A 72,089-nucleotide genomic window follows, 5' to 3' on the forward strand; every position below is an offset into this window, starting at 1 on the left:
ACAGCGATCAGTGCTATAAATAGCCATTGATTACTGTATAAATGTCACTGGCAGGGAGGGAGTTAACACTAGGGGGCGATCAAGGGGTTAAATGTGTTACCTAGAAAGTGATTCTAACTGTGGGGGGATGGAACTGACTGGGGGAAGAGACCGATCGGTGTTCCTATATACTAGGAACACACAATCTGTCTCCTCTCCCCTAACAGTACGTGGATCTGTGTGTATACACACACAGGTCCACGCTTCTGCTCTGTCACGAGCGATCGTGGGTACCTGGCGGACATCGCGGCCGCCAGGCACGCACATCGGCTCCTCAGTGACGCGGCAGGCGCGAATGTGCCCCCATGCCATCACGAAGCTGAGGATGTCATATGACGGCCGCCCAGGATGGGAGATCCCATCTGCAGATGTCATATTACTATGGGCGGGTATTGAAGTGGTTAATGGTTAATTTTATCTACAGAAAACCCAATAAAGGGGCTGTGGCCTAAATGTTTCCCACAATCTGTTGTCACATGTTTTCTTTATTGGAAAGAATAACAAAAAAGGTGCACCGTTGTTTTAAAAATCAATATGACTTTATTCTAAGAGGTCAGCTACCAGATTTTATTCATAACGAGATGTACCGTAATGTACTGAATTGTAATATTTATTTTCTGAAAATAAAATACTTTGAAAAAAAAAATCAATATGACAACACCAAAGCAGCCATATGAAAAGCAATAAAGCGCTGATGCAAATGGTGTACTGTTCCTTTAAATCCAATGAATGTGCTATACAACCTTAGGTTGATCTGACAATACACAATTCCATATAAGAAACAGTAAAGTGCAAGTGCTGATAATAGGTGCACATTGCAAACATATAACAAAATTCTAAAATAACATTCAATTTAGGCTAGGGTTGTCCCGTTACCACTTTTTTGAGCCCGAGTACAAGTACCGATACTTTTTTTCAAGTACTCGCCGATACCGAATACCGATACTTGTTTTTAATGTCATGTGACAGTGGCAGTGATTTTTATTTTTTTTGGGGGGGGGGGGAGTGAATTGTCAATGTGTTTTTTTTATTTTTTATTTACATTTTATTTATTTTTTTAAATATTTATTGCAATTTTATTTTATTTTTATCAGCCCTGTTGGGGGTCTTTGGTGATATATCAGGGGTCTTAAAAGACCTCTGAAATCTCCCCTTTAAGACAGAGAAAGGGAATAGGGACACAGATTCCCCAGTGCCTTTCTCTGCAGCCTCAGCTGAAATGAATGGAGGGAAGCTCCTCTCCATTCATAAACTGAAGCATCGTAAACACAGGTTACGATGCTCAGTTATGTGAATGGACAGAGTTAGTGATCGCTGACTCTGTCCATTCGGAAAAGGAAGGAGCCGGGTTTAGCGGCTGCTACCTCCGCTCTCCATCCTCACAAATTGAGGGGGGAGAGCGGCACGGATGGGGCGGGAGAATAGCGACACGGACGGGGTGGGGGAGAGAAGAGCAACACGGACGGGGTGGGGGAGAGAAGAGCGGCACGGACGGGGGGAGAGAAGAGCGACACGGACGGGGGGGAGAAGAGTGACACGGACGGGGGGGAGAAGAGTGACACGGATGGGGGGAGAGAAGAGCGACACAGACGGGGGGAGAAGAGCGACACGGACGGGGGGGGAGAAGAGTGACACAGATGGGGGGGGAGAAGAGCGACACGGATGGGGAGGGAGAATAGCGGAACGGACGGGGGGAGAGAAGAGCGACACGGACGGACGGGGGGGGAGAAGAGCGGCACGGACGGGGGGGGGGAGAGAAGAGCGGCATGGACGGGGGGGGGGGGAAGAGCGGCATTGACAGGGGGAGAGAAGAGCGGCACAGAGCACGGGGGGGAGGAAAGACTGCACAGAGCACGGGGGAGGAAAGACTGCACGGAGCAGAAGACTTGCAACTCCCCTAACTGCCCAGGTATTGGCTGAGGCATCGGAGCATTTCCCCCGAGTACGAGTACTCGGGGAAATGCTCGGTATCGGGACATCCCTAATTTAGGCCCATGAGATGTTTCCAAAGGGAAATCATGTCTAAGTTCCGGTTCACACCAATGCGATGTGGGATTTGTAGCAATTCCTATGCATTTCCTGCACCACATCACAATCGCACTCCGTTCATGTGAACCGCTGCAGGCGTCAATGTTAGACACCCCGAAAATGATTCGTAAAATGCAGTTCGATTGGCTGAATTGGTTCGCATGGGTGTGGAAAAAGAAGATGCTTGCACCTTTCGTGTGGGTGCGGTTCGATTTAAACCATACAAAATAAATGGTTCGAATTGCACAGCAAAAAATTAAAGAATTGCATGTGACTTGAAAAGAAATGTAGTGTGATTCCTGTCCGAATCACATGCCCTTTCTCGCACTGCAGTAGTGCGAACGGGGACTAAAGAGATGCAGACTCCTTATTAGAACCCTGCAGGTGCAGCAGCTGACTGATAATTATAAAACCAATACCATTCAGATCCAATCTGCACATAGACACAGAAAAACAACTATTTCTTCTGAATAACAAAAGGTAGGAATCTGCAACACAGTTTGTTATAATCCTTGTAATGTACATAGATCACCCAGAGGGGATCCCTTTAACATTTCAGACTGGGTGACACTGGGCATAATTCAACCCAGAAGACAAAGGTACTGCAGGGAACAGCTCCAGACTAAAGGTAAGTATTGCAGCCAGAGCTGCTTTCGTTGGGGTGGAGGTGCGAAAAAACAAACAAAAAACAATTAGCCACAAATTCGGCTTTACATAATACCTACAGGTCTTGTCCTGCCCCCTGTGAGTGGACAGTGAAAGGAGATGCAGCACATTGTTGAGCTCACTGTGTTCTTTCCTACTACAGTGGAACCTTGGATTACAGACCAGGAGAATGCTCGTAATCCAAAGCACTCGCATATCAAAGCGAGTTTCCCCATAGAAGTCAATGGAAATGAAAATAATTAGTTCCGCACTGACTTCTATGGCATGCAATACTGAATGTGCCCAGAGGTGGGGGGGGGGCCAGAGAGCCTCGGAATAGTCAGAAAGGCTTGGGGACAACTCAGCTGAACTCGGAAAACCTCGAAAAGGCTCGGGAACTGATAGGTAGATTCAGTAAGAGTTAGGCCGACTTATCAGTAGATAAGCCGACTTAACTCAGAATCTACGCCGACTTATGTTTAAGCGTATGCTCAAACAGAGATACGCTTAAACATATCTAAGATACGACGGCTTGCGCCGTCCTATCTTAGTTTGCAATATTTTGGATGGCCGCTAGGTGGCGCTTCCATTGTGGTCGGCGTAGAATATGTAAATGAGGAGATATGCTGATTCACGAACGTACGCCCGGCCGACGCAGTACTTTTACGCCATTTACGTAAGAGATAGGCCGCGTAAAGTTAGAGCTAGGCCCTATTGGAATAGTAATGTCAAGTATGGCCGCCGTTCCCGCGTCGAAATTCGAATTTTTTACGTTGTTTGCGTAAGTCGTCTGTGAATCGGGATTTACGTCGTTTACGTCCACGTCAAAATCAATAGGCCCGTGCGGCGTATTTAGCCGCAATGCACACTGGGAAATGTAGGCGCCCAGCACATGCGCAGTAAAAAAAACGTAAAAAACGTGAGGTCAAGCGCCATTACCATAAAACACGCCCCCCTCAAACACATTTGAATTAGGCGCCCTTACGCCCGCGGATGTAGGCTACGCCGACGTAACTTAGCAGGCAAGTACATTGTGAATCATGTACTTGCCTCGCTAACTTACGGCGGCGTAGCTTAAATTCCTTAAGCTACGCCGCCGCAAAGTTACGCCAACGTACCTGAATCTACCTATGAGTATTTCCAAGTTTTTCCTAGCAAACTGCTCATTAACCGCGTTACTCGCAATCCGAGGTTTCACTGTATTAACATACTCCTTACCACATGAGAACTACAGCTGAGCTGGCTGATTGGTTCCTTGTTCTGCTCCACCCTCTCCCAGTCTGAGATCTGCTGTACAGTGTATTCCAGGAGGTTGATGCCAATTCAGATGTAGGTGCTTGCCCTGACTGCATACAAAAACATACATTAAATTAATGATTACAGAGCTGCATTATTTGTATCATTATGTCAACCTTTGAACAGTCTTAACCAGTCACCATCATCGGGTTACCTCTGTTCCAGATGCCTTTTACCAGATGGCTTTTACTTTTCACAGATTGCAAAACATTTGCCTAGATCCAAGAAAGATTATAGAAGGATGTTTTAATCTCGTGATTGCACCAGTCCATGCTTGGCTTCTTCCCTAGTGCTGACAGTTAGCATTTCCAAAGTCAATAAGGATTCTGTTGGCAGCTATAGATTAACTGTTACACTGAAGAATCCTCAAAGTAGTGAACTGCTATAGGATTAATCAATGAAAGTCGTGCACATCCAGGATAGAAAAGGAATTGATCGCAGCACAATGTTGATACACAAAGGTGTATTCACACACAAGAGGCATTGACCGACTTGGGGAGCCATTCATCTGAGTGCGGGGACTGTAATCAGGGTATCTTCCATGAGAGAAGAGAGTTGCCATTGCAGGCCTTTTTCTGCAAATTCTGGATACCTAGCCTTGTTTGGCTTCAAAGTCCTGTACATAGCATGCTGTAAAGCAATGTCTGAAAACTGTCAGGATCTTAGGCAGGATTGAAGCCAAAGCATCAAAAAGAGAGCCAGGGAACTGGCATTCCCAAAGGAGCATTTAGTAATGTCAGCATCCTTTAACCACTCGCCTACCGCAGGTGTTCTGCGACAGGTCGGCTCTATTGGGCAAAACCATGTACCTGTATGTCATTTCGCGCAATAGCCACTGGGGGCACGCAAGCGGCACCAAAGGCGAGATTGGGCGCTGTTTGGACAAAGGGGATGCCAATCAGCGGGTCCAGCGGCCACCCGCAATTGTTCCCCAGAGAGGCGATCTGCCTATGTAAACAAGGCAGATCGCCATTCTGACAAGGAAGAAGATAGAGATCTTGTGTTCCTGATACCCAGATCTCTGTCTTTCCACAGTCAGAGTAATCCCCACCAGGGGCAGCCCGTCCATTGAGGGCACACAGGCACCGCCCCCCCCCAGTCCATCGCGCCTCCCCTATCCATACATCCGGCCCCTTTCTGCACACCAGCGCATTAATTCCAATGTGGAGGGGGTGTTTTTGTGAAGCACCGATAAGAGCCAGAGGCTCTAATAGGCTTCAATATAGGGTGGACTCAGGTCACAGAAAGTGCGCTCTGAGCCCACCCAGGTGTGTTACAAAAGCGAATCAATATTCACTGTTCTAACACTGATCCTCCTGGCCAATCAGGAAGCGGGTTTCAACACCGGTCACCCGATTTCCTGAAAAGACAGGTGATCCTATTGGACACCTAGGAGGAGGAGGGGAGGAGCTTGAAGCCGACATGGAGGAGAGGACTCTACCTGCCACCCGCCATGATGGGGTAAGTGCCGGACCGACCAGCAAGCAGCAAGGGGTGGGTGCCGCTCGGGGAGATGGGTGGTTGTTTGCCCCCCACCAAAAAAAACAACCGCCACTGATCCCCACACAGTTAGAAAGCACCCCCTAGGGACACACTTAACCCTTCCCTGCCAGTGTCATTAGTACAGTAACAGTGCATCTTTTTAGCACTGATCGCTGTAATAATGTCATTGGTTTCCAAAAAAGTGTCAAAAAGCTAGGAGTCCGATTTGTCTGCCGCAATGTTGGAGTCCTGCTAAAAATCGCTGGTCGCCGCCATTACTAGTATAAAAAAATAAAAATGCCATAAAAATATCCCATAGTTTGTAGACGCTATAGGATTTGCGCAAACCAATCAATATACGCTTATTGGGATTTTTTACCAAAAAAGATTGTAGCAGAATACATGTTGGCCTAAATTGATGAAGAAATTTGATTTTTTACATTTTGTTATTGGATATGTTTTTTAGCAGAAAGTAAAAAATATTGTTTTATTTTCAAAATTGTTGCTCTTTTTTTGTTTATTTGCGGGGAAAAAAGGGCATCAATTTAAATTTGATAGAGCGTCGCACGACCGCACAATTGTCAGTTAACCACTTCTATACCAGGCACTTACACACCTTCCTGCCAAGCCAATTTTCAGCTTTCAGTGCTGTTGCAATTTGAATGACAATTGCGGGGTCATGCTACACTGTACCCAAATGAAATTTTTATCATTTTGTTCCCACAAATAGAGCTTTCTTTTGGTGGTATTTGATCACCTCTGCAATTTTTATTTTTTGCGCAACAACAAAAAAAGACCGAAATTTTTGAAAAAAATTTAGTTTTTATTTTTTTCTGTTAATTTTTTTTGTAAATAAGTAAGTTTTCCTCTTCAATTAGGGGCACTGATATGGCGGCACTGATGGGTACCGATGAGGTGGCACTGATGGGCACCGATAGGCGGCACTGATATGCTGCACTAATGGGCACTCATAGGCGGCGCTGATGGGCACTCATACGCGGCACTGATGGGCACTCATAGGTTGCACTGATGGGCACTCATAGGCGGCACTGGGCACTCTTTGGCAGCACTGATAGGCACTTATGGGTGGCACTTATGGGTGGCACTGATGGGTACTTATGGGTAGCACAGATGGGCACTGGGCATAGATGGGCACTAAGAGGTGGCACTGATGGACACTAGGTGGCACTGATGGACACTGAGGGGTGGCACTGATGGCATTGCTGGGCATAATTTCAGTCAGTGCCCATTTGTGGGCACTGATTGGCATTGATTGTGTTAAAAAAAAAATGTTTTTTTTTTTTGTGCCTATTTTTGCTCTATTGAGCACCGGGGGGCACTCCCTGGTGGTCCAGTGCTAACATCCGAGGGGGAACTGCGCTGATAAACAATCAGCGCGAACCCCCCCTGTCAGGAGAGCCGGCGATCGGCTCTCCTCTACTCGCGTCTGTCAGACGCGAGTGAGGAAGAGCCGATCAACGGCTCTTCCTGTTTACATCATGATCAGCCGTGGTTGGATCTTTACCGAGATCGGAGATGCAGGGTGTCAGACTGACACCCCGCATCACCAATCGCCACACTGCACGCCCCCACGGGCGCGCGCCGGCATGTAATCCTGCAGGACGTCAATAGACGTCCAGTCAGGATTTCAGAACCACTTTCCGGACGTCAATTGACTATTGACCGGGCGTGAAGTGGTGAAAGTAACACAGCGCCGTATCACAAAAAATGGCCTGTTCATGAAGGGGGTAAAACCTTCCGGGGCTGAAGTGGTTAACTATGAATCTACTACAGAGCACTTGTGTGTAATAAACTATTCAGGCTAATACAGCTTGTTCACCCTTGATATCAGAAAGCTCTCCTAATGCCTATTGAGTGCCGTGATTAATCCCTACATGTATAGAGCCATAAAAAACAAAAAACATAGGATCACCTGTCGCTTTGGCCAATCGGTAAACAGGCCTCACTGACCTGCAATCTTGATTGGTGGGGAGGCACTGTAGTGTGAAAATAGCAAAAATGTATTTGCTATGGTCACCAAATTGGGTGAGATCGGAGCTCGTTCTCTGCGCTCCGAGCCCACCCTTTTTTGAAGCCTATTAGAGCCTCTGGCACCCAGAAAGGGGCCGGGCGCATAGATAGGGAGGCGGCGGCGGGCATGGGGGGGTGGCACCCGTGCGCCCACAATGCACGGGCCGCCACTGTAATGGACTGTTCAGAAGCTAATAATAAGAAGATTTAAAAGTGGGTAGTACCGACCATACCATTCGAATACTGTCTAAGTGATGCGCAATCTCACATTTCCCATCTCTCCATACCCCATCCCTCCACCTCCCCCCTTTCTTTTCTTCCTTCACCCTTCTGTTATGCCTAGCCCTGCTCTCGCATTTTGTTCTCCTTCTTTCTACTGTACTCTTTCAATATATTCTCCTCCATCCTTTGTTCCGTTTCTCCAAGGCTCAAGGGTACCTTTCTGGTTATAAAAGGTTGAAAATAATTTTACCGAACAGTTTACTCCCTGATTAGACCAGCCCTGGCCCGGTTCAGTTTTTTAAGGGTTTTCCCTCTCTGTACTGTGCCAGGAGCACCTAAGTCATCTTGGACATCTGACAGGCACAGTGTCTGCTTTTTTACTGAATGTTCGAATTTCTGTAATGACACTGTGCTGTACCGTAAAATATAACGTTATGTTTATGCAATGTAATGTGTCCTTCGATCATGCCCTTTGACTAAATAAAAGATTTAAAAAAAAAAAAGTGTGTGGAACTCCGCTTTAAGGCAGTGCTGGAAAATAATGTTGGCCACACAAAATATTGACACTTTCGGCCCAATTTGGACATTTTCACGTAGGGGTGTACTCACTTTTGTTGCCAGCAGTTTAGATATTAATGGTTGTGTGTTGAGTAATTTTGAGGGGACAGCAAATTTACACTTTTATATAAGTTGTACTCTCACTACTTTACAATGTAGCAAAGTGTAATTTCTTCAGTGTTGTCACATGAAAAGATTTCATAAAATATTTACAAAAATGTGAGAAGTGTACTCACTTTTCTGAGATACTGTAGTTCAGTCCCAGCATTGACTTTCAATCATATGGACATCTTATAATTGTATTAATATTTTATTTTATTTATTATTAATATATATTTTTTTTTTAATGCAAAAATTTCTGCGCAAATACCGCGCGAGAAACAAAAAATCAACGAGCACCATTTTATTTTCTAGGGTCTCTGCAAAAAATATATAGGGCCAAATTCATATAGATTTACGACGGGCGTATCAGTAGATGCCCCGTCGTAAGTCCAAATCCGCGCCGTCGCAACTTTAAGCGTATGCTCAAACTGAGATACGCTTAAATGTTGCTAAGATACGGCCCGCGTAAGTCTCCTACGCCGTCGTTTCTTAACTGCCTATTTACGCTGGCCGCTAGGGGGCTTGTACGCTGATTTACACCTAGAATATGTAAATCAGCAAGATACGCCTATTCACGAACGTACGCTTGCCCGTCGCAGTAAAGATACGCCGTTTACGTAAGGCGTTTTCAGGCGTAAAGATAAACCATCAAAAACATGGCACAGCCAATGTTAAGTATGGACGTCGGAACAGCGTAAAATTTTTCACGTTTTACGTCGTTTGCGTAAGTCGTCCGTGAATGGGGCTGGGCGTAGGTTACGTTCACGTCGAAAGCATTGACTATTTGCAACGTGATTTGGAGCATACGCACTGGGATACGTTCACGGACGGCGCATGCGCCGTTCGTTAGAAACGTCATTTACGTGGGGTCACACTTAATTTACATAAAACACGCCCACAGCTTCAACATTTGAATTAGGCGGGCTTACGCCGGCCCTAATACGCTACGCCGCCGTAACTTCGGCCGCAAAATCTTTCTGAATACCATACTCGCCTCTCAAAGTTACGGCGGCGTAGTGTATAGGAGATACGCTACGCCCGCATAAAGGTATCTGAATCTAGCCCATAATGTTTGGGGGTTCTGAGTAATTTTCTAGCAAAGAAATATGATTTTTACATGTAGGAGAAAAGTGTCAGAATTGGCTTGGGAGGCAAGTGGTTAATAACAGGCAAAGGCGTGCGCACATGGTGTGTCAGGTGTTCCCAGGCACACCCTAATCCCCCTGTGCAGCACAGATTCCCCCTACTGCCCTTTTCCCAACACAGCGCATCCAACTCCTCTCCTCTCCTGCCGGCTGTTGCTGCAGAGATTTTTTAAGGTGGGGTGGGGGAAGGGGCCAGTAAATCTGTCATTTACCGGCCCCTTCCCTTTCTGAATGAACATTGTGAGTGTGTGTTTGAGCTTTGGGGTGCACACCCTAATGCAATAGACTGCGCTCACCCATGATAACAGGTGTTCTTCAAGCAGGACACAAAGTAAGCAGCACTAAGCTCTCCAAAACACAAAAATGCCAAGAGGGTGAATACTTTTGCAAGGCATAGTGGCTAATCTACAAATATATTTTGTCCTACAATGACAGAAATATAGACACAAGGGCACTTTCACACTGAGGCGGTGGGTGTGATAGTGGTAAAGTATCGCTATTTTTTTTTATTATTATGGATTCATTTTATATTGACATTTATCATTACAAAAACAAACAAAAAGGGTTCCTGGAAGAAATTCATTCATAAAATACAAAGCTTCCTGTGAATGGCTGAACAGTTGTCCCCGGGAGCGAGATGGGAAGTCTCTATCCCACTGATGGAACACAGCACTGTATACTGTATATGGCTGATGCTACATACAGTTCATACAGCACTGACAGTTGCTGCATGTGTTAGAGCCCATTCACATCTAGGCGGACAAAATCGCGGCGTTTTGTCCCGCGAATTGCGGCGACAAATAGCGGCGTTTTGTACCGTGATTTGCGGCGACAAAACGGCGCGATTGTACGCCTAGATGTGCCCCTAGATGTGCCCCCCTATAGAGATGGTTCCCATCTCCTATGCCGAACGCCGAAAGCCGCCTGAAAAAAAGGTTCGGGACCTTTTTTCAGGCAGCAGGCGGCAGGCGGCAGGCGTGGAGATGTTTTCATCCCTCTGGCGGCAGCGGCGTCACACTACAGGCGACAAAACACCTAGGTGTGAATGGGGGCTTAATAAAGAAGAAAGAGCATCTGTTATGCACACTCCCGACCTCAGTGCCACCCCCTCACCGTGCCTCCATGTGTGCGAATTGACCTCGTTGGTGGCACGACCTGTGTGTTTAACTTCCACTGACATGCAGTCAGGGCCGGCACAAGGGGTGGGCAGGAGGGACAGCTGCCCTGGGCACTGTGGTATCATGTGAGGTTGGGGGGAGGGGATTTGTGTTGAAAGGGGGAATTTGGGGGACGGCAGGGGATATGAATTTTTCTAGGAGGAAAAATTTGGCGAGGTGTGCTAGAAGTGGTGAATTGAGGGAATTTGTGTTGGAAGGGGGGACTGTTGGGAGGGGGGGGGGGGGTTGTCCTAGAAAAGGAAATAAAGGAGATTTGGTAGGGTTGATTTGTGCTGGGGGGAGGGTGGGATAGGGGAAGAAGATTTGTGCTAGGAGGGGTAATGTTGGGGGGTTTGTGCTAGAAAAGGTAAAATGGTATGGGGGATATGTGCTAGAAGGGGATTTTTTTTGGGGGGGGGGGGGTGATTTGTGCTAGCAGGGATAATTTGGGATATTTTTGCGAAAGGAAACATTTGGAGGGGATTTGTGCTAGGATGGGGGATTGGGGAGAATTTGTGCTGAGAGGGCGAACATGGAGTGGAGGGGGGGGATTTGTGCTCAGAGGGGAAATATGAGGGGTTGAGGATTTGAACTACGAAGTGGGATATTTTTTCAGGTGTGGGAGCATATAGGGAATGAGAGGATTTAAGCTGGGTTGGCGGGGGTTGTCCTGGCACTGCACGAAGCAGGGGCTTCTCAGGTGTGAGAGGGTCAGAAGCACTGCATCCTATAAAGTGTAATCATTTTAGAAAACTAGAAGCAAAAAGGGGATTTTTAAGTTGCTAGACATAAAAACTTAAAAAAAAAGGTTTAATAAAATATATGTACATTTATTACAGTATAATGGTGCGTACACACAATCATTTTTCGACATGTAAAAAATGACGTTTTTCAGCATGTAGAAACTAACTTCATCATTAAAACGACGTTGCCCACACACGGTCGTTTAACAAAAATGTTTTAGGAAAGCGTGGTGACGTACAACACGTACGACGGCACTATAAAGGGGAAGTTCCATGTGGATGACGCCACCCTTTAGCTTGTTCCGTGTTAGGAAAAGACGATCTGCGCTTTTCTGTCTGTTACAGCGTGATGAATGTGCATTACGAATGGTAGTTTCACCAGAACGAGCGCTCTGTCGTATAACTTGCTTCTGAGCATGCGCGGGTTTTTAACGTCGTTTTAGCCCACACACGATCATTTTACAACCCGAAAAACGACATTGTTTAAAACGTCGTTAAAAAATGCAGCATGTTCGAAAAAAATTTTTTTCGTTTTTCAGAACCCGAAAAATGATGTGAAGCCCACACACGATCATTTTAAATGACATTTTTTTAAAACGTCGTTTTTTACATGCTGAAAAATGATCGTGTGTACGCGGCATACGGATTAAAAACATTCTTTTACATTGTTGATAATAAACCCATCATAATATCCATGCGACTTGAATATGTTGGCAGTAAATTCAGCTCTACGTGTTTCGCCAAAACTTTGGCTTCCTCAAGAGACATAGGAATAACTGCATGTAATGCCACTAAAAATAAAACATGACATTTTTAAGTGAACCAAAATTCCAAAATTCCAATACCTACATAGACATTGTTTTTCTTTAAAATACAACCATAGATGTTGAAATACAAAAACACATATTTGTGGGTCATTTGGGGGATCATCTTACCAAGGATGCCAAAGGTCACTGGGTGACTAAATGAATGTTGAAAGGAAGGTCATGCACCAGATGGGGTTGTCAGCAAGGACACTAGCAGTCATAGGAGGGATAAAGCCCAATAATCTTCATTAACCACTTGCTTACTGGGCACATATACCCCCCTCCTGCCCAGGCGAAATTTCAGCTTCCGGCACTGTGTCGCTTTAACTGACAATTGCGCAGTCGTGCGACGTGGCTCCCAAACAAAATTTACGCCCTTTTTTCCCCACAAATAGCACTTTCTTTTGGTGGTATTTCATCACCTCTGCGGTTTTTATTTTGTGCGCTATAAACAAAAAAAGAGCGACAATTTTGAAAAAAAATCAACATTTTTTACTTGTTGCTATAATAAATATCCCAATTTAAAAAAAAAAAAAAAAAAAATTCTCAGTCTAGGCCGATACGTATTCTACATATTTTTGGTAAAAAAAAAAAAAAAAAATCGCAATAAGCGTCTGGTTTGCGCAAAAGTTATAGGGCCATATTCTTATACATCTAAGGCGGCGGAACGTATGTACTTTACGTTACTCCGCCGCAAGTTTAAGTGGCAAGTGCCTGATTCACAAACCACTTACCTGTAATCTTGCGGCGGCGTCGCGTAAAGTCCACCCGCGTAAGCCATCCTAATTCAAATGATCCTGGCAGGGGGCGTGGATCATTTAAATTAGGCGCGCTCCCGCGCCGATCGTAATGTGCATGCTCCGTCGGGTAAATTACCCGACGTGCATTGCGCTAAATGACGTCTCACGGACGTCATTTGTTTTGACTGTAACGTAAATGGCGTCCAGCGCCATTCACGGACGACTTACGCAAACAACGTTAAATTTTGAAATTTCGACGCGGGATCGACGGCCATACTTAACATTGAGTACGCCACCTAGGGGGCATCTTTATCTTTACGCCGCGTATCGCTTACGGAAACGACGTTAAAACACTATGGCGGGCAAGCGTACGTTAGAGAATCGGCGTGACTAGTCATTTGTATATTCTACGCTGACCGCCACCTAGCGGTCAGGGTAAATATTGCAGCCTAAGATACAACGGCGCAAGCCGTCGTATCTTAGGCATGTTTAACCACTTAACCCCCGGACCATATTGCTGCCCAAAGACCAGAGTACTTTTTGCGATTCGGGACTGCGTCGCTTTAACAGACAATTGCGCGGTCGTGCGACGTGGCTCCCAAACAAAATTGGCGTCCTTTTTTTCCCACAAATAGAGCTTTCTTTTTGTGGTATTTGATCACCTCTGCGGTTTTTAGTTTTTGCGCTATAAACAAAAATAGAGAGACAATTTTGAAAAAAATGAATATTTTTTACTTTTTGCTATAATAAATATCCCCCAAAAATATATAAAAAAACATTTTTTTTCCTCAGTTTAGGCCGATACGTTTTCTTCTACATATTTTTCGGTAAAAAAAAATCGCAATAAGCGTTTATTGATTGGTTTGAGCAAAAGTTATAGCGTTTACAAAATAGGGGGTATTTTTATGTCATTTTTATTATATTTTTTTTACTAGTAATGGCGGCGATCAGCGATTTTTTTTTCGGTATTGCGACATTATGGCGTACACTTCGGACACTTTTGACACATTTTTGGGACCATTGGCATTTTTATAGCGATCAGTGCTATAAAAATGCATTGGATTACTGTAAAAATGCCACTGGCAGTGAAGGGGTTAACACTAGGGGGGCGGGGAAGGGGTTAAGTATGCCTGGGTGTGTTCTTACTGTGGGGGGGGGGGTGGCCTCACTAGGGGAAACACTGATCCTCGGTTCATACATTGTATGAACCGAAGATCAGCATTTCCCCTGCTGACAGGACCGGGAGCTGTGTGTTTACACACAGCTCCCGGTCCCCGCTCTGTAACGAGCGATCGCGTGTGCCCGGCGGCGATCGCGCCCGGCGGCTGGGAGAGAGGACGTTATACTACGTGCTCTCGCCCAGCCGAGCCAACTTGCCGACGTAAGTTTTTGGCACCATTCACATTTATACAGCGATCAGTGCTATAAATATGCACTAATTACTGTATAAATGTGACTGGCAGGGAAGGGGTTAACACTAGGGGGCGAGGAAGGGGTTAAATGTGTAGCCTAGTGAATGTTCTAACTGTAGGGGGAGGGGACTGATTGGGGGAGGCGACCGATCTGTGTCCCTATGTACAAGGGAAACAGCATCGATCTCCTCTCTCCCTGACAGGACATGGATCTGTGTGTTTACACACACAGATCCACGTCCTTGTCTGTGTAACCGCCGATCGCGGGTGCCTGGGCCGCCAGGCACGCGCATCGGCATCTCAGTGATGCGGCGGGCACGCGCGCGCCCCCCAGTGGCTGGAGGCCGTATATAGACCTATATAGAAGTGGTTAAATAATTAACATAATAAAAATAATAAAGTAAAATCCACTAATCCAATCCATGTAGAGCTGTGGTCATCAACCCTGTCCTCAGGGCCCACTAAGGCCTCGTACACACGACAGAGTTTCTCGGCAGAATTCACAGAGAAACTCGGTCAAAACCCGGATTCTGCCGAGAAACTCTGTCGTCTGTACACTTTTGGCTCGATGGAGCCGCCGAGGAACTCGTCGAGAAAATAGAGAACATGTTCTCTATTTTCTCGTTGTTCTATGGGAGAAGGCGGCCCGCCGAGCTCCTCGGCGGCTTCATCCCAGAACTCGACGAGGAACTCGACGTGTTTGGCACGTCAAGTTCCTCGGCCGTGTGTACGGGGCCTCACAGGCCAGGTTTGCAAGATAACTGAAAGACGTTACCAGGTGATATAATTCGCTGCTCAGTGATTGCAGTATTCTAGTCTGCATCTCCCCAAGGTAATACATAAAACATGGCCTGTTAGTGGGCCCTGAGGACAGGGTTGATGACCACTGATGTTTCCTCCGAAAATGTAGAGGGAAAGAGGGCACCATCCCTACATTGGCATAACACCACTGAATAAACAGGGCAGTTGCTATAAACAATAAGAACATAGAAAAACCTCTCCAACCAATGGGAACAGTTCTCTGTCTTAATTCATACCTTATCCAAATCACAAGTGTCTCACATGGACCTTCCTCCACTGGTGACCATGGTGGCACATCTATTGGCACGTGTGGGACTTTTAATAACCCTCCAATTCAATTCCAATGTGGACATCCATTAGTGCCACCATGGCTGCGCCCCCCAGCCTGAGGGAACGTCTAGCCCATGTGCTTGGGCCTGGAAGAACCCAATATGTGGAAGCCCACTGTTGCCGTCGCGCAATCGCCCACTGCCAGCTGAAGATGACGTCATGCACATGAACAAATTATTATATTGCAGCTTACCAATTCTTAGATGTGATGGCAGAATTCATTTCCTTTTTTAGGCTTTTTTCTTCTATTTTCATCTGGTAATCCAGCCAACAAGTCTGTTGTTTTTCACAGCACACACTTCTCCAGCAGAATGCATATGTTTACATGGATGAAACAAACCACCTAAAGAATATTCATATTCCTGATATGTGCCTGCTGCACCATGTACTTGTAAGAAAAAGTATCCAGTTTTCTTTGCATTGCCTCCTTTGTGTGAAATGTCTGGTGTTCCTGTTAGTCCCTATGCTTTTTCTATTAAAAACTGACCACACCAGGTATGAGAGCATAGCATGGTCAGTTCTCTAGCTGTGCCGAGAACTCAGCCTGCTCTCCTCCAATGATCAGACTTTTGCTGACACCCCCTCTCCCCCAGCCTTTCACTATGAAGATCAGTGTGCTGCTGTTTCTCCTCCTCCAGCTCTGTGAGCTCCGTACGCAGTGGAGAACAGAGCATATGTGGTCACTTATAAATGTACTTCTCCAGACAGATCTAATCTATTAGGGGACAGCTGTCTGCTGCAGAAGCGTGGGCTTTTTCACCCCCCCCCCCTTTCTCTCTTCACACACAGACTCTCAGAACTGCTTGTTTGTAAACTCCCTATTGGAGGTTGTCTGTAAACTCCCTATTGGAAAAGCCTGAGCCAATCGTCAGACAGCAGCAAAGGATTGTGGGGGAGGAGATAAAAAGCCAGAGGAACTAGGCCAGAGCCTTTTTTTGCCTGTATCCAATCAGGAGAGCATCTCCTGCACTCCATGTGTGTGTGGAATTGCGGCCTACCAAGGGACACACAGCCTGCAACTCCAGCCCAGAGGAACAGATTGTTCATGCCGCTCCAGCCCAGAGAAACAGATTGTTTATGCAGCTCCAGCCCAGAGGAACAGACTGTCCATGCTAAAGAAGGATACCCTGCAACAGCTCAAGGACTGAATGCCACTGCGACACACCTGCATCTAGGATCGATCGATCGCTCAGGGGAGGACCGCTGACTGTGTACAGGATTTGGTGAGGGGGCTTTGCCCAGGAACCTTTAATGGTTTTCATAGAATACCACATCCAAATATTGTCCACAGAGCTCCTACATTGCCGATGAAGATAATAAAATGCAAAGCTTTGTCTCCAGGACATGCTCTTAAAGGGGACACACCATGGGTATTGAGATAATTTCACTGGGCGTGTACTAGAAGCATTGTAGGCCGGCCTGGGGTTCCTCTTTTAGCCACAGCATCCCACACACACCAAGTTATTGGGGAGTCTATTTAATCTGTATATATTGTTACCTATTGCTTTCGTTGTTTGCATAGTGTTCCTGACTGTTTTCTTTAAACTGTTTCAACCAAGTCCTGGGTACTTACCCAGGTCCTGGGTGACTAATGTTAACCTGAATTTTACTTTTACAGTAATTACAAGAAGAACTGTGTTGTGTATTCCTGCTGAGTTATTCCATTAATCACATTGCTAGGTGTGCCTGAGGGGCTGGGACAGATCATTGGGGTTGAAAGGCAGAGTAATGCTGGCCATACACCTATAGATTATCTGCAGATTTTCTATGGTCAGATGGAAAAAGTGGAACAGATTCCTCCATCTACGCTGAACTGTGTGGATGGAAGAATCTCGCACTGGCCCAAGCTTCCATATCTTGCTAATCGGCTGGTTCTCAACCTAAACAATGCCTGCACCCAATCAGAATGTTCAGGTATTGCGAGAGCCAGCGGGGCCGACTAGAAAGACATGGAAGCTTGGGCCAGTGGGAGATTCTTCCATACACACAGTTCAGCGTAGATGGAGGAATCTGTTCCACTTTTTCCATCTAACCATAGAAAATCTGCAGATAATCTATAGGTGTATGGCCAGCATAACGGATTGAACAAACAAAAGCAGCTCCCTCTGTGCCCACCATTGCCATCTGCCAATGCCCACCAGTGCCACCTATGAATGCCCATCAGCAGCGCTGTATCCTGGCCTAGGCCAACAAGGCCTAGGCCTAGGGCAGCACTCTGCAGGGGGGCAGCACGGAAAGAGTCCCCGCCGGCTTGCGCTACACTGTTAGTGTAGCGGCAGTCTTATGGGGCGGACTGGGCTGAGAGGCAAATTAATCTACCGCCCCCATAAAGTGGCCGCACTGCTTCTGGTATGCAGGAGGCCGGCATTCTGCAACTGTGGGGGGGGGGTTCTGCTGCACCATTGGCATGGTTATATCTTCTTAGTCCTCTCCATAAAATTATCAGAAATTTGTGCTTAAAGTAGAACTATAGGCAACACTTTATAGCCCCTGTCAGTTTATTTTTTACCACCCCCGACCCATTGCAGAAATTTCCCTTCACTTCCTACCCCATAGCCAAACAGGAAGCGAGAGGAAATCTATGCAAATTAAGGGAATTCATTGCCCCCCCAACCGGCCCTCAGAACTAGGGTCCCCACTCATTTTTTAGGGCGGGTCTTAAACAGAAAGGGGCGTGACCTTGCCAGGAAGAGGTGTGTCATATTTAAATTAGGGGGTGCGCGAGTTTAGTCAGGCCTAGGGCAGCACAAAACCTAAATACACCTCTGCCCATCAGTGCTGACAATCAGTGCCCATCAGTGCCTCATAATCAATGCCACCTATCAGGGCTGCCTATCAGTGTCACTTAGCAGTGCCCTTCAGTGCCACCTATCAAAGCCCTTCAGTGCTGCCCATCAGTTCCACCCATCAGTGCCACCTATCAGTGCGCACCAGTGCCACCTATCAGTGCAGCCTATCAGTGCAGCGTTATCAGCGCACATCAATGAAGGAGAAAAATTACCTGCAACATTTTACAACAAACTATACAACGGTTTTGTTTGTTTTTTCAAAATTTTCAGTCTTTTTTTTTTTTAGCAAAAAATGAAAAAACCCAGCAGTGATTAAATACCACCAAAAGAAAGCTCTACTTGTGTGAAAAAAATGATAAAGAATTTCATATGGGTAAAGTGTTGCATGACGGCGCAATTGTCATTCAAAAGCCTCATACACACGATTGGATTATCCAACGAGAATTGTGTGATGACAGGCTGTTGTCGGAAAATATGACCATTTGTATGCTAAATCGGACAATTGTTTTTGGATTCGCTGCGGACAAATGTGGGATAGCATGCTTTAAAATTGTCCACCAACAAATGTGTGTTGTCAGATTATCCAATCGTGTGTACACAAGTGCAAAATACAAACACGCATGCTCAGAAGCCATGCTAACCATAACACAACATTAGCAGAAGTTGCCCAAAGGGTGGCGATAAAGAGCTGAAAAAACACGTAGTTTCGTGTTTGTTGGCCGACAGCTCTTTACCGTTTGTATGCAAGACAAGTTCACGGCCAACACCCTTCGGACAAAAGTCCTACACTTTGCCCGATGAAAATTCGATTGTGTGTACGAGGCTAAAGAGTGACAGCGCTGAAATCTGAAGGAATGGGGTATAAGTGCCCAGTAAGCAAGTTAATGCATATATTGTATTAACCACTTCCTGACGGCCGTACGACTATATACGGCCGCAGTGTGGTTCTAAATCTCTGGGTCGCCGTCTTTTTACGGCCTCCGCTCCTCCGGGCCACTGGGGCACGCGCCCGCCGCATTACTGAGATGCCAATGTGCGTGCCTGGCGGCCGCGATGTCCGCCAGGCACCCGCGATCGGCGGTTACAGAGACAAGGACGTGGATCTGTGTGTGTAAACACACAAATCCACGTCCTGTCAGGGAGAGAGGAGATTGATCTGTGTCCCTTGTACATAGGGACAAAGATCGGTCACCTCCCCCAGTCAGTCCCCTTCCCCCACAGTTAGAAACACTATGCAGGGTACACATTTAACCCCTCCTCACCCCCTAGTGTTAACCCCTTCAATGCCAGTCACATTTATACAGTAATCAGTGCATATTTATAGCACCGATCGCTGTATAAATGTGAATGGTGCCAAAAATGTGTTAAAAGTGTCCGATGTGTCCGCCATAGTGTCGCAGTCCCAATAAAAATCGCAGATCGCCGCCATTACTAGTAAAAAAAAATAATAATAATAATAATAATTCTGTCCCCTATTTTGTAGGCGCTATAACTTTTGCGCAAACCAGTCGCTTATTGCGATTTTTTTTTTTTTTTTACCAAAAATATGTAGAATACGTATCGGCCTAGACTGAGAAAAAATTATATATTTTTAAAAAAAATTGGGCTATTTATTAAAGCAACAAGTAAAAAATATATATATTTTTTTTTTAAATTGTCGCTCTTTTTTTGTTTATAGCGCAAAAAATTAAAACCGCAGAGGTGATCAAATACCACCAAAAGAAAGTTCTACTTGTGGGGGAAAAAAAGCACGTCAATTTTGTTTGGGAGCCACGTCGCACGACCGCGCAATTGTCAGTTAAAGCGACGCAGTGCCGGAAGCTGAAATTTCGCCTGGGCAGGAGGGGGGTATATGTGCCCAGTAAGCAAGTGGTTAAGATAAAAAAAAAACTTTTGCCTGTACAACCACTTTAAGTCTCACTAATATAGGAGATGTTTTACTGACCAGATCACCAGGTGAAAGGAGAGAGGGGGGAGCCAAAGAAGATAAAACCAATGCAGCCACCACAGGCCAGATCTGGCCCTAGCTCTACAACTGATTTCTGAAAACTCGTAGGGATAAGCAATTAGCGGACCTCCAGATGTTGCCAAACTACAAGTCCCATGAGGCATAGCGAGACTCTGACAGCATCAAGCATGACACCCAGAGGCAGAGGCATGATGGGACTTGTAGTTTGGCAACAGCTGGAGGTCCGCTAATTGCTTATCCCCGTAGCTCAAAGCAACCAATCAGCTTTCATTTTTACATGAAACAAGGTGCCTGGTTGGTTCCTGTGGGCTACAGATCCAGTAGTGCCCACCAATCCCCCTCAGGGGGGATCATCTGAGAGCAGGTACAGGTATAATGTAGGAGGACATTGTTGGAGCATGGTATAATGTTATATTTGATGATGGTGTGAGAGGTGAGCCATTGAACAGGAAGGTGCTGGAGCCTGAGATGAACAGATTGCTCTTTATGTGTCTCTGTGTATTTTCTGCAGGAGGCAGTAAGGGCAGACTGGATGAATATGGGATCAGGAATAGCTGCGATTCTGGAGACACAGCAATGTATGAAGAGCAGAGCAATGTGAGCAGCACAGGAGTGGAGGGTGCTGGATGCGCTCGCTGTTTGCACACCCGGGAACAGCAGAAGGTGTGAGAAGGATTCGGAATAATTTGTTTTCTGTTGCTGGCAGATTCCAGATAAAAAAGAATTTGGTTTCCTAGCAACAGCAGCTGATTTCCCATAATGAGTCTGTCCGTCTGCTGAGATCTCTTCATTTCTCCCGCAGAAGCTGCGAGCTTTTTCTCCAGTGAAGCCAATCTCCGGGGGCTGTTGGGGGTCTGAGCTCACACCGGGGAGAACAGTGCTGGCACTGGCACATACCTATTGTTAGGGAGAGCAGCAAGCCAAGGGGAGCACAGGCTGCTAGGTAGTGTAGAAGAGAACTAGTGATAAGGGGTTAAGAGGAGAGAATGACACCATCAGATAAGGGGGAGAGGTGAAACATAGGGGGCAGCAGAGAGATCAGGGGGTGGAGGGGGCATCTACAAGGGCAGAAGAGTGAGCTAGTTAGTAGGAGTCACCCAGCTGGTGAGCACACATCACATCTGATAGCTCTCTCCTCCCTCCTGATGCCTGGATGCCTCTCATCCTCTTCTCTGGACACCTAATACCTACCTGAAGACTCTCCTGAATTGCACAAGTAAGTGATTCTCTTTGCCTAGTGTGTTGGTCACGATCTTGAACCCTTTCTAGATTCCTGAGGTCCCAAGCCAAGGCATTTTCTTCCTATCTATCCTCTGCAGCCTGTGGACCACTCATAATATTCACAGCAACTGTCAGATACCATTCCTTCAGCATAGCCCTCCATCTCCCCTGTCTTATTAACAGTTTCGTGGACAGTTGTGTCAGTCTTATACTCCGCAGAGACAGGAGGCATGTGATACGGTGAGAAATGGAGGCTCAGCTAAAGAAAAAAACTTGACGTCTAGCTCAGATTTTCTCAACCTTTCTTTTTTTTTATCATGGAGGAACATTTCAAACTGTTTTCAGATCTCACGGAACCCTTACTAAAATTATCAGACCAACAGCTTATGGTACATTCCCAGGATCAGCAGTTTTGTAGAGACTTAACAAATAGAGTTTTAGTTAATAATTATGAAATTACATTAATAATAATAATAATGGCCGAATGAGAAATATAGACAGTGAAGACCGTACTGACACTTTTTGGAAAATGTAGAGTTAACCTTTATAGTCCTGATCAGTGTAGAAGTAACCCTTTAAAGTGTTGGTCGGTGTGAAAGTGACCCTTTACATTGTTGGTCAGTGCAGAAGTGACCGCCTACAGTGGTGGTCAAGGTATAAATGAACCCTTACAGTAGGGTCCAGTGTAGAAGTGCCCCTTTACATTGGTGGTCAGTGTAGAAGTGACCTCTTACAATGGTGGCTGGCATAGAAGTGACCCCTTACAGTAGAATTCAATGTAGAGGTGTCCCCTTACATTGGTGGTTAGTGCAGAAGTGTCCACTTGCAGTGGTGGTTGGCGTACACGTGACCTCTTACAGTGGTGGATGGCGTAGAAGAGACCTCTTACAGTAGAGTTCAGTGTAGAAGTGTCCCCTTACAGTAGGGTTCAGTGTGGAAGTGTCCCCTTACATTGTTGGGCAGTGTAAAAGGGACCCCTTACAGTAGGGTTCAGTGTAGAAGGGACCCCTTACAATAGAGTTCAGTGTTGAAGTGTCCCCTTACATTGTCATTCAGTGTATAAGGGACCCTTTACAGTAGGGTCCCATGTAGAAATGTCCCCTTACAATGTTGGTAAGTGAAGAAAGGACCCCTTAGAGTAAGTTTCAGTGTAGTAGTGACCACTTACATTGTTGGTCAGTGTAGAAGGAACCCCTTACAATAGGGTTCACGTAGAAGTGTCCCCCTTACATTATTGGTCAGTGTAGAAGGGACCCCTTACAGTAGGGTTCAGTGTAGAAGTGTCCCCTTACATTGATCATCAGTGCAGAAGTGTCCACTTACAGTGGTGGTTGGCATTGAACTGACCCCTTACAGTGGTGGTTGGCGTAGAAAAGACCTCTTACAGTAGAGTTCAGTGTAGTGTCCCCTTACAGTAGGGTTCAGTGTAGAAGTGTCCCCTTACATTGTTGGACAGTGTAGAAGGGATCCCGTATAATAGGTTTCAGTGTAGAAATGTCCCCTTACATTGTTGGTCAGTGTAGAAGGGACCCCTTACAGTCGGGTTCAGTGTAGAAGTGTCCCCTTACATTTTTGGTCAGTGTAGAAGGGACCCCTTACAGTAGGATTCAGTGTAGAAGTGTCCCCTTACAGTGTTGGTCAGTGTAGAAGGGACTCCTTACAGTAGGATTCAGTGTAAAAATGCCCCCTTACAATGTTGTTCAGTGTAAAAGGGACCAGTTACAGTAGGGTTCAGTGTAGAAGTGTCCCCTTACAATGTTGGTCAGTGTAGAAGGGACCCCTTACAGTAGGATTCAGTGTAGAAATGTCCCCTTACATTGTTGGTCAGTGTAGAAGGGACCCCTTACAGTCGGGTTCAGTGTAAAAATGCCCCCTTACAATGTTGTTCAGTGTAAAAGGGACCAGTTACAGTAGGGTTCAGTGTAGAAGTGTCCCCTTACAATGTTGGTCAGTGTAGAAGGGACCCCTTACAGTAAGTTTCAGTGCAGTAGTGACTACTTACATTGTTGGTCAGTGTAGAAGAAACCCATCACAGTAGGGTTCATGTAGAATTCTCCCCCTTACAATGTTGGTCAGTGTAGAAAGGACCCCTTACAGTAAGTTTCAGTGTAGTAGTGACCACTTACATTTTTGGTCAGTGTAGAAGTAACCCCTTACAGTAGGGTTCATGTAGAAGCATTCTTCTTACATTATTGGTCAGTGTAGAAGGTACCTCTTACAGTAGGGTTCAGTGAACAAGTGTCCCCTCGCATTGTTGGTCAGTGTAGAACGGATCCCTTACAGTAGGGTTCAGTGTAGAAATGTTCCCTTACATTGTTGGTCAGTGTAGAAGTGATCCTTTACTTTTGTGGTCAGTTTAGAAGTGTCCCCTTGCATTAGTGGTCCCCTTACAGTAGGATTCAGTGCAGAAGTGTCCCCTTGCATCGTTGGTCAGTGTAGAAGGAACCCCTTACAGTAGACTTCTGTGTAGAAATGTCCCCTTACAATGTTGGTCAGTGTAGTAATGACCACTTACAATGTTGGTCAGTGTAGAAGGGACCCCAGTAGGGTTCAGTGTAGACGTGTCCCCTTACAATGTTGGTTGGTGTACAAGGGACCCCTTCCATTAGGGTTCAGTGTAGAAGTGACCCCTTACAATGTTGGTCAGTGTAGAAGTGACCCTTTACATTTGTGGTCAGATCAGAAGTGTCCCCTTGCATTAGTGGTCATTGTAGAATTGTCCTCCTACATGTTGGTTAGTGTAAAAATTTCTCCTTACATCGGTGGTTGGTGTTAAGGTGTCCTACTACATTTGTGGTCAGAGTAGAAGTGACCCTTAATGGTGGTAGTTGGTGTGGAAGTGACCATATATGGTGGTGGTCAGTGTAGAAATGATCGCTTACATTTGTGGTTAGAGTAGAAGTGACACTTTATGGTGGTGGTCGGTGTGGAAGTGAACCCTTACGGTAGTGGATGGTGTGGAAGTGACCCCAAATGGTGGTCCTCAGTGTAGAAATTACCTCTGGTATTTGTGGTCAGTGTAGATAGAAGAGATCAATCTGTCACTGCTCTTTTCTCTGGGAACCCCTTGCAAACACTGGAAGACCCCTGTGGTCCCACGCAATCCTGGTTGAGAAAGACTGGTCTAGATACTAATATTTAGCCACCTACCATCTTAATTTTTTGGATCGCCTTACTGGCAGCATGATTGATAAACATCCTCTAAGCAGGTGACATCAGCCTGACTAAATGGCCAGTATATCCTAAGCTGATGTTCAGATTTTAGGTAGATGCCAGTAGTTTCAGTTAGCTTTTTATGTCCTAAGCCTGGCTACACATTATACAATTTTCTTGTACAATTTTCCTTTAGATTTACCAAAACCATATAATATGAGGTCAACCTGAAAACTTTCAAATTGCAATCAAGCAGGCCTTTGGACTACATAGTTGAAGGTAGATCTAAAGGAAATTGAACAAGAAAATTGTATCATGGGTATTCAGCTTTAGAAACTCCTGTGGTAAGATTCCCAGAGGCTGCATCTGTAACCATTAGATTTGGCTTTCACTATTGGTTTTTCATGTTTTTCATATTAGAGAGAATGCAGCAGGAGGGGTAAGACTCCTTCAGTCGCAGCAGGAAGATGCTCCACAAGGGAGCAAAGCCAGATCCTTAGAGAAGGTGTTCTCTACGATGTATAGGAATCCAGGGAGTGATTTGTGCTGCTGAAATGTGACCAAAAATGAGAAATCAAGCTTGGGTAGTTGTAATAGGAAAAGCTGTCTGGGATCATTGAAAATTAGAATACTTGTGAGTCTATAAGTATTTATAGTTTATATTTATAAAAAAACAAACATTGGAACAAAATGTCACTGGCATAACTAATTAATTCCCATTGTAAATTCTTAACAGGGCCGTTTGAAGGAATTTAGGGGCCCCAAGCAAAATGGGGGCCCCGAAGCACCCCCCCTCCGCATGCAAAGCCTACGTTAACGCTACACTAATTTTTTTTCCTATTCTTTTCTCCCGTTCTTCCCTGTAGGCTGCCGCTGTAGCGTGGCCGAGCTCCTCTTCCCCCTGCTTCTTCCCCAGTCCCCTATCAGATAGTGTCGGGTACTGCGCGTGGTACAGGAGATTCAGTTTCCTGTCTTCCCGGCCGGACTGAAAGGAAGTGAGCACTCAGTGTGCACTTCCTGTCAGTCCGGCCGGGAACAGGAAACTGAATCTCCTGTACCATGTGCGGTACCCGGTCAGACTGACAGGACTCCAGGTGGAAGGAAGAGGAGCTCGGCCGTGCTACAGCCTTAGAAGGGGAAGTTGGGGGCCCCAGGCCAGCTCGGGGGCCCCAAGCAATTGTTTGTTTTGCCTGTCCTGTAGCGACGGGCCTGATTCTTAGTATGTTGATTTCCTATTATAGTCAGCTCCATCTAGTGGCCAAATCAGATTTTCCTAATTGAGGTATTTTAGGAATAAAAAAAATATGATGGCAGCTAGATGGAGCTGACAATCACAGGAAATCAATATAGTGAGCAAAATACAGTCAGAATTTGTGATGGCTTTGTGAGCGAATGCCTGTGACATGCACTACGCCATCTTTTTTTTTTAAATAGGCCTCATGGTGTTTGCCTGCTGTTCTGCAGCTCCTAGTTGATATAGTGCTTTGGAGGTTAATTGCTGTACACCTCACCTATATATTGATCTCACCAGGTCAAGCTGTGTTCTCTGCCAATGATAGAACAATAAAACTGCTTTGGATATCCTGCTTAAAATTCAATCAGCTTTAGATAAAATTACATTTAACTGTTAATACATTATTCTGCTGGAGTGCATAATTGAAAAACAGGGAGGAAAAAAGAAAAAGAAAAAAACTAAGAAGTACAAAAAGTGTGACAGTGCATGAGTGCATGTACAACTTTGGTTTGCACCAGGGGCCGGTGGGAGGGTTGTTCGCTGGGCAATTGGTGATGTCAGTCCTCAGCCCTCCTTCACAATCCCCTTTACAGCACAGTCCCCCCTTTATATCAGTGTCCACAGCCCCCCTTTACATTGCAATTCCCCATTTAAAGCAGTCCCACCATGTCCTTAGTTCCCCTGCACATCAAAGCCCCCCTTTGCTTGACAGTGCAGTCCCCTTTACATCACAGTGTCCCTATAGAGTGCAGTCCCCTTTACAATAATGTAATGCAGATTGCACTGTAAAGGGGGGCTATGATGGGAAGGGGACCACACTGTAAAAGGGCACTGTGGTGTAAAGGGGGGCTGTGATGTGAAGGGGACTGCACTGTAAAGGGCCACTGTGATATCAATGGGACTGAACTGTAAAGTGCCCCATAGCAATCACCCCCTCCCCCCATCAAAGCAAGCACCCATTGCAGTCACCCCCCCCCCCTCCCCTTTCTCTCTACTCACTGTGCCCCTTTCATAGCTCCCAACTGTCCCTGATTTCGAGGGACTGTCCCTGATTTGGAGCAATGTCCCTCTGTCCCTCATTCCTCCTCATTTGTCCCTCATTTTGGTCTGATCTATATAGATCTATATAAAATGCACTTTTTATTTTTTTTAAAGTGTTTTCCAGAACTAAACCTTTCACCTGATTTCTAAATTGCTGCGTTTGTAAATACCAAAAGCCAATATAAAGGTATAGTAGTGGTAAAAAAAGCATTTGTGGGTTTACTTAATCTTGTTTTTTGTACAATTCTCCTTTAAGGAGGCGTGGCAAGGGGTGTGTCCCATGCCTACATACTTTTGCTGATAGGTGTCCCTCATTCCCATCTCAAAAAGTTGGGAGGTATGCCCCTTTACTCTCTGCCTCCCCTGCATAGTCCTACCTTTGGCAGGGCAGAGGCAGGATTCAACCAGGGTCTCCTGCTCCACCAATGATGTCATCCTATCAGCAGAGCAGGGGGCAGGAAGAACTGCAGATCTGGACGGAGGGCGGGAGCTACCCATCTTATCATAGTACCAAGCAGGTTATTACCCGCTTGTTAATATGAAAAGACTTTCTCCAGCTCCTCCTGTCCCCTGCCCTGCTGATAAGAAGGCGGGTGGGAGAGCCAGGAGAGGAGACACAGGCATGGCCACATAGCGGGAGGTGAGCGGCGACCGTGGTCTGTGATAGTCCTTTCCAGACCATGGTCACCACTTACCTCCAGCTGTGTGGCCCGGTCATCAACAGACCACGGACCTGTACCTGTCCGTGGCAAGGGGTTGGAGACCCCTGACGTCACCTGTCCGTGGCCTGGAATTGGTGACCCTTGCCGTCCAGGACACAATATGTAATAGGAGCCCTCTCAGACCTACATCTCATGACAGTTGTTATGTCAGTTGTTAACACAGAGGATCAATCAATGACTTTCATAGCAAGTGCAGAATCCATGTCCAAGGCTAACACAAGCAGAATGACTTTCACAGATTAGGAGATTTAGTTAAGTACATATGGCTGTCCAGACCTCATTTCATCTATCTAAGGTTAAAAAAAATTATATTTTTTTCTGATAGTTCTTAGAAAGTATTTTACAGTAATTATTGTAAATGATAAAAAAAAAAAACTGGAAAAATCTATGAACTGGAGGAACTCTCGTGTCCCGTGGCTATTTTTCACATTGGAAGTGTTCTTGAATTAGAGAGATAAACTTGTGTCCTGTCCGTATAATTGATGGAAATCCTCTGGGGCAAAACTACAATCATGTGAACAAAGGCACCAATTAATCAAAGAGGACACAGTGATTAATTAGAAAGCAGCAGAGATAATCCTACATGTACATAAAAGTGGATGTAGACGCCACGCCACTGAACGGTTGGACATTCATGCACGGTCCAACTGCTTCACAATAGGCTCAGATCAGGAAGCTAACACGCCAGGATAAGGAACCTTGGTTTAACCATTTCCCCTCAGGAGCATTTTTTTTCATTTTTCCCGCACATTAAAATCTGCATTTGTATTTGAATTTGCAAATTTACCTAGACCGCCGACCCCCGCTTACCACAGAACATTATATATTTTCTAAATGCACAGGACCTGTAGAATAAAAAAAAGATGGTAATTGCATTTTTTCCTATTGTGTATGGTGCTTATGCAACTGTTTATTAAATCTATATTTTCAGTAAAAGAAATACTAAAATGTATTTAATTGCACACAAACACATTTACTAGCCAATTTCCTTTTATGAAATAAAAGATGAGATATCGTTGAGTAAATAGATACCAGGTACATCAAGTCTCAATGTACCCACAAAACAGCAAAAAATTTCAATACTCAAAATTAACGATCGGTAGCTCCTTAAATGCGTTTAAAGCTAGTCAGTTTAGAATAAACTGTAAATGAGGAATATAGAATTATTCTCCCAGTCCGGCGTTCACGGCGATATAGTCAGGGCCGTTTTTAAGGCAGGGCAAAAGGGGAAGCTGCCCTGGGCCCTGTCATTGTTGTGGGGCCCAAAGCAGCTGCCTCATACTTGCCAACTATCCCAGTTTAAATTCCTTTGTCCCTTAAGGTTTAAGTCCTGTGCTGTGTCCTGATATCTCAGTGTGAAGTACTGCTACTAATGCTGCCCAGCTTTACCCTATTGTTGTGTACAGATGACTCACCTGCAGACCCTGCGTTTACATGTAAATAACCATCATTTATATGCCAATAACGGGAGCATTCACATGTAAATAGTGGCGGCCGACGGCATTCATATATACATGAAGGCGGCATTTCTATGTATATCACGCCCCTCTGCAGTGAGGAGATGATGTGCTGTAACCTCTAGCAACCAATCAGTGAGCAGTATTACTGTATAGTAATCTCTAGCAACCAATCAACAAGAAGAAATCATGTGCAGTAACCTCTAGCAACTACTCAGTGAGCTGTAGCGTGTGCTGTGACCTCTAGCAACCAGTCAGTAAGTGGTAATGCTATGCTGTAACCTCTAGCAACCAATCGCAATCACTGCCTGATCTGATACAGTAAACTGATTTAAAGTCTAGCTGATATTTATTGTATGTCTCAGAGCAGGTGGAGGGCAAAATTGCATGGGAGGGGAGGGCCCAAGAATATTTTTGCCCAGGGTCCAATCAACATTAAAGACGGCCCTGGATATAGTCGCCAAGAGTGTAAATCAGAACATAAGTATACAAGGATTACATTTATTCATATATCCCTAACAAAGAGAGAAGGGAGTAGGAACCTGTGGTTTGCTAAATTAAGGATTTGTTTTGAAGATTGTTTTTTCATATTTGTGATATCTTTATTAAAATTTTTTATAGTAGGTGAGGTTGAAAAAAAAGACACAAGTCTGTCAAGTCCAACCTATGTGTGTGATTATATGTCAGTATTACCTTGTATATCCCTGAATGTTGTGGTCTTCAGATGCTTATCTAATAGTTTTTTGTAACTATCGATGCTCCCCGCTGAGACCACCGCCTGTGGAAGGAAATTCCACATCCTTGCCACTTACAGTAAAAAAACATCTAATTGTTTAAAGCGGAGGTTCACACAAAAAGTGAACCTCCGCTTTTTGGACCCCCCCCCCCTCCGGTGTCACATTTGGCACCTTTCAGGGGGGGAGAGGGGTGCAGATACCTGTCTGAGACAGGTATTTGCACCACTTCCGGGTTCTGACTCCCGCAGGGAATCCAGCCTCATCACGTCACGTCACGTCACGTCACGTCAAGCCGGGAAGGTTTCACTGCCTGATTCCCTCACCAAGGATGGCGGCCGAAGCAGCCAAGGACCAAGCGATTGCTCCGTCTCGGCTGCTGACATCGCGGGCGTGCTGGACAGGTAAGTGTCCATTTTTTAAAAGTCAGCAGCTGCAGTATTTGTAGCTGCTGGCTTTAAAAAAAAAAAAAAAACGGATGGACCTCAGCTTTAGGGTTAAGCGTCTTTCGTTCTAATTTTAATGAGTGGACACGTGTCTTGTTAAACTCCCTTCTGCGAAAAAGTTTTATCCCTATTGTGGGGTCATCAGTATGGCATTTGTATATTAAAATCATATCCCCTCTCAAGCGTCTCTTCTCCAGAGAGAATAAGTTCAGTGCAACCTTTCCCTTATAACTAATATTAACTAGTTATAAGGGAACTAATACCCTTTATTAGCTTTGTTGCCCTTCTTTGTATTCGCTCCATTTCCAGTACATCCTTCCTGAGGACTTGTGCTCAGAACTGGACAGCATACCCTAGGTGCGGCCAGACCAGAGTCTTGTGAAGAATTATCGTTTTATCTCTGGAGTTGATTCCCTTTTTAATGCATGCCAATATTCTGTTTTCTTTTTAAGCAGCCGCTTAGCATTGCATGCCATTTCTGAGCCTGAATCATATACTAGGACCCCTAGGTCCTTTTCCATCTTAGGTTCTCCCCACAATGTATAGATTGCATTTATATTTTTGCCACCCAAATGCATTATTTTAAATTTTTCTACATTAAACCTCATTTGCCATGCAGTTGCCAGCCCATTAATTTGTTCAGATCTTTTTGCAAGTTTTCCACATCAAAGTTTTTGCTCTGCTTAGCTTCGTATTGTCCACAAATACAGAGATTAAACCGTTTACCTCATGCTCCAGGTTATTTATGAACAAATTAAATAGGATTGGTCCATACACAGAACCCTGGGGGACCCTACTTCCCACCCCTGACCATTCCGAGTATTCCCCATTTATCACTACCCTCTGAACTCACCCTTGTAGCCAATTTTCAATCCATGTACCCACCCTATAGTCCATGCCAACGGATCTTATTTCATACAGTAAACGTTTTGGGGGAACTGTGTCAAATGCTTTTGCAAAATCCAGATACACCACATCTACGGGCCTTCCTTTATCTAGATGGCAACTCACCTCCTCATAACAGGTTATTAGATTGGTTTGGCAAGAACGTTTTTTCATGAATCCATGCTGATTACTGCTAATGATACCGCTCTTATTACTAAAATCTTGTATGTAGTCCCTTATCATCCCCTCCAAGAGCTTGCATACTATTAATGTTAGGCCAACTGGTCTGTAATTCCCAGGGATATTTTTATATACTTTATGGGCCAGATTCAGATACAATAGCGTATCTTTAGTTGGGCGTAGCGTATACTATTTACGCTACGCCGCCGCAACTTAGACAGGCAAGTGCAGTATTCACAAAGCACTTGCTCCGTAAGTTGCGGCGGCGTAGCGTAAATGGGCCGGCGTAAGCCCGCGTAATTCAAAGTAGGCTGGTAGGGGGCGTGTTGTATGGAAATGAATCGTGACCCCACGTAAATGACGCGCCTAACGAACGGCGCATGCACGCGCATACTTAGTATCATGTCGAATTTTCTCCGTAAATTACGCCGGCTCAATGCTTAGTCGACGTGAACGTAACCTACGGCCATCCCCATTAACGTACGACTTACGCAAACGACGTAAAATGATGCTGTTCCGACGTTTCCGACATCCATACCTTAACATGACTTACCCCTGCTTTATGAGGGGTAAAGTTACGCCGGTCGTACACCTTACGTAAACAGCGTATTTGAATACGCCGGGCGCAAGTACGTTCGTGAATCGGTGTATCCAACTAATTTGCATATTCAACGCTGAAATATACGGAAGCGTGCCTAGCAGCCAGCGTAAATATGCACCCCAAGATACGACGGCGTAGGAGACTTACGCCGCTCGTATCTTGGCAACAGTGAGCCGTATCTGATTCTATGAATCAGTCGCAAAGATACGACGGCGCACATTCGGACTTACGACGGCGTACGTGGAGATAGGCCGTCGTAAGTCCTTTGTGTATCTGGGTCTATGAGTCTGTGTTGATTACACCCAATGAGGTACATTTAAAGTCCCACACATTTTTTGGGATCTAGTGCTTACTAAATATAGGAGATTCCTCGCTCAGAACAGGAACCATTTAGAGAACACTTTCTATTTTTCTATATGAATGCAAAGTTTTTCCTGATTGGGTGAGGTGGAGATTGTTTTTATAAATTTTTAGAAAAAGACAAACGTAATGCATAACATTCTAAGATCTCAACATACAAAAATACAAAACATTCACATCACAATGAACATGATACATAACATTCCTAAGGTATATATAGCATACAGTATTGCCCTATATAGATGAACATATAATTCTAAGGTTCCCCCTTCCATAAATTTAACTTTTAAGAAGGTGGTGAGAAAAAAAAAAAAACAAACCTACCATAATCCAATCTTTTTATTCCTGGGAACCTAAAAAGTTAGTGATTAATAAATTTAAATTAGGGGTGGGTCTATGGAGGATTGCACAAAAGGCCTCCCTCCGTTTCACCCTAATTCCTTGCTTCCCCCATTCCCCCCTTTCTTTCCTTCACCTTTAAACTCCATTCCCCCAGTGCCCTTTTTCATTTCTTTCCCCTCCCACTTTACCTTCTCTCTAAAACCTTGATCCCACTTACCCCAATCCCTTTAACCAAGTGAACCCAAAGTGTTATTTAATTAAATTAAATTAAGGGGTGGGTCTAGAGATGGCCGCACAAAAGGCCTCTGTCATAGTTCCACCCTGATTCCGTGCTCCTTTACCCCCCTCCTCCTTCCTCAATTCTGTTTATATCCCCCCCTTTTAAACTCCACTCCCTCCGTGTGAACACCCCCCCCCCCCCGGCAATACTTTAATCTCTCATATACTTAAGTAAGTCCCCAATTGTTTAAACTCAAGCCAATCTCTCCAAGTTCCATATAATCTCTGTCCAAGATCATTTTGCAAAGATATTAGTTCTTCCATCAATCTAGTCTTATGTACTTCCCTAAGCCAATCCTTTATTAAATGTGATTTTCTTTTGTTTCCATTGTCTCGGAATTAGGGTTTTTGCTGCATTCAACAAAAACGGAACCACTGCTGCTCTATAATTTTTCCTTGACTCCCCTGTGGCATGGAACAAACACTGCCAGGGATCTTGCCTTATCTCAACGCCACTAATCTTCTTAATAATTTTCAATATTTCTTTTGGTTGAATCAGAGGGCAATGCCACCATATATGGGCATGTGTGCTCTCCAACCCGCACTCCCTCCAACACAACGGTGATACCTCTAGGTTGATCTTATGAAGTTTTGCTGGAACATAATACCATTTAGTTAACCATTTATAATTCATTTCTTTTATTCTCGTATCTATTGATGTAGAGTGTACATAATCTATAACTTTACATTTCATTTGCTCTGATATGGTTTGGTTTCATTCAAGTACCCAACCCTCCAGAAGGCATGGTGATCCAGGTCCCGAGGGAGAAATCAACATCCCATATATGTTGGATATCCCATGTCCATTTATCCCCCCCCCTGGTCCATGGGTCTTTCCCATGGATTAAGCTCCCTGATAGAACAAAGGGGATTTGGGAGGGCTACCACAAAATGCCGGAGTTGCCTATATCTCCAAACATCCCAGGGTGCGACACTATGGGGGTTATTTACGAAAGGCAAATCCACTTTGCACTTGGAAGTGCAGTCGCTGTAGATCTGAGGGGAAGCTCTGAAATTAGGGGAAGATCTGCTGATTTTATCACCCAATCATGTGCAAGCAAGAAATGCTGTTTTTTATTTTCCTTGCATGTCCCCCTCAGATCTACAGTGACTGCACTTCCAAGTGCACTTGCAGTGCAAAGTGGATTTGCCTTTCGTAAATAACGCCCCATATCTCCCTAGTAATTCAGAGATTAAACAGAGGGCATTCCTATTCAGAACATCTTTTAATCTTAAACTGTCCGTAAAAATCCACCTAAGGTATAACTTATTCTCCCTCCCTGGTGGTAAGTAGCTCGTACCCGATAGGGGCATCAATGGACTGTTATCTTTCCATAGCCTGATTTTAAACAGGCTATCCCACACTCTAAAGGCTTCCTTTGTTATTGGAGCTGCGTCTCCAGGAAGGTCCCAGTATTGCCTTGGTACCCAAATTATTTAACCCAGGCATATTCCGCTTAGGCCCCGTACACACGGTCGGTTTGGTCCGATGAGAATGAACCGAAGTTCATTTTCATCGGACCAAACCGACCGTGTGTATAGGCTATCGGTCTGAAATTTCTAAACATGCTTCAAAACCGAACCGATAGACCGCTGCCCCATCGGACCAAACCGATGGTTAGTACAGAAAAGCATCGGTTCAAAACCCGCGCATGCTCAGAATCAAGTCGACGCATGCTTGGAAGCATTGAACTTCGTTTTATTCAGCACGTCGTGTGTTTGACGTCACCGCGTTCTGACCTGATCGGATTTTGGACTGATGGTGTGTACACATATTACGTTGTACGGCCACTTCAGAGGTGAACGGCTGAAAACGGACCGACGGGCCAGTCTCATCGGTTTGGTCCGACCGTGTGTACAAGGCCTTAGAATTTCTTCCAATGATACCCATTTTTCTGGGAGGTACCATGAATCCAGTCAATTGTCCTCTGTAGAACCGCTGCGGGTGAGGTGGAGATTGTGATGTCACTGCCCATTGGTCCAAGTACAAAAATTAAAATAAATCATGAAACTACAAAAAAGTTATTTCGACGCTATACACAAACAAAATGTATGTCCTTTTCCCCCCACAAATAGAGCTTTCTTTTGGTGGTATTTGTTCACCTCTGTATTCTTCCGTTTATATGAGAAAATAGTGCAGCGCAATATAAAATAAACAGCGCAATAACACAGTAATTAAACGATAACAAATTATTTAGTAATTATTTAGTAATGCATAAATGCAAAAAAGTCCAAAGAGTGAAAAAATTCCAAAGGAACAGTGTGACAACCACTCCAAATATTCACTGGTGACTTTAACTTCAAATACAGTGATCCCTCCACCGTTAAGAATGGCTACTCTCACCTTAGGGTATGGACCCCTGTTTTACCAGGCAGTCATAACAGCAGAAATCAATAAACAGATTGGTGCGATGTGTGAATGGCAAACTTCTTAAGCGCAGCAGCATTGGGATCATAGACAAGAGAAAAACAGATCTAAGTGCTCTCTGTTTTAAAATCAGCTTGAATTTATTAAAAAGGCATATACAGGCTACTCACATTAGCCCGAATGAAAAACGGCAGAAAGAAATACACACAGCGTGTGTTTTCACAGAGATGGCAGCGAGCGACTTCAGGCTCCTACCCCCGTACGCGTTACGTTGTAGCAACTTCCTCAGTTTAGGCCAATATGTATTCTTCTACATATTTTTGGTTAATAAAATCGCAATAAGCGTATATTGATTGGTTGGCGTGAAAGTTATAGCGTCTGCAATATAGGGGATATATTTATGGAATTTTTATTGTTAATTTTTTTTTTTTTACTAGTGGCGGTGATCAGCGATTTTAAGCGGAACAGCGACATTGCGGCTGACAGTTCAGACACTTTTTACACTTTTTTGGGATCAGTGACATTTATACAGCGATCAGTGCTATAAAAATGCACTGATTACTGTGTAAATGTCACTAGCAGGGAAGGGGTTAACACTAGGGGTCAATCAAGGTGTTAAATGTTTTCCCTGGGAGGTGTTTCTTACTGTGTGGGGGTGGGACTGACTGGAGGAGAAGAGAGATCACTGTTCCTGATCACTCGGAACAGCAGATCTCTCTCTCTCCTCCCCTGTTAAAACAGGGATCTGTCTGTTTACATTGACAGATCCCCATTCTGTCTCTCTGTGGAGCAATCTCGGGTGGCCGGTGGCCACACGCCGTGGGCATGCGCAAGCACCTTTCACAGCTCTTAAAGCAGCCGACATACACCTATGGTGGTTTGCACAGCCATGCCAATCTGCTGCCATATAACGGCAACTGGTCGGCAGCAGGTTAATTACAGTGATACTAAAGTCTCATTTTTTGTTTTGTTAAAAATAACAAACATGTTATACTTACCTCCTCTGTGTAGTGGTTGTGCACAGAGCAGCCCAGATCCTCCTGTTCTCAGGTCACTTTTTGGTGCTCCTGGCCCCTCTCTCCTGTTGCGTGTCCCCACAGCAAGCAGATTGCTATGGGGGCACTTGAGCCCAGCCACAGCTTCCTGTGTCCATTCAGACACAAAGCTGCAGCCTGACCCCGCCCCTTCTCTCTCCTCATTGGCTCACTGACTTTGATTGACAGCAGCCAATGAGACAAAGCCCTGAGTCCTGTGTCTTTTTGCTGCTTCATTCTCTGTTATCAGCCAGTCACTTCTGTCAAGTTCCCTGACACAGGAGATAAAATCATCTGAACATTTGTGTCAGGGAGGTAACTTAGAGACAGATAAGCAGAGAGCTTGTCTGTTCACAGTACAGCTCTGCATGTGTCTTCATTCCTCTGCCTATGTGGAGGGAGTGGGGGCCTTTCCTCCAATCAGCTCACCGCAGTGTATGCCCAGATCCCTCCCACTGCTGAAACAGGAAGAACAATTTCTAACAAGATTTGTACTTTGTAAAGAATGTAGAAAGGGAAAGACTGCAGATAAAACCTATGTGGGGAGATTTGTTTAATCTCTGTGTATCATCTTGCTGCTCAGGAACTGCAAGAAGCCGAAGCAATGTCAGGTACCCAGACTGCTTGCACTAAATTTCAAAACAAATTAAACCCAAACACATAAATGAAATATGTAGGAGCTTACCAGTTCTTAGAAGTGGTGGCTGCATTAGTTTATTTCCTTTTTTTTGCCATTTCATCTGGTGATTTGTATGTTTTTTATTTTTCAATTCTTTTAACAGACCAAGCTGTGAAGCAAAAGTGTCCGTTAGTTGAGACAAACCATTTAAAGCAGAACTAAACCCATCGATTTGTTTCCCTAAACAAGGGATGCTGTGAATAACTGTCACAGTCGTTACATGGCTTGAATGTAACTGTAAACTCTCGTGTTTTTTCACCTTATGCATCTAATGCATTAAGGTGAAAAACCTTCTGTCATGCATCTTCCCCCCCAGAGCCCCCGTTTTACTTACCTGAACCCGTTCTTTCTCGCCCCGTTATGAGCACACCAGCTCTAGTCGGTGTCTCGTGTCCTGATTGGATAGATTGATAGCAGTGCAGCCATTGGCTCCCACTGCTGTCAATCAAATCCAATGATGTGGGCGGAGGGGGCGAGGCTGAGTCCTGCTGTCTATGTCAGTACGAGTGCCATGAGGGTTTGCGCTTCTCCAATGGGGCACTCGAGAAGAAGAGGAGCCAGGAGTGCCGCTGAGGGACCCCAGAAGATGAGGATCGGGGCCACTCTGTGCAAAACCAACTGCATGAAGGAGGTAAGTATGATATGTTTGTTATTAAAAAAAAAAAACAAGTGTTTAGTAACCCTTTAAATTGATGGATTGAATTCTGCTTTAACACTGACAGGGGTGCTTACAATGGTCATCTTTTATTATTTTATGTAAATGTTAAATCTTTATCCCAAAAGGAAAAAAAAACTGTTGCTGTAACTGCTTAAAAAGGAATTAACAAGAGTAAAAGAGAGTGCACTCTCTTTTAGGCCCCTTTCACACTGACACGTTTTTCAGGCGGTTTAGCGCTGCTATACAGCCTGAAAAAATCATGCCCTGCAGTCTTCAGTGTGAAAGCCCGAAGGCTTTCACACTGAAGCAGTGCGCTAGCAGGACCGATCCAAAAGTCCTGCTAGCCGCATCTTTGGAGCGGTGAAGGAGTGGGGTGTTTACTGCTCCTACACTGCTCCTTCCCATTAAAATCAATGGGAAACCGCGGCAATACCGCCGGCAAGGTGCCTCTGCAGAGGCCGCTAGTGGGGGTTAAAACCGCACCCACTAGCGGCCGAATATCGCGGTAAAAACCACGGTATAGCGGCGCTAAAAATTTTTAGCGCCGCTATGCACCTCCTGCGCCCAGTGTTAAAGGGGCCGTAGGGCTCTTTCACATGGGCGGCCCTTTCAGGTCCGCCTGCCAGTTTTTTGGGGGAACCTGAACGGGCACTCCATGCTCCTCTATGGAGCCGCGGATGTCAGCGTTGACATGCCCGCTGACATCCCACGGAGGAAAAACCTACTTTTCCATCCGTCTGGCGAATCGGATGAACACGGACAGACGGTCCGTGTTCATCCGATCCCCCCATATGGGAGAGCGGAGAAAAGACAGGGGGGTCCCTGCACAGTGTGTGGGGACCGCCCTGTCATCCGCCGGATCAGCGAGGGATCAACGGAGCGATCCCCACTGATCCGCCCCGTGTGAAAGAGGCCTTAATCTTGTCTTTTCAGCTGTGAGTATTCCCGCTGGTTGATGGAACAGCACAGCAAAACCTATGGTACACCCTACTGGTTTAACACATACTATTAACGGTTCCTTTCCATACATATACTCTATTGAGGGATTCTTGTGGAACTGTTTTGGCTTTTATTTCCATCTTGCCATCAGCTTATTGCCTTCATTGATTTTCTGGACCTCAGCGCTTTTGGTGTTTTCTATTCTTTTTATTAAAGTGTAATTTAACCTATCCATTTAACAATTAAAAAAAAGTTATGTTTCCAACATGCCAGGGATCATAACTGCCACATTTATTTATGTTCTTAAAGTGGAACTTTAGTCAGAAAATGAAGTCCTGCTAGATCGCTTCAGGCTGGCCCATTTTGCAGGTATAGCTAAAACATAAAAAAAAAAATCCTATACTGTTTAAAATCCAAAAATACATTGTCTCACCATGTTCTGCACTTGCTCAGTTGCTCTCCATTTTTAGGCACTTAACCCTCCTGGCGGTATCACCGAGCGTGACTCGGGGTGGATTTTTTCTGCTATAATCAGTATCCCTGAGTCACGCTCGGGGTAGCTATGCAGAGCCTGCAGCGTGCGCTGGCTTACCTTGTCCCTGGATCCAGCGATGCCACCGCGCTGTGTGAGCGAGCGGGACCTCGCTCAATTCACACAGCGTCCTCCTGTGCCACCGATCTCCGTTCCCTGCGACGTTACGACGCACAGGAGCGGAGATCGGCGCCAAATTCAAAAACGTAAACAAACACTATACATACAGTATACTGTAATCTTATAGATTACAGTACTGTATGTAAAAAATATACACCCCCCTTGTCCCCTTGTCCCTAGTGGTCTGCCCAGTGCCTTACATGTACTTTTATAAAATAAAAACGGTTCTTTCTTTCTGCAAACTGTAGATTGTCCATAGCAACCAAAAGTGTCCCTTTATGTCAAAAATGTTTTTAGATCAGCTAGAAAACAGCGATAATAAATTATAATCACTTGCAGAATTGTGCGATAGCGATTTGTGGGGAAATTCGTTATAAAAAAATAAATAAATAATGACAGCGACAATTTTGCAACTGAGAAAATTTCAGTCAATTGTTGCCACTGTGCCCACATCAATTGTCGCCACTGTGATCACATCAATTGTCCCCACTGTGCCCACATCAATTGTCCCCACTGTGCCCACATCAATTTTAGCCACTGTTCCCACATGAATTGTAGCCACTGTGCCCACATCAATTGTCCCCCACTGTGCCCACATCAATTGTCCCCACTGTGCCCACATCAATTGTCCCCATATCAATTGTCCCCACATCAATTGTCCCCACTGTGCCCTGTAAAATGCTGGCACTCGCAATTGCCTAAAAGGGTATTTATGGAACAGGCATGAGGTTTTAGCTGCTACCATGCTACCATGGGTTTGAGACGCTTCAGCCAATCAGGTTACTGATAACCAGAATCAGTGAACCTGATTGGCTGAGACGGCCGCCAGTCTTATCCAAGGGACGTAGCCCCCTACGTTCCGAGGATAAGACATCCGGGAGCTGAAGGGCTGTACTAGGAAAGCCTATCAGAGCCGCTGGCTCTGATAGGCACTTCTGATAGGTTATCTGACTAGGCTGGCCACAATAAAATACACTCATGCAATGCATGAGTGTATGTTATTTGCGCGGCGCTGCTGCAGAACAAATTTTTAAAAGCCTTAAAGGGACCATTTTTTTTTTTTGATAAATACAGGAGGGGGGGGGGGGGCGCCCGGGCAGCCCCATATGGACGGGCCGCCACTGACCCAGACCAAAAGGTCCCAGAACTCCTATAGCAGGTCTATAAGGTCCCTCACCCAGCAACTCATTCCCAGTAGAGGTGTATCATTCTAAAGGATATAAGCAGTCTTCAGCCATTACTATTTTTTCCCTCTCGCTGAGTAAATGGGCTTCCTCACTGACTGATGTGTCACTGGGAACTCTTAGTAAGCCTTGTGAGGTTTACAAGTAACAGATTGGGAGATTGGGAGCCCCTGGGTACAACTGGCAGACATGACACATTGACTTCCCACATACCACCTCCACTAGGCTTTTCTGTTCACAAGCTATTTTCTGAGAATTGGCCATTCCTACTGAATAACAAATAACTTGGTTTCACATTCGAAGAAATTAACATTAACAAATTAAAGAGTAAAAGGTTCAATGTATATTAAAGCCTATCTCTGGTCAGTATTTTGGTTCCTTTTGCGTAGAGTGCATGTGGAGCCATTACATGTTTGAGGGACAAATAATGCAGAATGAATTCTAGTGAATTTGGCTGTTTAGTAAATCAGCATTAAATGGAGCAAATCACAGGTATACAAATCAGAAAAGCCAAATATAGTCATACTTATAGCCGGATTCCCAAATAGTTACGCCGGCATATCAGTAGATACGCCGACGTAACTCTGAATCTGCGCCGTCGTAAGTTTAAAGGGGTGGTTCCCCCTTAAAAACAACTTTTTTTTATTCCACTGGCCCCCCACATTACAATCGAATTAAGGCTATTATTTTTTTTTTGCTGCTGTACATACCTTGATACAGCATCTTCACCCGTGCATCCGGGTTGCGAGTCCCGCGGGAGTGGGCGTTCCTCACATGTGTTTGATTGATGTTTTTCCCAAAAACGAGCTCTCCCCCCGTCGCGTAAGCCGCGTCACGATTGGCGAAAGGAGCCGAACGGCTATGCGCATGCGCAGTATAGCGCCGACTCGCCGTTCGGCTCCTTTCGCCAACCGTGACGCGGCTGACGCGACAGGGGGGAGCTCGTTTTTCCGAAAAATGTCAATCAAACACATGTGAGGAACGCCCACTCCCGCGGGACTCGCAACCCGGATGCACGGGTGAAGATGCTGTATCAAGGTATGTACAGCAGCAAAAAAAAAATAATAGCCTTAATTCGATTGTAATGTGGGGGGCCAGTGGAATAAAAAAAAGTTGTTTTTAAGGGGGAACCACCGCTTTAAGTGTATTCTCAAACTGAGATACACTTAAACCTAGTTAAGATACAACAGCCTGCGCCGTCGTATCTTAGGGTGCAATATTTAGGCTGGCCGATAGGTGGCGCTTCCGTTGAGTTCGGCGTAGAATATGTAAATGCCTAGATACACCGATTCACGAACGTACGTGCGCCCGTCGCAGTAAAGATACGCCGTTTACGTAAGGCGTTTTCCGGCGTAAACTTATTCCATCAAATAGCTGGCCTAGTCAATGTTAAGTATAGCCGCCGTCCCACGTAAAAATTAGAAAATTTTACGTTGTTTGCGTAAGTCGTCCGTGAATAGGGCTGGGCGTAATTTACGTTCACGTTGAAACCAATACGTCCTTGCGGCGTACTTTGGAGCAATGGACACTGGGATATGTACACGGACGGCGCATGCGCCGTTCGTAAAAAACGTCAATTACGTCAGGTCACCCCCCGTTAACATAAAACACGCCCCCTCATCCTCATTTGAATTAGGCGCGCTTACCCTGGCCCCATTCACGCTACGCCGCCGTAAGTTAGGAGGCAAGTACTTTGTGAATACAGTACTTGCCTCTCTGACTTAAGGCGGTGTAGCATAAATAAGATATGCTACGCTGCCTTAAAGATACGCGCCCCTACCTGAATCTGGCTATTAAAGTTTACCAGTGGCAGTGCATCCATGAGGGACATATGGGCGCCGCCCCCCCCCCCCTCTCCTGGCACCGCTCTATCACCATAGATAGACTCAAACATTGTATTAATCTATCTATAGTCACTGCTGACACCCCCTATTCAGGTGTTTGGGCGCCAGGCACCTGAATTACAGCGGTGGGGGTGTTTTTTGGAAGCACCTGATTAGAGCGGTAGGCTCTAATAGGCGCCCAAAAAGGTGAACAGGTGCCAAATGTGTCACCGGAGGGGGGGAGGGATCCAAAAAGCGGAGGTTCACTTTTTGTGTGAACCTCCGCTTTAAACACAAGGTCATCTTCATAGTCTTTCATATCCCTCTGATATTTTATTTTCTTCCTCGCCGCTGTTTCTTTATCTTTTTGTTCCATATCTCTATTCAATTGCTTCGATGGGGCAATAAATTCTGGTAATTCTTCTGATGTTTCAACAGTGGATTTCAATTCAGATATGGTGCGATCTATTGTTCTAATTTTTCGTTGCTTCTTTTTAATCAATAGATCAAGGAGTTCTAGACCCTTGTCATTAAATAATTGAAACCACTCCTCTGTGGATTCCTTATCGAATACCCAATCATTGATAGGAACATCCCATCTCAGTCTTCTCGGTATTAGTCTATCTTTAATATATTTTTTGTGTGTTGCTATATCCCACCATGCATTGATCTTTTTTTCCATTAAATATCCAATTTTTCTAAAACTGTAGATCCACTGTTCTATTTTCTAAAAAGCCAAACACTTCCATGGTTGTGGCACGAGGCAATGTAGATAGAATAGCAATATGAAAAATGGGGGAACTAATGCGCAAACCAACAAGGGATAAAATATACTAAAAACTAAAAAAGGAGCAGTCACCTAAAAAGTGTTCACACACTGAAAGGTATAACAATAAAAGGGGGGTGAGGGGGCACTTACCATAAAAAATATTTTAAACTATATGAGGAATAAAACAGAAAGGCTTATTATTTAGCCTCTTAAGGTGAGAGGCTGGGGGAAACGTTTGGCACGTAGCACTGGATGAAAGCACCTGCACTTTATTGGATATCACTGCATTTAAGAGACAATTGTTTTGTATCTGCACTTTTTGGATTTATTTGCACATTGCTGTGGAGTGTGGCTAAGGCCCTGTACACACGGGCGGATTATCCGATTAAAACGGTCCGACGGACCGTTTCCATCGGACATATCCGCTGCCGGATTTTGGTCTGATGGTTGTACACACCATCAGACCAAAATCCCAGCGGAAAACATACGCGGTGACGTGTCGCGACGTGGTCGTGCCGTCGCTGCGACGATGACGCAGCGACGTGCGCGACCCTGGAAGGTAAATACTTCCACGCATGCGTCTAATCACTTCGACGCATGCGAGGGATGGCGGTCGGTCGGACAAGTCCGGTGAGTCTGTACAGGTTTCCAGCGGACAGATTTCTTAGCATGCTAAGAAATTTTTATCCGCGGGAAACTGTCCGATCCGCCGGACAATTGTCCGTTTGGGCCTACAAACGACCGGATCTGTCCGCTGGAACTGGTCCGTCGGACCAGTTCCAGCGGATAGATCCGGTCGTGTGTACAGGGCCTTAGAGATTTTCCAGCAAAAGGATTTGCATTATTTTGCATTTTTTTTTTTTTTGGAATAGTTTTTTCTGCACTAAAGACTGTTTATTGCACAATTTTATACAGTTTTTTTCTAGTGTATGTATTTTGCATACTTCTGCACTTTTTGTGGAGAGTCGCTTAGAGATTTTCCAGCACAAGGACTTGCATTATTTTGCATGTTTTTTGGAACAGTTTTTTCTACACTAAAGACTGTTTATTGCACAATTTTATACAGTTTTTTTCTAGTGTGTGTATTTTGTATACACAGATTGTATATATATATTTTTACACAGGTCATTTCTGCACTGGATTGTTGCACTTTTAAATACATTTTTCACAGTGGTATTTTATTATTTTGACCTTTATGAAGAGTCGTGTATGGATATGTTTTGCAATTATCACTCTTGAATTATTTGGGTTTTTATGCACGCTATTTCATATACCGTATTTATCGCGGTATAACGCGCACCCGCGTATACCGCGCACCCCTAAAGTTGCCCCGAATCCTGTGGAAAAAAAGTTTTTTTTGTACTTACAGTTTTGGTGTCTTGCGCGGCGTCCATCGGCGGCCTCGTCGGGTCCGGCAGCCGTCTGCGGCTTCGGGTATCCTCTTCGTCGGGTCCGGCGTCCTTCTGCGGCTTCGGGTGTCCTCTTCGTTGGGTCCGGCGTCCGTCTGTGGCTTCGGGTGTCCTCTTCGTCGGGTCCGGCGTCCTTCTGCGGCTTCCTCCCCGCTCGTTTCCCGCGCCGAGTTTGAATACTGCGCCAACATATACCGAGAGCAGTACACTCGTGTATCGTCGGGCAGGCTCGGCAACTCTCGCGCTGACGTCCTGTACACTCAGGACGTCAGCGCGAGAGGCGCCGAGACTGCCCGAAGATACACGAGTGTACTGCGCTCGGTATATGCCGGCGCAGTATTCAAACTCGTGGCGGGAAAGCGGGTATCGGCGTATACTGCGCACCCACGATTTTGCCCTGATTTTCAGGGCAAAATAGTGCGCGGTATACGCCGATAAATACGGTAGTTTAAAATATTTTTTTAGTAAGCGCCCCTCACCCCCCCTTTTATTGTAATTGATGGGTACAGTAACTGCGTTTGATGTCACAGTGGCTGCGCTTATTGGGCACAGTGACTGCGTTTGATAGGCACAGTAGCTGTGTTTGATGGCACAGTGGCTGTAATTGATGGGCACAGTAGCTGTGTTTGATGACACATTAACTGCGTTTGATGGGCACAGTGGCTGCAATTGATTTTTTTTTTTTTCAGTTTGTTTGCGCCCCCAAAAATTTTGAGCACCAGCCGCTTTAGGTTGTCTCTATCAGACCTAACATTGTCATGGACTTCCTGTTCCCATAACAATTGCTATGTTCACAAATCCCCCCCCCCCTACAGATTATTTGTTTGTGCAGATAGTACGTTATATTTCCTGATAGAATCAACTAACACTATTGATTATGTCACTTCTTTGTTCTCATTATTGCTTGTTCTGTACTATCCAGATATCACAGGAAAAGCTTGGTGTGTGGCTTGTGAAAATTGCATAGCATTTATTAGTATTGGACTTTCAGACCTCATCTCCAGTTTGTATTTTATGGCTTATCTCTTATTTAGTTATTGTAATATCAAAGCTATGTGTTTTTGTCACTATTCTTTAGCTATTTTCTTTTTCTTTTTTTTTAAATGTCTGCTAATATTTTTCTCTTTCACAGGTCTCCTGTAAATCAGCTACACATACAATAATGACTCGTTTCAGAGCTTGGTCCTAATGGTTTCGTAAGTATTGACATTTAATTGTTTCAGAAATTGTTAGGTTATATAACATTCTGCACTTTTAAAACATTATTTATTCATGGGAGATTGTTATTAATGAATTCCTCCTCTGAAAGTACAGGCTCCCTTGCTTGAATGTTGGTTCATTGTCTTCAGTACTTGTCACTGATCCAAAAACAAGTACTGTATGTGGATATAGGAGCGGGTTTAGGTGATCACCTGCCCCCTATCTATTGATTAGCACCCCTGTGCTTCTTTTTAGGAGACTTTAAAATTCATAGTTAAGACTGCAGTATACGGAGTGCCTTGACGTGGCCTGCAGCTCACACAGGTATTTGCAAATACATGCAACTAAACCTCTGTTTTTAATGCATACAGCTAGACAGATTAATTTGGTTTAGTGTTTTTTTGGTTGGTAACTTTGAGCCTGGCTATTATGGAAAAAAAAATTATATTCCATATATATATATATTTAATCGCATACTGCTAAAAACGCATCTCATTTAAAGTCCCAAAACCTCAACCCCTTTATCCATTTACAGGGATGGAGGCCTGTGGTAGTTCTATCATATGCCTCATCTAAAATCCCAACCCTATCCCCCCTTTTTTTTAACTGTATGTGGATATAAAGCTGTGATTTCACTATAACCTTCCTCTGTGTGCTTCTTTTGGGCCTCAGAATCTATTGAAGCCAGAATGAACCAAGCATCTAGAACTTTCCCATGGAGGTCAGCAGTGACAGCCTCCATATTTTGGTCAGTACAGGTTTCATTTAAAGGGTCACACCACCAAAAATTTTAATTTAGTGTCTGGTAGGTTGAGTCGCCCACTAGTTATTTCTACCCTTTGGGGTCTCCAGCAGTGGAATCTCCCTATTTCCTGGCTCAATCCTCACCCACCTTGGAATATTGAGAGTTCCCACCTGTATCGGGTTTTTGTTATATTTGACAGTATTTGCTTGGTATCTGAAGACAAGATATGGTAAAAATATGGTAGAAACATACTAGACTTTTGTCTGTAGATTTTTTCCATATAGTGTTGTAGCGGACCCCCGACTCCCAAGGGCATGATGGTGACCCCCAGAGCCAGGGAGAACTGACATTCCTCCTCAGGGTGCAGGTTACTAGACATAGTGGGTGTGGTGCAAGATAGAAAGATTGGGCGCTAGTCTTTTTTTGTAAAAATTAACAAAGAGATTGGAGAACAGGACACCCTTAGGCAAATGTAATAGCAATTAAGGAAAACTCTGTAAAAAAAATAGAACTATTTGAGATTTCCGGACTTGCCATATTTTTTTTTTGAGTTATCGGGATCCATAGACTTAATCTTAAAAATGGTGTCAATTCCTCAAACGTTTTGTTACTTTAAATGTTTAGTGATGCTTTAAGGTATCGTAAGGTTATTTTACTGATCCGGAAGTAACGAGTTGTCGGTCATAATATTAATCTTCTCAATTTAAAAATTTTTCATTGATCTACTTCTAATTCACAAAGTGAATTTGCTCTACAATAAGTAAGTAGGGGGAAAAAGAGAGAAGACGGTGGGAGTATTAGGACAGAAGGTGGGGTCCTGCTCTTAGTGAAATGATTGGATTCTTACTAAGTTAAGGGGGTTATATGAGGGTCATTTAAGAATGAACTCTATTTTATTGACTAATATCACATGTGTTATGGTATCACAAGTATCAACTTTTACGTTGCACTAGAATATCTCTCAGGGGAACATTATATAGGAAAATTTAGGGTAAATACTATATTTCCGTTATAACGGTTTGTGGACACATGATCTTTTTATTTCTTCCAAATCTGTTTATTTTTGAATAAAGATCGTTTATTCGATTGTGACCAAAGTATAGTTAGGAATATGTGATGTCGAAATGTATCTTCCTGTAATACATTGTGATGTTATCCTTGATGTATGAACTCGATTGTACTGTTTATATTTTCAAAATAAACTTAAACTTGATTGAAAAAAATAAATAAAATAGAACTAGGAAGACAGCAATACAGATAAAGGACCTTTAAGCTGAATGCAGCAATCTGTATCTTGTAGCAACTGCTGTCTCCTATAGCAACAATTTCTCTCACAGTATCCTGCTGTAGATCTTCCTGCTTAACTCTCAGTATCCCACTGTAGATCCTAAAGCTCAGCTCACCGTCTCTTACTAGACTTCTTGGACTCTCAGCTACCTTCTGGATTCCTTCGAGCTTCACCCACAGCTAACTGCTGTACTTATCTTCAAGCTTTACTTACAGCTACCCACCGTACTCCTTCAAGCTTTACTCACAGCTACACCCTGTCTTCCTGTATAAATCTTCGCTGAAGCTTTCCCACTTACTACACCGTCCCCTGCTAGTGAGGCATCTGCTCTGGTACTCCTTCAGAACTTCATCCCTTCCAAAACTTGCCTCTGGTAACCAATGTGGTCGTCCCTTTGTGGCAACTGCTTCTCCTTTACCGTGGGAAATTATCAGGCTTCCCTAGGACTAAGCCTCTGAGACACGCAGTTCCGCCCCAGGCTTCGGGCTTAACCTTTGCTGCTCCTCCTTTGCAGAACCTTGAATTACTGGAGAGGTCTCCCTTAGACCTAGCAGCCAGTAGGACTTTTGGATAGGTCTCAGGCTTCAGGCCTAGCAACCAGGAGCCGTTTGATACACCACCATCCAGGCCGCAGCCCGGTGATCTGCCGGGCTTGTTCCAGCTATGGTATTAGTTCCACTAAACAGCTGATGATCAGCTGTTGCGTTCGGCTATTGCTACTGCGCATGCCCGGAGTCTGCGCAGTCGGTTGTGGAAGAAGCTCGGCGATGGTCATCTTCTCCTCCTCCCTCCCTGAGGCCTCCCCCGCCTGGGTGCTCGCTGACTGGTGCCCTGGATGGGCCGCTGTATTGTCAGTCAGTGAGCTCCTCCTGCTCTGTCAGCCCCATAGAGCCGCACACAGCCCCCTCTCCGATCCGTTTCAAACCCGACGTGCTGCACCGGCGAGATTGCGATCAATTGTCACAGAAACAGAATTTAAAGGATGTAATAAATATACATGTCTGGAGGAAATGTTATGAAACTGACGGTGTGGCGCAGTGAAGCTTTCCGGTAAGCTCCACAAGCCGGGTTTCCAGTCTCAGCAGCTAGCTGCCGATTCCGTGTTCCACAGCTGACGATCAGCTGTTTTGTTCGGCTATTTCCGTAGCCTGTTACTACGCATGCCCGGAGACTGCGCAGTCGGTTGTGGAACTTCCCCCATAGGGGAACATTGAGGACAAGTCACCGGAACAGCAAGAACCCCGATCACCTGACCCAAAGAAACTCCTGCTGATTGGCTGAGACAACTTATTTACCTATCACCTGAATTCACTGCAATCCGTCATCCTAGTACCAGAGGCAACAGTCCCACCTATTGACAGAAGAGAGAGACTACCAATTCAACTCTGACTTAGGACAGAAATCAGTGGATCTAACTATCAATTAGCCAGGCAAGTTACCACCTAGCACAACTAGATTTATTAGCAGCCTTGTTTAGGACCAGGGTGCTATAGTGTTAAAACCAGACAGGTTATAGTGAGGTGAGCTTAAAGGTACCGCCTCTACCCACTAGCCTAAAAAAATGTAAAAATTGTATTCTTATATTAAGGGGCACAGTATGAAGTAATTGAGAAATATTGGGTTATGCTGCTGCCTCAAGAGATTGGACACTGGCAAACAATAAGCTATAAGGACAGCTTATTGTGAACCCCCCCCCCCCCACCGCCAGTAGCGGCTGGTGTTTTTTTGGGGGGGTGGCAAACAATTCTCACCACACCACCCCCCCCCGGTCACCATAGACCCCCCCCCCCCCGGCCTACCCTCACGGGCAGTGTGGCGGGCGGAGTCAGCTTTTCGCTGGGCTACAGGCTGCTTGTTGGCTCAGTTCCCATCTTCTTCCTTCTATCCTCCTCCAGCCAGCTAATCCGATCGGTCCATCGGGTGACAGGTCTCATGATCCGCTTCCCGATTGGCCGGGAGGAGATTAGGTGTTACAATAGTGAATTTTCATTCGCTATTATAACACAACTGGGTGAGCTTGGAGCGCAGTGCTCTGCGCCCCGAGCCCAACCAATTTTGAAGCCTATTAGAGCCTCTGGTTCTAATCACGTGCTTCAAAAAAAAAAAACATTGGAATCCAGCCTGGGCGTCCCTGCATGTAGATCAGGGGGGCCAGACGCATGTATGGGGGGCGGCACCTGTGCGCCCCTAGTGGACACGCCGCCACTTCCTCACACTTCTTGCATGCCTCAGTGTCCTAGGAGATTGAATATTTTCTCTCCTCTGAGAGAAGCAAAACCTTTTATTTACTTTTTATCAAGATTCTTTCAGATGCTGCATAGCCAAAATGGGCTAATTTTGCAGCTTTCCAGACTGACTGATATTTGCCAATGCCAAAGAAAACAATACCCGAACTCCACTAAGAGGAGAAAGCAGGGCTTACCTAGTTGGATGCAGAACCGGCCGTTGCTGCATTAGTCCCCCGCCAGTTCTAAGACTGAGAACCGAGCAATCAAACACCGCTGATAGCTCTGTCTTTAGAGCTCCATGAGCAGAGAACTGATGACTGTCAGCCACAGCTGTCTGATCTGCCCCCCACACTCACTGGAGTGCTGGACTGTGGTGGGGGTGGGAGCGGCTGGCTCAGGCTCAGCCAGGTGCTGGTCCAGGGTTGTGGGTGGTCCTGATCATATTGTTGCAATCTTTCCCTAGCCTGGACCGGCCCTGTGATGTCAGCCGACAGTGGGCTTCAGCCCGCTGTCTGCTGAAAAAGGGTCACACAGGAGTGCAGAAATAACTGTGATCCTCCAACAGAAGCCAAGCTTTGCCTGTACTTCTCCTTTATTATCTTCTGTCCTTCTTTGAGCTGCAGTTAAAAGGTCAGACAGGGACCCACCCCCTCCTTCCCTCTCATTCATTGAGAAAAGTCTGTAAAATGTCCCTGGGAGTTGGGCTTTGCTGTAGTCGCTCATTTAGACACTTGTGTGTAAGATGTAAGTCAGCTGCAGAGTGCCTTCCAGGTCCTCGGCCGCAGCGCATCTTTCTGGAGAAACCCTGTCCTTTAAGGCTTCGTAATGAGTTTGCCCATCTGCGAGTCCTAAATTTCAGTGAAACAAAGAAACTTGTATTGGAGCCGCTCAGACTTTGAAGGGGTACTAGGCCTTAGTCTACCGCTGCGAGTGCCGACCGGGGAAGGAGCTCGACCTGGCTCCAGATGTCAATAGCATTGGGGGGCGTGGCCTGGTTTGAGCCCAGGCTGAGGTTTCCATACACCATTTCTAGTGGGTCTGCTTTGATGTGTGTCTGCAGGGATATCTACTTCACCACATCCTGAATTTCAGTGCTATACTGTCTATCTGCTGCAGGGGCTATCCAGAACACCACTGCAGTTAGTTACTAGAAGTGTGCCCTACATTGTGGGACATGTGCCTCCACCTTAGGGTTGGCAGGAGCATGGTAAGTGCCTTTATGGAATGCCTGTGACACTATGTAAAATCTGTTGCACACCTTAATGGTGGGACTGTTACACTTTTTTAATATTTCATGCACCACCTTCAGCACCTGCACCATTCTGGCCTGTTCATGCGCATTTGCTGCCGATGTGCAGCAATAAATCTGTATCGTTTATGCACTCCTCGTTTCTCTCACCCTTGTGAAGTGAACTTCTACCAGCTCCTCGTAAGGCAGTGGCCCTGTCCTCCTTGCTGACAAATGACCTGGTCAAAGACAGCACTTAACCCTTCCTGCTCTGCAGCTGGCCCGTGAATAGCCCTTGCTGTTACTGTCTTACTTACAAACCATTTATATGCCAGCCTATGGTGACCTAGTCACAAAAGGCCATTAATACCTCCTGTTCTACAGTTGTACAGATCTCACTTGTATGTTGCTAGTATTGTGGATCATGAGCACAAGTAAAGCGGACCTACAGAACTTTCAGTTCACAATCCTCCAACAGTTTTGGGGCAGACTGCAGTGTTCTAAAGGTTCTGACACTGATAGCCCAAACCACAGTCCCATACGCTCCTAGAAGTCTCAGCTTCCTCAGGTGTGGCCCCCCAATTCTAAGTTATTCAGAGATGATTCTGGCTTGGGCGGAACGTCACACTCCAGCTCTGACCACTGGGTACATCTCAGGCATAGAAGTTTCAGCAGACTCTCTCAACATCTGGGCTCTAGAAAATGGCCTTTTCACCCAAAGTGTTTCAAGATCTTTGTCGCGGGTGGGAAATGACATGGCCATGATCTGCTTATATTTCGTAAAGAAATAAACTAAGTTCATACAGCTTCATAACAAATTTGCCAAAGCAGTAGATCCTAGAGTCACATTAGCTATGGCCTTGCAGCTTGAGAAGACGTGGTGTATCCGAGTCAGGAAGAGATGTTGTGAGTACAGACAAATCTCTGTTAGCTTATGTCATGTGCAGGGACTTTGCACTACATCTCCTGGCAAGAGAGTAAATGGTGGCACTCAGGCAAAAAAACAATAATCTCCTGCGCTCCGGTGTTTCGCTAAACACGGGTGGTGTAATCCACTCTTTGGCAAAGTCTAGAATCTTGCAGCCCTCTTCACAACAATGGGTGTTCATACAACTAGAAAGAAAAATAAAAGAAGGAGGGCACACCAACCTAGTGCATTACGAATATAAAAGTTTTATTAAAAATATAAATGCAATAGTACTACTCATAAACAGGCATATGCAAAGGCTTTTCTATTGAACGATCTGCATCCTTTGCATGACGCGTTTCAGGGCCGTACCCTTTTCTTCAGAGCCTAAGCGGTCAAGAATAAAAGGGTACGCCCCTGAAACACGTCAGCCGTTCAGCTTTTTGGGGTACCATCGGAACCTTCCGTCATCAGGTCTTGTCCGCAGGTGCCAAGGGATGCAGTTCGTTCAATAGAAAAGTTTGTGAGTAGTACTATTGCTTTTATATTTTTAATAAATCTTTTATATTGGTAATGCACTAGGTCGGTGCGCCCTCCTTCTTTTCTTTTTTTTTTTTTGGCACTCAGGCAAAGGCAGCATGGGTGTCTTCTGCTAAAATAAAGTGTATCCAAACTCAAGGCCAGTGTAATGAGCTCCTAACGTGGGCCTGATTACATTCAGTGCAGCATTGTCATCTTTCTACAGGTAGTCTATTGGATTTCTGACAGGTTCTACTTTTTTCACTTATCAAACAGGTGTAACAAAAAGCTTGCAAAGGTATATTTAAAGCTGAAGTGTAGTCTAAAATATGTTTTCTCCTATAGCTGCAGTCACATCACTTACCTGTGATGAAGTATGACTCACGTTGTGCAGGCAGTTGGATCCTTCTGTGTAGGGTGCCTGGTTCTTTGGTGCTGAACTGCGAACCCTGAGGGAGTTAAAAGAGAAGTATGGGATTTTTTTTTTTTTTAAGAATCAGACTTACATAGGTGGATGCAGAACCGGACGTTGCTACATTAGTACCCCGCCAGTTCTAAAACTGAGAACCAAACGATCAAACACTGCTGATCACTCTGTCTTTAGAGCTCTGTGAGCAGAGAGCTGGTGACTGTCAGCCACCGCTGTCTGCTCTGCCCCCCCACGCTCACTGGAGCGCTGGACTGTGGAGGGGTTGGGAACGGGTGGCTCAGACTCAGCCAGGTGCCGGTCCAGGGCTGTGGGTGGGTCCTGATCATATTGTCATGATCTCTCCCCAGCCTGGACCGGCCCTGTGATGTCAGCCGACAGCGGGCTTTAGCTATTATCCACATGCTTATTATATAACTCTAGGTCTCTCTTGGTGAGATTTCTACCCCTGAGCTCACACTAATTATATATATAACAGGCATTACAAAGGGTGTCACAATTTCCAATTATAATATGAAAAACGCAACAGGTCAACGGCATGCCTCTAGCCACAGTGAAGTGGCAAGAAGCCAGGACATTTGTTTGGGAGCTCTCACAGCTGCTGGCCTAGAGAAATGCAAGTAATCCATGGGTGACTCAGCTCATCACCATCCACCCATAGCTTAAAGTTGAACTATGGTCAAGCTATTAAAATATACATATGATGTAGGCTATCCATACAAGTAAGAATGGAATTTTTCTAAGCACCCTCAGGAAACATTTTGTAAATCCCTGATGATTCTACCAGTAGCACAATTGGATAGAAACATTCTTTGATGGACTAGCAATGTTCTTTCTTCTGTAGTAACATCACTGTAGTGTTGTCATCCTTGCTGCTCCTGCTGTAGCTGATTAGATACCGCCACCAGTGATAGCCTATCAGTGAATAGCTATGCCTATTTTCATCCACAGCCCTTTAGATTGACAGATTGCTTTATCTATAGGAGCTTGGGAAAAATATGTAAAAGTCTTGCGCAGTCTGTCCCACCCTCTAGCACTGTTTAGCAGGATGCAAAGAAAATGTAGCTTCCCAGATGCAATGATCATTATATCCAAGTAAATTAATTACATGCATGTCTTGAAAATCCCCGCTTATCAAGACAAGGTCTTGAAAGGACTGTAAATATCTCAATATAATATGTATTGGGTGAAATTATGCTATAATGCACATGAAGTGGACCTGATGAACTTGAATTTGTGAATTAATCAGTTTGTTTTGCTTTGTAGGTACATCTTGAGGAACTTCAGTTTATATGAAAATGGAGGATTATCTACGACTTCTGTACCTTAATGTGACTGGACGTCTGGGCCCTAACTGGGAAGGGGACGACCCATGTGCAGAATCTGTTGGCAATGTAACCTTTTTAGTTGTGGCTTACAGTGCTCTCATAGCTGTGGGACTTATTGGAAATTCTTGCCTGGTCTTTGTCATTGCACGTCAACGGGAGATGAGGAATGTCACAAACATTTTTATTGCTAATCTTTCCTGCTCTGATATACTTATGGCTTTGGTGTGTCTACCCGTCACTGTAATTTACACTCTTATGAACCGCTGGATTCTAGGCGAGGCACTCTGCAAAGTTACACCATTTGTGCAGTGTATTTCTGTCACAGTCTCTGTGCTGTCACTAGTCCTCATTGCTTTGGAAAGGCATCAGCTCATTATTCACCCAACTGGTTGGAAGCCCTTGCCATGGCATGCTTATCTTGCTGTTGCTGTAACTTGGGCCATTTCATGCTTCATTTCTTTGCCATTCCTTTCTTTTAGCATTCTAACCAAGCAACCATTCCAGAACCTATCATTGCCATTTGACCCTTTCATTGACCACTTTGTTTGCACTGACAGTTGGCCTTCTGAGAATCACCGTCTGGCTTACACCACCTGTCTTCTGCTCTTCCAGTACTGCCTACCCCTACTACTTATTCTCCTTTGCTACCTCCGTATCTTTCTGCGACTGCGAAGGAGGAGGGATGTGGTAGAGCGAGCAGGGGGTGGGGATTCAGTTGGACGCAGGGGAGGCCACCGCAGAGTAAATATCATGCTTCTTTCTATTGTAGTAGCCTTTGGCCTTTGTTGGCTTCCCCTCACTGTATTCAATGCCCTTTTTGATTGGGACCATGAGAGCATTTCATCCTGCTACCACAACCTTATATTTTCTCTTTGCCACCTGGCAGCCATGGCATCCACTTGTGTCAACCCTGTCATGTATGGTTTCCTCAACAGTAACTTCCAAAAGGAAGTGAAGACCTTGCTTCTCCGTTGCCGCTGTGCAGGGGGTCGGGATAAGTATGAAAGTTTCCCACTCTCCACTGTCAGTACTGAGGTGTCAAAGGCTTCTCTACAAAGTGTAACTAATGGAAACAATGTTTAAGGCAAGCTGTCTGGAACCTGGTATGAGTTTGATAGACAAATAGTCGGACATTCATCTCTAATTTCTGATTTGTAATTCTGAAGCACAAAGTTGTGCCAAAATGCTGCTTCCTGGAAATTCTCTCGTGTTACATAAAGCTTAAACCATGCCAATGACACCAATTTCTGCTACTTTACTGCACATGTTTACATTGAATAATATAAGAAAAAAATATATTTATAATACCAAGACGTTTTGACCCTCATCTAGCAGCATGCACACTGATGTTTGTGAGTTGTGTTCTTCTTCATACCATTCAGACATTATTGATTGGACAAAAAAAGAAATCATCAGCCTTATCCAATTGTCACCAATTGCTTTTCATCAAAGAGTGTCACTTTTAAGCAGTCACTTTAAAACAAATCAGGAGTTGAGCATGTTGCAAATATTATTACCATGAGAGCTCCTGTTTCTTCCCAAGACAGCCTCACCAAACCTTTCTTACTGCACATATACTCCCCGACTTAACAAATGTGGACATTTGCTTCTCAAGTTGCACTAAACACAAGAAAAGATCTGATTGATAACTGCATGATGTGTAACAGAACTTGAGAATAAAAGGACTACACTAGTTACCTGCACTTTACATGTAATTGTTAAATGGGAATATAGGTATTCTTGACCCGTGAGAAACCTGAGTGGCCATTTTCATCTGGATATACTGCAAGCATGGACCTGCTCTGAAGATCTTCTGGCAGATGGCAGCAGCTGACTTACCCACAAGTTCTGACATTTGATGTTTACATGTATACAACGATATGTTTGTAGAACTTTTATATATTTCCCATCCTGCATAGAATGTATGGGCTCATTGGGCTGGCCTCCAGATGTATTTTAAGTGTTAAACTGGTTACAGAGAAGCTCTTCGGCATCAGCACAACGTATTTATATGGTTGGCACCACGTGGAATTAGCAGTTATTTTTAACAAGCTGAACGGCTATATTCCCAAGCCAATGCAGTATTGATTAATGACTGGCATAGCTACAACCATTCGTTGCCACCCTGGCAGTATTTTTATATCTGGATTGCAGTTGAATTTGTTATCTTCATTGAATATGAAACAAGAAGCTAATTCAGGGTAACATGGTCTAAAATGAGCGAAAACTGGAAAATGTTTATATTATTATCCTATGACATATCTGTAAAATGGTTTGTGCCGTACAATTTTAACGGCTTACAGACACTGGAAAGCATTTAAAGTCACTGATGAAAAAATGCATGGTAAAGGACTACATTTAAGTGGAACTATAGGCAAAACTTTTTTTTTCTTTTTCATTTTGGATAAAGAAAGAGAAGGTTATAACCCCCCATTTTTTTCTTTTTTTTCCCAATCTGTGTCCCATTGTGGAGATTTGCCTTTACTTCCTGTCCCAAAGCCAAACAGGAAGTGAGAGGAAATCCCTGCAAATATAGGAAATTCCTTGGGGGCCCCCAGGCTGCCAGAACTAGCTTCTCCATTGGAAGATTTCCCCTTTATTACTTTTCTAGTGACAACCGGAAATTTGGGATTTTCTTTCAATTTCAATAATAATGGTAAATAAGACAGATAGAGACGGTGAATCTCTATGAAGGGGGCACAGACAGCAATAAAAACTGATGGGTTCTAAACTTCAAATCCCTATCCAAAACGAACAAAAAGGTTTTCCTTTAGTTATACTTTAAGGTTAAACTTTCAGAAAGAATATATATTTTTTTTTTAGCTTGCATTCTTCATGTGTTGCTCACATGGGCACTGACTGCACCTGTGTGGTATTACATTATTTCTCAACTCCTGTCCCAGTATTTGGTCCAATCTAGTTAAAAAAAAAATCCTTGCAATACAATGCTGCTCACTTGTGTTGAGCCATTTGGCTCCAAGCATTCCTTCTGTTCTGGCATCTGCAAGAGGGTTAGCAGACAAAGGGGATGCGTACAGGGTGCCCCCCTTCATCGCCATTTGTAGGAAACCTGGGAGTGCTTATTACTGTATTTCTAGTGTTCCACAGACTCTGTGTATGTATGTGAGTCTGTGAATGGGGAGGCTGGATCTTCCCTTTTGCTGTCCTTTTTTTGTGATTTAAGGTAAATGTGGCTTTTACCTGTGTGTACTTTATATACAGTACCATAACAGTTTAGCTGTTTGTGTGCCTTGGGCAGTCTGGTATTGCCCTTGCAGTACATGTGCTGGGTACACATGTATGTCTGTACAGTATTTGAGTGGTCAGTGCCTGCTGCCAGAGCTGTGTTCATGTAAAAAAGTGATTGCTGCACCATGTCTCAACCATACTAGAATTACTTAGAGGAATACCCTCCATTGTGTGAGGTCACTTGCAAAATTAACGTGTCTTGTTAAAAGCAATTTAATGCTTCCTGCCACCCAGCGTTTAGACCCACGTTGGTGCATGTACAACAGACTGCATTTACCTGTATAGTACCTCCTGGCTGTAATGCATACACAGAAGTGATCTAAATGTTGGTTGACAGTGAGGATTCACCTGAGCCACATTAAGACACATGTAAGGACCCCATCAGCACCACTCTCATTATATTTACATTTCACGATACAAGCGGTGTAAGCAGGACTGGACTGGGACAGAAATTTGGCCCTGGACCTCATCCAGACTGGCCCACTTTGACAGGTCTCTCCCATGGTGGCCGGACAACTCCGACAGCACACACCCTCCCCCCCCCCCTGGCCACCCAAGCCCCCTCTCCCCCTTCACTAGCCACTAGCCGTTCTACTTTATTAGAGTAGAACGGCTGGTACTGGTACTCTGATAGGCAGTGCCAGTGGGGAAGCTAGACATTATTTCACCCGGGGCAAAAAATCAGTTTGGTGCCGCCACTAATGGGACAAGATTAGGCAGGAGGGAGAAACTCCCAGACCATAGCTGTTGAGTCAGCTGTCTGTCCCCTACCCCCATGCTCCTCTGTCGTCCCCCCTGCTCCTCTGGTCCTCCCCCTGCTTCTTTGTTCCCCCCAGGTGAGCCCTGCGGGGAGGGAGAGGAGGTGAGCGCTGCGGGAAGGGAGAGACAGAGGAGCGGAGGGGGGCATCAGTCCACTGTCACTGAAGCCGGCCCACTGAGCCACTGGCCCACCGGGAAACTCCCTGTAGTCCCAATGGCCAGTCCATCCCTGGGTGTAAGCAAGTTTAGATTACAGTATTTAGAGTGGGATTTAAGATCTGGGAAGATAAACCACTGTTCTAGCACTCCAGTTACACAGTACAACATTTTGCACAGCAAAGCAATAGTGCAGGCTATTAAAATATATCTCAACTCAATAAAAACTTTGAATATACAGCAGCTTATCAGTCCTCAGATGTGGTGGCTGCATTAGTTTACTCTTCTGTAGGTTTTTTTTTTTTTTCAATTTGTTTTCACCCTGTGGTCCTGCCAGTAGTACATTTCCCAGTCGTGGGTGACAACACTCACTTATTGCACCATTACTTATGAGGGCTCATGCACATGGGGGAAGAGGTTCGTATAGCGTAAACAAAGGTCTTATTTTTGGTGTCCGACAGTCACAGGTCAAAGAGAGAAAAATCTCAGCCACCCCACACCATACAAGCCCAGAGTGTAATAGGTGATAACAGCCTCAGCCTAACTCCATGCAGACCATGCCCCCCCTCCAACAAGTATGGCCCCACCCCATGACAAAGCCCCATGGGCGAAACATGTGAGAAGTGTGGCCTGGATGAAGTTAGGCTGAGGCTGTTATCACCTATTACATGCTGGGCTTGTATGGTGTGCGGTGGCTGAGATTTTTCTTCGTATTACATGGAGTCAGGGCGGACTCTTAACCTGATCCGCACCCTCAGTGGAACACACCAAATGGGGGACATAGATGCTGAAGTGGATACCCTAAAGTTGGTTTAGGTCAGGGGTAGGCAACCTCAGGACGCCAGCTGTGGTGAAATCCCATCATGCCTCTAGGACTCATGTTTGTGATTGTTGGGATCTTGAAATGTCTCATGGGACTTGTAGTTTCACCACAGCTGGAGAGCCAAGGTTGCCCACCCCAGTTTAGGTTCACAGGAGTCACATGTGTTGTATACATTGGTACAGGTATGGATGTACATTCCTGAACACAGACAGTCTGCATTCAGCATGTAGACGTGGATAAAAAGAAAATAGTGCTCAGTGTCCAGAGAAATGCAACTTCGAAAGTATGGTTCATAGATGCTTATTAAAAAGTAGCAACTTGTACATCAAGCCAACAAGGAAATAGACTCCCCCTTCTTCAGGGCTATTGACAGGAAAAATTCCCAGTAATTGATATATTGGATCAAGGTTTCATAAACCAGGATGGAAGGATGCCAGCTTTAGTTGCATAGGCAGTAAATGGCTGCTTATGCAACTAAAGCCAGCATCTTGCCATTCTGGTTTATGAAACCTTGATCCAATATGATCATTCATATGAATTGTGCCCATCAACTAGTATGCAGCAACAGCCCTGAAGAAGGGGACTTCTATTCCCCCGAAATGCATTGGCTTGATGTACATGTTGCTACTTTTTTATAAACGTCTATGAACAATACTTAAGAAGTTGCTTTTCTCTGGACACCGTGCACTCCTTTTGTTGTATCAAAGTCTACATGCTGAAATTACCTTAAAGCGGAGTTCCACCCAAAAATGGAACTTCCGCTTTTCGGAACCCTCCGGTGTCACATTTGGCACCTTTCAGGGGGGGTGCAGATACCTGTCTAAGACAGGTATTTGCACCCACTTCCGGGAACAGACTAATGCGGAAGTCACGCCCCTTCCCGCACCCCTGCTGTCTTCTGGGAAACACACTGTTCCCAGGAGAGAGCGGGAAACCAGTGACGGCGCGCCGTGCTACTCGGGCATGCGCAGTAGGGAACCGGGCAGTGAAGCCGCAACGCTTCACTTCCCGATTCCCTCACCGAAGATGACGGCGGGTGCAGCCGAGGGACGAGTGATTGCTCGGCCTCGGCTGCCAACATCACGGCACACACTGGACAGGTAAGTGTCCATATTTTAAAAGTCAGCAGCTGCAGTATTTGTAGCTGCTGGCTTTTAAAAGAAAAGCAGCAGCCCAATCCCCAAGAGGGCCCATTGCCACCATCCATCACTAGGCACTTACCACCAGAAGGCATTCCTTCCTTTTTTGTTCACACCAATACCCACCCAGGGCCAGTGACCAATCCAGTCAGTCCAGGGTGGTTTCCAGCACAAGCTAGATAGTCTGTATTCAGGGCACACATCTGTACCTGTTTTCCAGGACAGTCTACATCCAGGAGCAGCATCATCACTCTAGGACAGGACTGCTAAACGTCTCTCCCTAGATAATGCTAATTGTAGGTATTAGTCAACTAAGCAAGACACATAACACTGCTTTTTATTTCAGTGCAGCAGAGGCAGAGTTCCTGGGAGGTTAGGAGCTTAATAGATTTGTGGCAGGATCAACAAGTATTTTTCTTGGCTTGCAGAATTTCTAGAGAAACAAAACACAGGGAAATGTGCAAGTATTGGAGTCATGTACTGAATATGTTTTTTTTTTTTTTTTTCAAACATTTTAAGATTTTAAGGAAATCTCTGCACTGTGGAGTAGATGCCATAATGAACAGTAATTAGAAACCTAATTTTAAGACAAAGCTGTCCTGTCCTAGTTTACTGTAAATTCATTGTTACTTCCCTATTTGAAGGCATGTTCAGAGGAAGCCAGTCTGTCTAAAGAGGCTGTCTAAAGTGGTAGTAAGATCTGTTCTACCACTTATACCTACAGGTAAGCCTATGATAAGGCTTACCTGTAGGTACTGTGAATAGTTCCTAAACTTGCACTACAGTATTTAGGAGATATTCAGAGTCCATGTACTTAGTGACATAACCGGCGCATGCGTTCTGAAGGTCCAGCAAACAGTGCCTGACCTTCAGAGTCTGTGACGTAAACGGCGGCTCCCGAAGTGATGTCATCGCTCCCCCGGCCACTCATGTAGCCTGTGAACATGGAAGGAAAAGGGGGAAGATGGAAGCCCTCTGAGCGTTGACAGTGGAGCGCTGGAGGGCTTTGTTTTAAGGTAAATCCCTCATAATTTTTTTTTTATCTTCAACTGCGGTTTACAACTGCATTACGAATGTTTGCATTATATGCTTGTGTATACAGAGTCTGCAGGTTTACCTAAAGCAGTGGTTCTCAACCTTCCTAGTGCCGTGACCCCTTGATAAAATTTCCCAAGTTGTGGGGGCCCGCTAACAGTAAAATTATTTTGTCAGCATCCAAGGCAAGACAAGTAATTTGCGCCCTTAACCTACAGACATTTAGCGCTCCCTGAGTCCCTTCCACTCGTACAGTATTAATACCCCTTATGGTACATTTTAGCACTCTCTCCTCTCTTTGGTCTCATTTCTTTCCCTTTTATCTCTCTCTATCCAAATTTCTTGTTTTTTCCCCATCCTTCTCTCTAGCCGTCTTTCTTGATATTTCTCTTATTCTCTTTCTTTGTTCCTCCCCCTCTTTTCCTCTCCCTTCCATTTATTATCTATTTTTATTCCTTCCCTTACTCCTTGGTGGGGGGGGGGGGGGTGGGATCAATGGCAGTGCTGGTGGGAGGTGGGATCAGTGGCAGTGTTGGGGGGAGTTCTGATCAGCCAACTTAGGTGCTCTTGATCAAGGTCATCTCCTGATCTGAGAACTGTAGTGGGGAATTTTAATGGCAACTACAAACACAGGTAGTGTTACTCACTGTGTCTCCGGCTTTGTGGTGTCTCATAGCAGTGACGCCTATGCCAAAATCAGGAGATAGGGTCTCCTCCAGCCCCTCCCACTTTACATTCCTCACCAGTCAGCTGACCTCTAGTCTCTGCCCCCATCCATGTCGTGAACTGAATGGGCGATTGCTAGGAGGCTGAGTGGGCGGCCGCGGGCTCCAGGAACAGCCCAGCTGGACGGCCAAAGGCTCCAGGGACAGTTCTGCTTGGCAGATGCAAAAAGGCTGGGAGAGGTGTGCGGGCTTCAGGAACAGTCCAGGATTCGGTGACCCCTGGAAAATCATCATTCGACCCCTGAGGGGGTCCCGACCCCCAGGTTGAGAACCACTGACCTAAAGGTTACCAGTCTACCTTAAAGCAGAACTTCACTTCTTCCTCCCCCATCTCCTGTTTTTTTCTAGGAGCGGGTACTTAGTTTTGACCGATACCCGCTCCCACTTACGCTCATGTCACTTAGGCACATGCCACTACTGCCACCATCCACAACCTCTTGGGACATGTCACATGTCTCAGGAAGGATGCTGCAGGATCAGGCACAGTCTAGCACGACTCACACTACTCCTGGTATATCTTTTAAAGAATTATATAGATGAGAGCAAAAAAAAGAGCAAGTAGTCCACGGAGTCCTACTCTTTTTTTATTTTTGCTGTTGTTCTTTGTTTTCATTATTTTTTTTCCATTTTAATCTTTTTGTTTTCTTAATAAAAAATCCAGCAGGAAGAGTAGATCGTCCTCGAAATGGCAGATGTGCTGACCTTGGAGCTTAAGTACAGAAATCTCGCAATTGGCAGCCCTAAGAGATATAAGAAACTGCTAAGAGGTTTTACTCTCCAGCATCTACCAAACACTGAAATATCAGCAAAGGATTGACAGATCCCTTAAGAAGCTCTATTGATTATATTTTTATTTATAAAGAAAAACTATACTATTGCACCAAAAAACACAGATCCAATCCGATTCATACTTTTCTGCTTGATCACATATATTCATCATACATCAGAAAGGAAGGCAGGGAAAAATATTTTAATACAGCGAAGCATGTAGTACAGTGCAGTAGAGACAAATTTATGTTTAAGAAAGACAAAATGGAAGGCGCGCACACCTAGTGCATTACCAATGACAATTTAATGAATAATAAAATCCATAAAAAGTGGGTACTCACAAAACATAACTCTTAATTGACCCATAAATATGACACAGTGTATAGACATGTGCAGGACCATAAAAGGGTAACCTGACGCGTTTCGGGGTCACACCACCTTCCTCAGAGCTAGACAAATTCATGTTTACTATCATGCTTTTCCCAAAGGCTCATAATAAAAGGTAATCATCTTACTTCCAGCACATAAGGGCTCATTCACACTAGCAGTTGGGGGGGGGGTGAGTAAAACCCAGCGATTAAGCAGCGGTTTTACCACCCCCACACAGCTGCCCCTTTAGCTGCAGAGGCTGGGTGTTCACACATGTGGTGGCTCCTAGTCTCTGCTTTGCTGCTGCAGCAGGAATAATACCCCCCTGTCAGCAGGCGGTGAATGTGGTTGCTCTGTGACCCCATGCGACTGCAAGGGTGGTCTTCAAGAGGTTAAAGCAAATGGTGAGGAGGACATACAACGCCTCCTCACTGCCTGTAAATTGCTCTCTGAAGATTGTACCGCAGAATGAGCCCATAGGGTGAGTGTCCTGAAACAAAATTGAATCCTATTACCCTGAGGTTCCTGATTATTTTGCGACTCATTTCTGAAAAATGAAGCAAAATGGTTCACGGTGACTAATCGGATTCCATCCTTCCACAAAAAATACAAGGAACCTTGCTACCTCTTATGGGGAAAAGCCCTGTGTTTGCTTGCCTTTTCATAAACAGTCCCCATGAATGTTTTATTAAATTATAATACCAGCAGTACTCCATAGTGCTGAAATTCTCTCTTATGTAAGGGTGAAATGTTTCTGCCAGTGGTTTCCTAGATATATATTACACCATATGAAATGAATGGATGATGCTTCTGGAAGGTTCGTCCATATTTATATAAATATATAATAAAACTTTTATGCCAGTATTTGTATATTTATGAAGAGATATATACCTATATATACAGACAGAACTGAGCATGGATAATTTTTTAATGCCCTTTGCTGACACTGCTTTATGTCAATAGAAATAAAGGAATAGTTATAAAACCTGGGCTCTGGCTATCTTTTTGTCAAACACACAATTTGACATTGTTCAGGCTTGGTTTTATGTGTACAGGTGTGTAAAAACAACATTCTGAAATGTAACTTTATTATATAATGGTTATGATTGCATCTATGTGTAGCCAAGTGTCGTATCTATGTGTAGCCAAGTGTCGTATGTATGTGTAGCCAAGTGTCGCATCCATGTGTAGCCAAGTGTTGCATCTATGTGTAGCCAAGTGTTGCATCCATGTGTAGCCAAGTGTCACATCCATGTGTAGCCAAGTGTTGCATCTATGTGTAGTCGTGTCACATCCATGTGTAGCCAAGTGTTCAAGACTACAGTGAGATTTTATAACATAAATAGTTTAGTTTCCTGAAATACACATCGACTACAATAATGGATGTAACCACATTACTCGCATAAAGCAATGCAGTTTTAAATGCAACTAACTGCTTGGTGAATTTTTCATTGTGTATGAAAGAAGAGCATATACTGCAGATAAATGAAGTTTAAGTGCTAACAGATGTTTGCGTATTGCAGCACCTTGTGACAAGACCTATGAAAATTTGACCAAAGGGTTTGAACGAAATGCGTCGTTCTACTGTACTTTAGACAGGTCAGTGCATCATGAACATAGCCTAGAAATACACTGAATACTTAAAATCTCCCCAACTCTACCTAAGCAGCTTTGAACCACCACTGAAAAGAGCTACAATGCTTTGGATTGCAGGCCACGCGTCCCCCCTAATATGAGTCAAGAAAATATACCAAACACAGAAAAAACAATTGCCATGAAAAATGGCTGCGGTGCTTTTATTTGTTTAACCACGTCGATACTGGCACTTTCACCCCCTTCCTGCCCAGGGCAATTTTCAGCGCTTTCACACTTTGAATTGCGCAGTCATGCAACACCCATATGACATTTTAAAAAGTTTATTTTCATACAAATAGAAATCTCTTTTGGTGGTATTTAATAACCTTTGTTTTTTTTTATTCTTTGCTAAAAAAACGAAAGAACAAAAATTTGGAAAAATAAAAACATGTTTTTCTTCCTTTCTGTTATAATATTTTGCAAATAAATAGTCGTTCTTCATAAATTTAGGCCAAAATGTATACTGCTGCATTTCTTTGGTGAAAATAACCCAAATCAGTGTTTAGTCTGTTAGAAAGTTATAGAGACACAAACTATGCATTGGTGTATATATATATATATATATATATATATATATATATATATATATATGATAGATAGATAGATAGATAGATAGATAGATAGATAGATAGATAGATAGATAGATAGATAGATAGATAGATAGATAGATAGAAATTGATCAATCCTGGTATACTGATGATCTAATTTCTTGAGGCCTGAAAATGCCAGGACAGTACAAATATCCGCCAAATGACCCCTTTTTAGAAAGCAGACAATGCAATTTTTTTATTTGTTCATACTGTCACCAGTGCAGTACAGTGCCATCATATTAGTGTGATGGTGATCAGGGACTGGTGACAGTATGTAAAAAAAAATTATAATAATACTATTTAATTCAATTGTTTACATTTTTTTTCTCTATATATATATATTATTATTTTTTTACATTTTCTTTTTACATACAGTGACCAGAGAAATACAATATTACCATAGTAACACTATACTACTCTGGGGAGGTGATCAGGATTTATTTATTTTTTTACACACTATAACAGCAATTTTACTGTTAAAAGCAACATTTTTTTCTAAATGAAAACTATTCATTCAGTGTTTACTATTGTGTTTACTATTGTGATTAGCTGTGGGCTGTGATTGGCCCTGTCTGTACCATGTGATCACTGTGACCAATCACATAAATCAACACAATAGTACATAATGAATGACATGAACCATTCTACAATTGTCATGTGATCTGCTGTGATTGGTAATAGCGATCACATCGTCCAGACAGTGGGTCAGTACACTGATCTGTCATCCACTGAGTCTGGTGGACATATCGGGTGGCAGATTGCGCCAGAGCATGGCCCATGGGGCGCACATGAAGTCCGATCCTTGGAAGATGTCATATGATGTCCTCCCAGGATAACAGGGCTTCCTCCCCACCATCATTTTACAATAGGCTGGGTGGGAAGCAGTTAAGAAGATAGATTTTACAATTAACATCCAACGCACTTGAGTAATGAACATTACAGAAGCGCTAAGTCATAGTACTCAAGCAAAATTACATTAATGTAACAGAACCAAGTCCCCCCCTTGATACAAGGGTGACAGACCACACGATGGGGAGGGCAGGTGAGGGAGAAAAGTTCAATGTCTAGCCAATGGAAAAAATAAAAATGGGAACCGGCGGCAATTAAATATTCTAAAATATTCTAGTGCAGCTCAAAAAATTAGTGATAACTAATAGAACAGGAAACACAGGAAAAACAGGAGAATATGTGCTAAATGCAATATTAAAGTGCTAAGTGTCAAAAAACAAGATCAATCCAAATGTCCATAAAATACATTTTTTGATATTTTTATGGACATTTGGATTGATCTTGTTTTTGATACTTAGCACTTTAATATTGCATATAGCACATATTCTAATTGTGCCCTTAACCAATGTTTAATGTCCAGCCAATAGCAAGAAGCCAGATGAGATGCTGCCTTTTATACTGATCCTAAAGTTTCTGGAAGGTTCTGCAGAGGTCACATGCTAATTTGGACCACTCAGGTGTTACATGTACAGCAGGGGAATCCAACTTACGGCCCAAAACAGCTATGAATGTGCCGTCGTATCTCTTTTGTGAATCTGGCCGACTGTGCTTACTTTTTGATTTTAAAAATTAGGTTTCACTTAGCGAACACATGTGGACGAAGAAAAAATTGGCAGTGTCTCTTTACTGGACCTTTATATGTGTTATCTTCCCAAAGAAAAATATCCCTCTCTTCACAATCACGCCTTACTCATCATATTCATGTCATCAATTTTCAGCAACACCTACATTTGTGTGCAACTATTTTCAAGGATGAAGCACACAAAGGTAAATGATCTAACTCAGAGAGTAAGGCTGGGACTGCACTGCTCTTCTGATAGTCCCCTGTTCTGTGGAGTCCCTCAAGGGTCGGCGTTATCGCCGCTCCTGTTCAACATCTATCTGAGGCCTCTGCTATATATCATCCGCCGCCACAACCTATCTTTTCATGTCTACGCTGACGACACCCAGTTCTACATTCCTCTGCCCAGGGATGGGGGGGCACAGATAACTCTGGCCACCTGCCTGGAGGAAATTCAAGCCTGGATGGGGGCCAATTATCTTATGCTCAATGGCTCCAAGACTGAGTGCATGGTTTTATGCAATCAGCCATGGTCGGGCGGTTTCCCTACCTGGCCGGACTCGTTTTCATCGGTCCCAGTGCCAGTCACCCAGGTCAGGGATTTGGGAATCATCTTGGACGAGAGATTGACGCTACGACCACAGGTAAACCAGGTGGTGAGTTCTTGTCACTTCCACTTGAAACTCCTGAGGTCGACTTTTCGCTTCATTGAAGAATCGCATAAGATCTCCATGGTCAATGCCATTATTGGAAGTCGATTAGATTATTGTAATGCTTTGTACCTGGGTTTACCTAATAACATCATGCACAAATTACAGCTTATTCAGAATGCCGCTGCGAGGCTACTCACGGGTGTTGGTCGTCGTGACCACATCACGCCATCGCTGAGAGCCCTGCATTGGCTACCCGTGAAGGAACGGGTTCTGTTTAAGACTGGATGCATGGTGCACAGGGCTACCCATGGCAAGGGGCCAGTGTACCTGCAGCAAAAATTCACCAAGTATGTGCCCAACCGTACCTTAAGGTCGGCTAATTTGGAAACTTTGGTGATTCCTAAATTTCGTAAGAAAAAATGCGGAGGGAGGACGAGTGCGGTCCAGGGAGCACAGTTTTGGAACTCCCTGCCTCTAAAATTAAGGCTTGAGAATGATCTTTTTAAGTTCAGGAAGCTTTTAAAAACTGAGCTTTTCAGTCTAGCCTATGGAATTACATAGGTTTTTATAGTTCTTTGATCTGCTACTATTTTAAATTTGATCTGTTCCGCTGCCTGTGTGTGTTTTTTTTGGTTGTTGCTGTATTGTTGTTCTCGGCGCATCGAGGCCTACGGGTAACTGACTGCGTTTTGTACTTTTTTGTACTTTTAAGAATTTTAATAAATAAATAAATAAATAAATCAGCGATCGCTAACTTGTGATCTGCCTTACTTTTTCTGCTCATCAGTTATCCTTTGTGTTTGTGTATTTTATGTGACCCAAGACAATTCCTCTTCTTCCAATGTGGCCCATGAAGGTCAAAAAGATGGACACCCCTGCTGTACAGGTAAGCCCCCAAAAATTGAAAGGGCCAGCAACACTTACTAAATTACAACATGAGGTCATTTTTAAAATAGTTTAAGATAGGGAAGACAATTGTTTGCTCTATCTAGATCACATCTGCAACAGAGACTAAAGGGAATCATTTCAAAAGCTATTGTATTCTGACAGCTGGGAGATTTCCCATCCATCAGAATACACTCATGAGCACTGCCAGCTATATGGGTGCTGATGAGAATTGAGCCTTATCCAGAAACAAATGAACTGGCAAGCTGTAAATTGCAGGGTGTACTGGCCAATTATATTCAATGGTGCAAAAATCAACTACCTATGATTATAACTTACCGTATTTATCGGCGTATACCGCGCACTTTTTTGCCCTGAAAATCAGGGCAAAATCGTGGGTGCGCGATATACGCCGATACCCGCTTTCCCACGCCGAGTTTGAACACTGCGCCGGCATATACCGAGCGCAGTACACTCGTGTATAGTCGGGCAGGCTCGGCTCCTCTTGCGTGAGCGTGAGAGTAGCCGAGCCTGCCCGACTATACACGAGTGTACTACGCTCGGTATATGCCGGGCGCAGTATTCAAACTCGGCGCGGGAAAGCGGGGATCGAGCAGGGGGGACGCCGCAGAAGGACGCCGGACCCGACGAAGAGGACACCCGAAGCCGCTAACGGATGCCGGACCCGACGAGGCCGCCGATGGACGCCGCGCAAGACACCAAAACTGTAAGTACTAAAATGTTTTTTTACAGGAATGTCGGGTCCACTTTAGGGGTGCTCGCTATACGCCGGAGCGTGCAATACCCCGATAAATAAGGTATCTTTCTTTTTCGGGTCCAAAGTGAACATGGCAGCACCTCCAGAAAAATAAAATGTGGAATAGCATAAGACCATATGGGAAAGGTACAGGTGCGAAGCAGATCCATGATGAAATGTCACAAACTTTGGGTGACAGTGGCACTTTATATTCAACGGTTAAACGTTGGGTTGTCAATTCTAAAACTGCCCATTATGGTGTTGAAGGGCAGCCTGTTTCTGTGCCTGCAAAAGTCAAAAGTTTTGGGATCCACTTTGCTGCAAGCTTTCTCATTCCCAAGTTGTTGAGGATGCAAAACGAACTGCCCAGTGGAGGTAAGTATGACATGTTTGTTATTTAAAAAATAAATAAAAAAGGAGGGTTTACAAACCCTCTAAGATAAGCATTACAATAAACATGCAAATTTGTACACCACCAATCAAGTTATCTACTGTACTGTAATATGACAACACCATACGGTTCCCATCAACATTCATTATTGTTGAAATAAAGCAAGTATACATTCCACTGGTTCCCTGCTTTGCTTTTCATTTGTGAACAATATATAATTCAGCTTCTCAGTTCAAAATCACATGTGCAATTTTTAAAATAGACCATTTGTAGCTGTATGGTAAGATATCACCATAAAAGGTAATAGAGATTCAAACGTAAATAGTGTACAGAATTAGGTATTACAACAATAGTCTGGATAAAATGAGACCAACCAGAACCACTTCTCATGTATTTACCTATCCTAATAACTTTTCACATTTTATTAAGGCAGGCTTGTTTTTAAATTGGATGTTTTTCTGAGTATTGACCTTCCTAACCACTTCAGCTCCTGAGGATTTACCCCCCTTCATGACCGGGCCATCTTTTGCAATATGGCGCTGCGTTATTTTATCTGACAATTGCGCGGTTGTGCGCCATTGTACCCAAATAAAAATTATGTCCCTTTTTCACAAAAAATAGAGCTTTCTTTTGGTGGTATTTGATCACCTCTGTGTTTTAAATTTTTTTGCACTATAAACTAAAAAGGCCAACAGTTTATAAAAAAATGGGGGTTATTTACGAAAGGCAAATCCACTTTACACTACAAGTGCAAACTATGGGCCAGATTCAGGTAGAAGTGCGGCGGCGTAACGTATCGTAGATACGTTACACTGCCGCAAGTTTTTATCGCAAGTGCCTGATTCACAAAGCACTTGCGATGAAAACTACGCGGCGTAAGCCCGCGTAATTTAAATGGGCGTGTGCCATTTAAATTAGGCGCGCTCCCGCGCCGGACCTACTGCGCATGCTCCGTTTCGTAACTCCCGCCGTGCTTTGCGCGAAATGACGTAATTTTTTTGAACGGCGACGCGCGTAGCGTAATTCCGTATTCCCGGACGGCTTACGCAAACGACGTGAATTTTTAAATTTCGACGCGGGAACGACGGCCATACTTTATACAGCAATACGTAAAACGACGACTAACTTTGCGACGGGAAACTAGACAAGCGGCGACGTAGCAAACGCGAAAATCCGTCGTGGATCGCCGTAACTCCTAATTTGCATACCCGACGCTGGTTTACGACGCAAATTTCCCCCAGTGGCGGCCGCGGTACTGCATCCTAAGATCCGACAGTGTAAAACAATTACACCTGTCGGATCTTAGGGATATCTTTGCGTAACTGATTCTATGAATCAGTCGCATAGATACTCTGAGAGATACGACGGAGTATCTGAGATACTCCGTCGTATCTCCGCTGTGAATCTGGCCCTATAAGTGCAAAGTGCACTTGAAAGTGCACTGAAAGTGCACTTGGAAGTGCAGTCACTGTAGATCCGAGGGGGACATGCAAGGAAAATAGAAAAATCATTTTAGCTTGCACATGATTGGATGATAAAATCAGCAGAGCTTCCCCTAATTTCAGATCTACCCCTCAGATTTACAGCGAATGAACTTCCAAGTGCACTTTCACTGCAATTTCAAGTGTACTTTGCACTTTCTAGTTTGCACTTGTAGTACAAAGTGGATTTGCCTTTCGTAAATAACCCCAATATTTTTATATTCTGCTATAAATAACATGCAATAAAAAAAATGTAAAAAATCTAATTTCTTCATCAAGTTAGGCCAAAATGTATTCTGCTACATATTTTTGGGAAAACAATAAGTCTATATTAATTGGTTTTCACAAAAGTTATAGCGTTTACAAACTATGAAATATTTTTTAAATATTTTATTTTTACTAGTAATGGCAGAGATCAGTGACTTATAGCGGGAGTGCATTATAGTGGTGAATAAATCGGACACCTAACTGACACTTTTTGGGGGCCAGTGACCATAATACATTGATCAGTGCTAACAAATATGCACTGTCACTGTACAAATGACACTGGCAAGAAAGGGGTTAACATCAGGGCGATAAAAGGGTTAAATGTATACCTAAGTTGTGCTTACTAACCGTGGGGGAGATGCTTTGCGTAGGGTAAGGCAAAGATCAGTGTTCCTTCTTAGCAGAAACACAGGATCAGTACCTTCCCCTTTGACAGAACAACAATCTGCCTTTTTTACACAGGCAGACTGCCATTCTGCTTGTGTCCCGAACGATCGGCGGG

At 44.4% G+C, this 72,089-nt stretch overlaps 1 protein-coding gene across 1 annotated transcript; it reads left to right on the forward strand.

The window, feature by feature from the left end:
* Window positions 1-20,594: 20,594 nt before the first annotated feature.
* On the forward strand, window positions 20,595-56,762 carry LOC120933019 (neuropeptide Y receptor type 1-like). The gene is made up of 3 exons (XM_040345955.1): window positions 20,595-21,511; window positions 45,598-45,661; window positions 54,274-56,762. Exon 3 carries the CDS (start codon window positions 54,300-54,302, stop codon window positions 55,416-55,418), a length of 1,119 nt encoding a protein of 372 aa, XP_040201889.1. The 5' UTR covers window positions 20,595-21,511; window positions 45,598-45,661; window positions 54,274-54,299; the 3' UTR covers window positions 55,419-56,762.
* The last annotated feature ends 15,327 nt before the right edge of the window (window positions 56,763-72,089 follow it).

This window comes from Rana temporaria, chromosome 3, assembly GCF_905171775.1.
Source record: "Rana temporaria chromosome 3, aRanTem1.1, whole genome shotgun sequence".
Lineage (NCBI taxonomy): Eukaryota > Metazoa > Chordata > Amphibia > Anura > Ranidae > Rana > Rana temporaria.

Excerpts from the sequence above, each read along its gene's own strand:
- LOC120933019 (XM_040345955.1), top strand. The coding sequence starts at position 54,300 with ATGAAAATGGAGGATTATCTACGACTTCTGTACCTTAATGTGACTGGA.